We start from the raw sequence: 60209 nt of genomic DNA, 5'->3' as shown, positions 1-60209 counted from the left end.
GGTGCAGAGAGCTCTTGAGAATGTAAGCTTTGGCGATTGGTTTTTGCTTTTTAAAGTTAGTGTCAATATAAATCCAACGTTGTTTCGAGATCTCATACAAGAATTGTACAAGCAACGTAAGCTGCAGAATAATTTGACATCAGTTTAATTGTAAAACGGACTTCAGTAGTTAACTGAAGACTAACTATTATCTATAAGATTTTGCATCGAATGCCATTTTGACCGATTTATACAATAAAAATTGAATTTGATTTCGCTGATGACAAACGAATGTTACAAAAATATTTAGTTACGTCTAAAGCTCACATAATACATATAATATATGTATGTATTTGTGCTGTGTTGGGAGAAATCTTCAAATATTTTGGCAATTATTGAATTACTTATTTTTGTATTGAGCAAGCGAACAAAGTGAATATTACAATATGAATAATTATATTAGTAGAGTAAAATGTTTATGAATAAACATATAAGTTTTGTTTTCTGCCTCTGTTATAACTGTAACGTGTGAAATTTTAAAGACGATAAGTGAATTTCACAAAGAATGAAATAAACATAAGATTTGAATGAAGTCAATTAAGTTTTTGTTTCGATTGCGGCATACATTGTTTGTGAATTGTGCAATGCTTTTTCTAATAAAGTTGAAAAAATCAGGAAAATAACAGTTCTACATACATAGGTTTTATACCAAAAACATGAGTTTCCATCACAGTTATCAGAGTGGGTATATAGGGAGCGTGTCATTATTCTGTTTTACAAAATTCTGGATGACAAAATTCTGCAAATTACAAAAAAATTCTGCTTTTTAAAATTCTGCTTTCTAAAATTCTGCTTTTTCAAAATTCTGCATGTTTAATGCGAAAAATTCTGCTTTATTCAAGTTTTGTGATTTTCGTCATATAAGAAGTAACAAAATAAACATTTTATTCATAAATATACATATAGGTATGTTTAAGCGATAACAATATTTTAGTTTAGCCAATTACAATATTTTTTGCAATTCTTTTTAAATATGTAGTGTGACTTAATTCATTTCTTTTTTTAATAATTCTTCGCAGCTGTTCGTTTTTTTTAGAAGAGTTCTACGCAAAAATACTGTGGATTGCGTAGCCGGAGTTGGACTGATGAGGGTTATTTTTTTGAAGCGCGGCCGAAGGCCGCCCACGCGAAAAGAAGTTCTACGCAAAAATACGGTGGATTGCGTAGCCGGAGTCGGTCTGATGAGGGTTATTTTTTTAAAGCGTGGCCGAAGGCCGCCCACGCGAAAAGAAGTTCTAACCAAAAATACTGTGGATTCTATCGAAACTGAAGAAAAAATTATTATTATTATTTTTTATTTAATATCTCGAATAATAATAAAAAATAATAATAATAATAAATTAAATAATTACATTACCTCTTTAACATTGTTAACATTGTATTTTAATACAGAATTCTGTAATACAGAATTTTGTAATACAGAATTTTGAAAGCAGAATTTTAGAAAGCAGAATTTTAAAAAAGCAGAATTTTAAAAAAGCAGAATTTAAAAAAGCAGAATTTTGTTTTTAGAATTTTGTACAGACAGAATTTCGACACCAACCCGTTATATATTGTACATGGCATACATGGTTTTTAACTTCAATTTTTTTTTTTTTTTTTTTTTTTTTTTTTTTTTTTTTTTTTTTACCCTTTATTATTGTTTCTATTTCAACTTAAAATATTTACAATTTTTCTTTCTTTTTGGGTTTCAACAGTATTTAGAAGCCAATACCACTATATACATTTATCTAAGAAAAAAACAAAAATTAACTCTATATTTAATTAATTTAATTATTTAATGAATAAATATATTCATAAAATTGTGACACCATTTACATCTGCAGGTCAGTTGGTCGTTTACGCTTAAGTCTCCTCGTCTCGGTTTCCTCTTTTAATGGAAGTTGCCGAATTTCCCTGTTAGAATGTTCTAGTAGTCGGTTTGTGTGTCTTAAGCTGTTGTTGCGTATTTCTTCATGGACTGTTTTTACTTTAAGTTCTCGATGGATATTATCATTTAGTATATACCACTCTGCTTTTGATATTATACGGAGTATCTTATTTTGCGTTTGTTGTATAATTTTTATATTTGTTCTGCTGGCAGTTCCCCAAAGCTCTGAGCCATATTTCCATATTGGTGTTATAATTACTTTGTATATTAGTATCTTATTTTCTAGTGAGAGCGTTGAATTCTTTCCCAAAAGCCAATGAAGTTGTTTAAACCTAGTCTTGATTTCGCGTCGTTTTTGTCCAATGTGTAACTTCCAGTTAAGTTTATTGTCTATAATCATACCCAAGTATTTTGCCCTTGTGTCGTGGTGGATTTGTTTATTCTTTATGAATATTGGATTGTATTGTTTTTTTCTCTTGTTAGTGTATGTGACGTGGGCGGTTTTATCTTCGTTTATTTTGATTCCCCATTTCTCGAACCATTGAGTGGTGTTGTCAAGTAATTCCTGAAGTTTATAAGCAGCCGTTCTTGGATCTTTGTCTGATGCTAACAAGACAGTGTCGTCTGCAAATGTTGCTATTAGAGAATTCTTAGTTGCCGGTGTAGGGATATCAGCAGTGTAAAGAAGGTACAGAAGTGGCCCAAGGACACTACCTTGCGGTACACCTGCTTCCATTGTTAGTATATCAGAATACTTATCTTCGAATTTTACATAAAATTGTCTTCCAGTTATATAACTTTTCATTAGTTCGTAGTAGTCTGTTGGTAAATAAGTCAAGAGTTTTTGTAGAAGTCCTGCGTGCCATACTGTGTCAAAAGCTTTGGCCACGTCGAGATATACTGCTTCACACGTTCGTTTTTTATCGATGTCTTCTAAAATTTTGTTTGTAACTCTGTGAACTTGTTGGATGGTGGAATGTTTTTGCCTGAATCCGAATTGGTGGCAAGGTATTATTTTGTCCTTTTGTATAATGGGATCGATTCTGTCAAAAAGCAACTTTTCAAAAATTTTTGATAATACTGGTAGTAGACTTATAGGTCTGTACGAAGTTACTTGCGTAGGATCTTTGCATGGTTTTGGTATTGCGATAATTTGAGCAATTTTCCATACTTTTGGGAAATATTTCAAGTTCAAGATTTGATTGAACAAATTCCTTATATAGATAAGCCCCTTCTCTGGGAGTTCTCTTAAAATTTTTCCAGTTATTAGGTCGTATCCTGGCGACTTCTTAGGATCAGTTCTCTTACATATGCATTGTTTTATTTCTTCTAATGTAACATTTTTTGGTTTGCATGGATCTGTTTTTGCGTGGGTCGGGAAAAGATTTACATTAGGCGTATTGTTCGTAAAAGTACTTTTGAAGTGTTTTGCGAGAACTTCAGCCTTGCCAAGATTTGTTTTAGTCCAGCTGCCATCAAGTTTTCTGATAGGTGGTTTGTATAAAATTTTATTTTCGATTTTGTTTGTAGCTTTCAAGTTTCAAGCTTCAAGTTAAAATTTTTTAATTTAAAAATTAATTTTTTTTAAATTGAAATTAAAGTTTTTTTACTTCAAATAAATTTTTTTTAAATTCAAATTAAATATTTCTGATTTCAAGTTAAAGTTTATGAAATATGGTATGTTAATTAATTATTATTTTCCAAATATGTTTTTTTGCTGATTTTGATGTTGTTTTTGTTGTTGTTGTAGCAGTATCTTCGCCCTGTCGGTGTAGTGTAATTACCGATCGCCTTCGTCTAGCTCATCTAACGGTAGGCCCAGGAAACTGGCTGTTTCTACGGGTTGGGTCCAGAGGGAGAGGGGTGTTAGACGAGTGGGTTTGTTGGGCATGTGAAAAGGTGGTTAGTGTGAAAAGGTGCTGATTCTGATCTTTCGTTGTTGTGGAATCTATAGTATTATTTTAAAACATGGCGCTTATTCTGACTAAACTACAATATGTACAGATATGAAATATATATCAAAAGAAAGGTTTTGATGAGCATATTTCCGGAAAATTATAAAAATTAAAATTGGTTAATTTGTTCATGAAATATTTGCGTGTAAAGTTATCAAAATTTTCATATTGATAACAGCGATGTCTATGCAAAGCGAGATGACACACAAATATACGCATACATGTATATGAGTACGTTTGCTTTGTTTAGCTCCCTTTCTAATGAGCACAGCATTGTATACATTTGGATTCTCAATAATTGTTTTGTTTTGTTATCCTTACTAATAAATACATATCGCACTTGTTACGTTAAAGCGTAACAACTCAAAATCTGAACATTTTCAGTAGAGACGAAAAACTGTTTCCGTAAATATTAATAATATACATAGGTATTACAAGGAAAAAAATATGTAATTGCACGAAAATATCATTAAAAACAATATAACGGTTGTTTCATTCTTATTTGTTTAGTAGTTGCGCTAAAATAACAAATTTTTGAGTTGTTACTCTTTTCCTTTTCTTTTTGAGTTGTTACGCTTTAACGTAACAAGTGCGATATGTATTCATGAACATAGTCCCAACGGTTGCTGCGAATTTTTTTCAAAATTTTGTTGTGATGGCAATAATTGGTATGAATTGATAATTGACTTGAAATTTGTCAATTCACTTAAAACAACGGTAACAGTGCAAATTAGAAAGAGTTTTGGGCAGACGCAAAATAGAATTTATTTTAAGAAAAAAGTACATCCATATTTAATTTTAAAATATGCCTTGAGGACGACCAAGAAGAGTTCGTAGAAGAGTTCCTACTTTAAGTGGAGGAATAGAGCAGGTAAGTAAGTGATAAATGTTTGAAACGTCACGCATTGGATATGATTGGTAGAAGCATCCACTTTTGTTTTCGTTCATATATGGTACAATTGAACTACAATATATAAACATATGTATGTATTTACAAATTTTGTGTGCGTTTGATCCTTTTTGCAAAACTCAAAATTTTAAATAGTTTTAAAAAATGAGGAGAGAGAGACAAAAAATGTTATATGCATAAGTTCTTACATATTACATATGAATAAAAATATACACTTTTCTAATCATCATAACTTTTAATATATAAAAGTGTCACATATGCTGTTTACTTTCCGTGGGAAAAAAGACCACCCGATTTTCGGGGGTTACATACTAGTTATTATTTATTTTAAAATAAATATTAAAAATTCAAAATCATTATTGGCGTCATTATCGGCGAATAATGCAGGTCGCAGAAGATTCTGATGATAGCAATTTAGAAAATGAGGAGAACTTACCAATTCCTCGTTGCAGAAACCGCAGTGGAAATTATGTTAAAACGAGTATTGACAAAAAGGAGATTTTGATAAAGTACTATGAAGAAGGTAAAGCTATTATAGAGACAGCAGAATTAGCTGGAATTAATAAAAATAGAACCACTTCTATAATTAGAAGGTATAAGAAGGATGGATGTGAGATTATTAGACGAAATCGTGGTGATAAGATTTTAAACTATGTGGAGAAAATAATTGAAGAAAATCCATCAATTACTTTAAAAAATATAAAAAAAAATTGTTTCAAAATAAAAACGTCAACATGACAACAACAACGATATTTAATGCAATAAAAGCTTTAAAAATACCATTAAAAACCGCCACAATCAACCTGGACCGTTTAAACTCCAAATCAACAATTGAACAACGCAAAAATTATGCACTCAATTTTTTACGAAATGCTCCACAAACACTTGAGAAAATAATTTTTATATTTTCTGAGCCAAAGGCCTTAGTAGCCAGAGTTCTTGTTAAATTTTATTGTATTGATTATTTATAACTATTACTCTTACATATAAATAAATAAAAATAATTTTTATGTTGTTGTTGTAGCAGCATAAACATTCTCCACACATACATGGGGAATGCTGCTGAAGTGACAGTCCTTGGCCGAATATAAATCCGGGTCGTTCCGGTAACGTAGAACCGACTGTCGTGGGAACGTATATAAGTTTTATTGATGAATCCGGTTTCAACTATCATCTTCGCAGAACTAAAGCCCATGCAATAGTTCCAACAATAAGAGGAAGAAATGTTTCATTAATTTTAGCCATGAATTTAAATGGTATTATACATTTTCAAGTAATTTCTAACTCAACAGTAAATTCAAATGTTTTTATTACATTTGTCGATGGATTATTTAATAAACTTGCTGAAAGTAACATTGTAAAAGCATGGTTGGTTCTGGACAATGCCAGAATCCATAAAACTCGGGAAGTACGCGAAAAGATTAGTAACACTAATCATACGTTAATTTTTCTATCACCATATTCCCCCATGTTAAATCCTATAGAAAAGGTATTTTCAAAAATTAAATTGTCAAAATAATCAAAATTTGGTACAGATTATTGAAGAATCAATGAGCACTGTAACTTCTACTGATTGCAACAATTATTACGTTGACATGTCTAGGAAACTACCGCTGGCTGTAGCGGAGCAACCGTTGCATTAAATGCTTTGTCTAAATTGCTTTATTTAACCTTTTCCTATTCATTTTTTATTGTAAATATTCAATATTACATTAATAAACTTTAATTTGAAATTAAGAATCTTTAATTTGAATTAAAAAAAAAAATTAATTTGAAATAAAAAAATTTTAAATTGCTTTTAAAAAAAATTAATTTGAAATTAAAATTTTAATTTGAAGTTAAAAACCTATATAGTAGTTATATCCCAACCTTTATTACTCCTGTTACTTAATCTTCGGTAGATATACTTACTTTTTTAACTTAAACGACACGGGTAAATTTCACGCCAATTAATAAACTTCCACAAACAGAGTTACAGTTTTTATTTACACTTTTTTTTTGTAAGTATATATAGGCTTTTTCAGTAAGAGCGCTTCAACTTTTGAACTTTTTTGAATAAAACACAAACGGTTTGACTTTTTTAACAAATTTTTTTTTTTGATTATCGAGTTCGAACATATACATTTAAGTATGAAATTCGATTTCTTTTGCATGACCACCGCGTGCACGTTTTACGAAGTCCAATCGTTGACCCCAATTTTCGACCACTCTTTTGCATAAATCGGCCGAAATTCCAGCAATTTCGCGTTCAATATTGGCTCTGAGCTCACAAATCGTCGCCGGCTTGTTACTGTAGACCAATGACTTCACATAACCCCAAAACGGGACGGCTTGTTAAATGGGCCGTAAAATGCTCGTAATGCCCGTAATCTTAAAGTAGCAGCAACAGAACGATTATTTTCATAAAAAATTTGCACGATTTGCAATCGTTGCTCAAGTGTGTAGCGTTCCATGATGAAATGTAAACTAATGAAGTTTACAAATGACAAGCGAAAAATAAAAAATATTGCGTCGTTCGCCCTCCCTATCGGAAAAAAGTTGAAGCGCACCTATTAAAAAACCCTATATGTATATGTAATTGCCGCGTACATCCTTTTTGTGTGTAGTTGGCCGAGCTGCTTCTCCTCTTTGTGGCGTGGGTCTTGATGTTGTTCCACATTTGGAGGGACCCACAGTTTTAAGCCGACTCTACACGGCAGATATTTTTATGAGGAGCTTTTTCATGGCAGAAATACACTCAGCGGTTTGCCATTACCTGCCGTGGGGCGACCGCTATTAGAAAACGCTTGTTGTAATTCATTTTGGTGTTTCACCGAGATTCGAACCACATTATCTTTGAATTCCGAATGATAGTCACGCACCAACCCATTCGGCTACGGTGGCCGTAAGTATTTAGATAAAATAAATTTAAATTGAATTGCCTAATTTAATTTAATTAAAGATATCAGACAATATAACATGCCTAGATTTTATTCACCTAAAGAACATTTTTATCAGATGTAAGCTTTGCGTTCTATAAAAGTACGTTCACATATGCATTAATTACCAATAAATCCACAAAATTAATCCACCGGTTCCCATATGGCAGATTACCTGCAAAATCTACAATTAGCTGTTAATCCTGCTTTGAGAGGTTTTTCTTTATAGAAATTACTAGCTTTAACCCGCGGCCCCGTTCACGTAGGAGTAGTTTTGAGGGATTTAGGATATGAATGTATATAAAAGAATTACAAACAATAATTTCATAGAAAATATTTTTTTATTAATAACCATAACATTACAATACCCGGCATCCGTTGCTATGTCTCGTTGAATAAAATCAAAACAACCAATCAGAAAAATATCAAGCAATATTATTTTTATTAATTTTCTATCTCAAACCGTTTTTGAACTTTGCATTTGGGTCATAGTTGAACAGCTTATGCAGATTGTGAAGTCTAGAGTGTGCTATAAATAGTGGGAAATAGGAAAAACTAAGATTTTTTAGATTAAATTTAAGCAAATATTCGATTATTAGTGACGAATGAGAGTAGTGGCGCGGCCTGGGGCCTGTGGGAAGGGAGTCCCATCATAAAAACATGCCTATAACCTTCATTGAGTGAAAATATGAATGTATAAACATTTTTACGTCATTTTGTGTTGTCGTTTCGTAGTGATGCGCGGACAATGTACAGACATTCACCTTTATAGTATAGATTTTGGTGGAATATTTCGGTGTTTTTGGTTTCCTTAATTATTACTAACTGAGGTGGCAACAAATTATGGTACTTTATAGTAAGTAATAAGAGGACAAAACGTTTATGAACACACGCTTTTTCTGTAAAATGAATCCCTAATTAATAATATTTAACAAACATTTTATTAGAATTGTGTTTACAGACCTGTTTGCTTTGCCGGCATCCATTCCATTTAGTTTTTATTTTGATGTTTCTCCTTAAACTCGTAATAATAATTATCGATAACATAGAAAACACAGGGTTGTATGTCAAAAAGTATCGGTATTCTCTAGGATTATTTTATAATCTCAGATTTTGGGAGAGAACTTTTGTATGGGAAATCGCGCTTTTTAATTACGGATTTTGAGTTAAGCGCGAAAAAGTAGATCATCTACTTATATGTCAACGTATTATAAACCACAGTTCAGAGTATTGCTGACAAGCGCGCGGAAGCATTTTGCCGAAAGTAAATGCGAAAAAAGAAAATCAGTAATGGAATTCACTCTTATAATATTTGACTGAAAAATCACAACCAGCGTTTGTTTGTGAGCTCGAACACCTTAAAGTAAATAAAATTTTGGTTTATCGCACCATTACTCGTTACACTGATAGTGGTAGCATCGCAAAACGTCATGGAGGTGATCATCAAAAGACTGCAACGTCACGTGAAATGGTTCAAAAAGTGAAGAAGCGACTTGAGCGAAATCCTTGACGAAGTGCCAATCAAATGGCGAAAGAACTGAAAATATCTGACCATAGCATCCGCCACAAACTGAAAAATGATCTCAAAGTTAAGCCTTACAAGATCCAAAAGGCGAATGATCTCCTACCAAAGCAGCAACAAGTCAGACTTGAGAGAGCGAAGGAGTTGCTTCGCTTGGCCGAAAGCGGTCAATTTCCGAACATTGTGTGTTCTGGCGAGAAAATTTTTCAAATTGAGCAACTCGTAAACTACCAAAACGATAGGGTTTATCGAGCCTGGCGTTAAGGTAAATGCGAAAAATTATCAGGAAAGTATTCTGGAAGTTGCTTTGAAGCCATGAGCAGACAAACATTTCGGTGGCAGACCATGGACGTTTCAACAGGACAAAGCTTGCGTGAAACAAGAATGGCTAAAAATGTTCCGAACTTCATAACCTCCACACAATGGCTCTCAAATTCACCAGACGAGAATCCGATGGATTATTCTCTTTGGGCCATTTTGGAAAACAAGTTCCGAACTAAAATATTCACCAGCCTCGAGACACTGAAAAAAGCTATTGTCCGCGAGTGAGCCAAAATACCTACAAGTCACATTCGGGCTGCTCACGATTCGTTTCTGGACCGTCTCAAAACCCATAGTCAAGGCATAAAGGTGGTCATATCGAACAAAAGTAAATTGATTCTTATTCACACTTTTTTAACTTTGAATTGAATAAAAGTAGTTTTCCAAACTAAATTTGTGACCTTTTTAATTGGTTACACTTCGAGTGCCGGACCCTGTATGCACGTCTGAGATTAGATTGCAAGCCAAGCATGTAGAGCTTGGCTGCAGCAGTTACTTTCATAGAGAGTACCATCTTAGTGTGGCGCCTGAAAAAATAGGGGCTCTCATATGCGATTTGTGATGAAGATTTGAAGAGGAAGGGGAAACTGGAAGTATCGCGCACAATTTTTGTCGTACCCACGACACGGATTTATATCTGGCTACGGACTGTAGCTTCCACCAAGATTTATGATGAATTTATATGCATTACCACAACAACTAGGGGAGACCGGGGATGGTTGGCTATAGTGGCAGGTAGATTAAGTAACAATAACTCGTCATAATCACGTGATTTTCATCAACCAATCATGAATATCGATGCCTCCCCATGACCCGCGAACTTGTGCGAAGTGAGCCGCGGCAGTCGCAAGGCGTTCGTGAGTGAGATCACATATTGTGTTTTGGTTCTCGGTAAGTAATTTTTTAGCTCGTATTTTTTTTGTTATTGTGCTTATGTATCTGTTAGAAACAATTTTGTTCTTATGACAAATAAAAACATAATAGTTCTACTATATATAACGCAGTATTGCTCCTATGTTAGTGCCAGAGTTTGCATATTATGAGCAATTAAAGTGCAAAATAGCGTCAGGGGCTGGTTGACAAATTTTGTTCGGGGCAGGTTGACTAATTGGTAACCAACCCCAGTCGCTCCTACTTTCATGATCATCTCTCATGGAATTGCTCTACAGTCTTCTGTCACATTCTAATTTACTGTTGTATTTTTACAGACAATGAGGACTTACAAAAGAAAATCTGAAAGGGGTAATTCTCCAAAAGATATCATAGAAAGAGCTTGCCACGCGATTATCTTCGATAATGAAAGAAAAAACGCCACGTCAAAGCAATACCAAGTCCCGTACAAAACGTTGCATCGTTATGTAACTAAACTAAAAAATAAGTTAGAAAGTAATTCTAACCTCACGAGAGCTGATTTGTCACTGGACACGGCCGAGTACATAAGAAATAGGCAGATATTTAGCGATGACGAAGAAAACAAACTGACAGCTTATTTGAAGACGGCTGCTGATATTTATTATGGATTGACACCGTATGAGACACGCAAGTTTGCATTTGAATACGCAAAAAAGAATAATAAAACTATGCCTGAATCTTGGAAAACAAAATTAATGGCTGGCGAAGATTGGCTTGGTAATTTTTTAAAACGTCATTCCTCATTATCAATAAGATCACCTCAAGCTACGAGCCTGTCTAGAGCTACGTCGTTCAACCAGAAAAACGATGATGATTTTTTTGGTAATTTGAAAACAGTTTACGAACGATTAAATCTTACCCCAGGTGATATCTGGAATGTTGATGAGACGGGACTTACAACAGTTCACGTGCCTAATAGAGTCATAGCTCGCCAATTAAAGTTGAAAAGAAAGTACAAAGAATTAATCTTACTTATGGTTATTTTTAAGTTCGTTTTTAAGATTTAAAGTGAGAGAATTAAAGATTGTTTTTTAGATTTATCAAAGTTCTTTATGACCTGAAAAAGGATCTTGAATTTAAGTTTGTGCATTTTAATTAAAAAGTTTCTATCATTTAGTAAATTTTTGTGTTTTATTTTATACCAATCCTCTTAATTTATACTAATTACTGTCTAAGTCAACCTACCCCATGAACATAGTCAACCTACCCCGGACATGGGGTAGGTTGACCAAGCGTCAGGGGCTTATAAAATCATCAAAATAAGTATTATAATAGAGAATATATAGGTCATATTATTATATTTAAGGTACCTGAATAGTTCTTTTATCGGTAGCAATTGTTGTTTTTGTTATATTAAATTAAACATCAGAGATATACGAGCTTAAGCCAAAAGTTAGTCAACCATCCCCGGTCTCCCCTACTATAAAATGAGTGGCGAGTAGTTTTTTAGCGAGTAGTTTTTTAGGTTGTATGTTATGTTTGTTTGTTATGTACAATATGTATTTTAATATAATTCAGTTCTTTAATACTAAATCTGAAAGTTGTTTTTTTTTGTTTTTGCTCATGTAAAAAATTTTAATTCACGTTAAATATGAACACTTAAATTAACTTTTTAAGAGCTTCGACCGTTTCGGTTCGATGATTTTTTATCAATTTGCACTCCTATGTACTATTTTGTGTCGTTTCGTCGTTGCAAGAATTACCAACTTGCAGAATTTTTTAAGTGTTGACTATGCAGTGGAGCAATGCCCCAAAGTAACCCCGACTTTATGCTGCGGTGCGTGCACGAACTACCTACCCACTAACGCAAAATATGCCCGTTGCTGGCGAACATAGTATTTTCCATAATGAAATAGCAAAAAATACTTTCTGATTTATTTTCTTCGATATTGTTGACGTTTTTCTTTTGAAAGCATGATGTAAAATAACACACCCGCGAAAAAGGCGACAATATAATAATATCCAGCATTTTTTTGCTAACCTAAACAAAATATGCGTTCCAAAGTAAAAACAAAAATAATTGAATTTCATTAATTACCAGCGAAATTCAGTGGTTATGGCAAAATTTACTTTACAATTTTGGGTCGATTCTTGGTGGTTTGCAGCGATGCTCTACTTTTTGAAATGATTAAAAAGCAGAGTCGAAAGCCGTTACCGGGCACAGTCGCGCCGTGTCGTTCAAACGGAAGTGATCGGTCGGTCGTTCGTTGAATTTGGTTGGCCGGAGTATTCGCGGGAGTCGAATTATAATTGCTTGCACCTACTTGCTTTACATATCTGCAAGGCAGCTCACTGAGTTTCGGATTACATTGATTTGGATTACATACACATTAGGATGTGTGCATACATACATATGTATGGGTATATTGGATTAATGAAAGTGTGTTGTGCATTGAATGAAACTGTTTATAACGAAAGTGCAATTTGATCCTTGTGACGGCATAGAAACATGTGTTTTCACTTGTAGTGAACACTCATTAATATATCTACATTTTTTATGCATAAATATATTGGTGGATATTGAGGTGGAAAAAATTTCAATTGTGGACAAACTCTGTGTACATATAAAAATGAATTTATGCTACAGAAAGAGAGCGAAATGCTTAATTCTTGAATGTGTTTTATAATTTCAGTTAATTTTTACGGAAAAGTCAACGCAAGAGATTTCGAATTTAGCTAATCAATATTTGAAATAAATGAATGTATCGATACAATGATGGCAAAAATAAAGCGACTATCCGAGGGTAGGTTTGCAATAATCTAGTTTTTGTGAAGTGTTGAAAACTTTGGTGCACATACTATATACATGTATACATTATATACCTACAAGTATGCGTACATATGTAGTTATATACAGTGAACAAAAAACAAAAACAAAACGTGTACAACAAATAGTTTTGTCTTTGGCATGCATTATTTCTAAAACCATTTAAACTTTAAAGTTGCAACCAACAGTTACTAAAAGACTATTTCAGTTTCTTTCTTAAATAGTTTCAGGAAAATATAAACCTCCCTTCCTGAATTAAACAACCACAATCTCCGGCTTTCAACGAAAGTTAGGTATCTTGGAGTGATACTTGACTTCTAACTCCATTGGAAGCTACACATTGAAAATCGGGTAACGAAGGCCTGCACGAGTATAGCCTTCTACTCCTGCAAATCTATGTTCGGCAAAAAATAGGGACTCAAGCCACGGGTCGTGCTGTGGTTGTACAACGTAGTGGTTCTGCCAATTTTAACGTATGGATGCCTGGTTTAGTGGGGAGGGCTATAATATCACCAAACTGGGGAGGGTGCAAAGGACTGCATGTATTTTTTTTTTTGTTGGGTGAGGTAGGGTTCAAAATGCATTCGCCCTTACAGCGACCGTCGTCTACTGCGTCGTGTGGTGTAGCCACTAAAACGATCCCTCCGCTCCTTCTGGGGAGACACCCTTCCCAGAACTGCTTTCTATATTACTTCGAGAGAACCCAGAACGGCATCCATAAAGGACCAATTCTATTCACCCACGTCTGGGTCCACCATTTTTGTAGCTGCATGTATTGGCGTCACCGTAGCATGTAGAACTTGTCCCTGTGCTGCCTTGAATGTCGTTTTGTACTTTTAAGTTATTTCCATCGCTGCTTAAAGTGCAAACAGGTTAAAGGAGGTTGGGCTCTGGAGGCAAGCTCTCAAGGGACATGGCTGTACAGTTAACACCATATTTCTCTGAACTTTGGACAAATCTTTCGATCAAAAAACTTCAGTTTGAGGGTCGTGCTAGGACAATTTTTCCAAATAGGCAGGAGGGCAACGAGGGGAAAATCTGCAGCGAAACTGGCACCTCTGTCTTCACTGACGGTTCCAATGGAATCGTAAGTCGTAGCAGGGGTTTTCTTTAAAGCTCCCAATTTATCTACCCCTTTAAAATTGCCGAATACTGCTAGTGTTTTTCAAGCAGAAGTCTTTGCGATCTTGCAGGCGTACAAAATGCTTAGTAGGAGTAAGTGAGATATTAACACTCTCCGATTGTTAAACCGCGATCAAGGCTCTGCCCACACCATGGTGCAGATTCAAACTAGTTAATAGTCTTAAGGAGATCATATAGTATATCTTAGGAGTGCAGGCAATATTTCCTGGGTTCCAGGACATATGGTAGGTACATAGAGGGAAATGAAATTGCTCATGCCATGCCACAAAGCGGGCTGAATTGGTCCTAGATACCTCCTACTCGGTCATCGGCATCCCCCTAAGAGCACAGAAAAGATGGAGCTCCATTTCTTTATGTGCTATTTCGAAAACCCTGTGACCGCAGTATAATAGAAGGAGGATTCAGAAAGTCTTGGGGACTCTCCGCCATTCAATTTCCAAACTCCTAACTGTCTTTATCGGTCATTGGACGATCGGCACACATCTGAAAAGCTATGTTTAACATTCAACCCCCATTGCACAAGTTGTGGGGACCTTTCAGGGAAGGAGACTGTTGAGCCCTTTCTTTGTAAATGTCCGGGTTTGGCAGCTAGCCGATTAAGGTCACTGGGTGCTTCTTTCTTCTACAGTCTGAGGCAGTGCTCCAACCTTCAAACTTTTCCATTGCATCAACAGCTCTGGCTGGCTGTAGATATCTGCCTGTTGGAAGTCCTAGCTATCCTGGAATTTATTTTGTAAAACTAATTTTATTACCCAAAACTTAAAAAAAAGACAAAAACACTTTCTTCTTCGAGCACCAAAAAATAAATAACTTGTCGTTCCGTTGGCAACACTTTAAATGCATTTATTTAGTACATCAACAAATGCCTCCGCATCATCTGCAGAATATTCTGGCCAAACACCATCAGTAACGACGCACTGTGGAGATTAACGAACGAGGAACCCATCCTTAGGGAATTCAAACGCAGAAAGTGGCGATGGATAGGTCACACATTGAGAAAACCACCAGATAGCATCACGAGATTGGCACTGGACGGGAACCCGCAAGGGAGCAGAGGTCTTGAGAGTCTCGTCGGTGCCCTATGCCCCCGATAGGAGTGAACAAGAAAAAACAAATTTAGTAAGAACCGCTATTTTTATTCACTTTTATTTCCGTGCTGTGATTGTGCGAGTTTTGTTACCAAGTACAAGAAAAACGGTGAAGTAGGAAGTCCATGTAGGAGGAGAAGGTCCAAAAGAGTCTATCTTCAAATTTTACGAAATTTTTCAAATTCCCTTGATTTTAGGGCATATATGGCGCACAGCAAGCCATATTTATCAACAAAAAATGTTGGTAAAAGTTAACAATATGCCAGAGAGTGCATCTACGTGATAATGACTTGGGATATTGTAAAATTTATAGATGAGTCCAAGTTAAATTTTGTTTCATTTGAAGTCTGCTGGACGCCGGTTCAAGTGGCGCAAGGAGCGCTAAGCGCTGATCAACAAATATCTGAGTAAAACGGTAAAGCACAAAGGAGGCAGTGTCAAGGTGTAGGGCGCACTTGGCACAAAAGGCGTACGCAATCTTGTCTTCATTGACAGAATAATGAACAAATTGGACTACTTCAGGATATATGGGAAAATACACCGCCCGATGTTACACAAAATGACACTTCTATGACAAAAATAAATAAATAAATTTAAAAGGGCTGCAAGTTGAGTTAGACGCCAGACGTGGCCACACAAAGTAGTAATTATTCTATTATTTTTAATTAAATAAATAATATTTTTTTAATCGTAAGTCGTAGTTTTTGGTAATAAATTGATTTTTACAAAATAAAATTTTCTTTCAGTTACTTTAAAGTTCAATTGGTCGGAAATATCGAACGTCCAAGACCAAACGCTTTGGGATACATTTTTTTTTTGGTTCACTGTATTTATATATAAAGTGAGTAAGAGTATTCGTAATAGAAAATTTATTTGCTCGACGTTTTTATTCGAATTTTCTCAAAAGTTTCAAAATGTGAGAAATCAAGAGAAAAATATCAATGGTTGATACTTCTCTATGATAACGACTTAAATTAAATAATAATAATAATATCTTAATGTATTAAATAATTACTATAGCTACTACTTACAGCTATTTTTTATGAGGAGCTTTTTCATGGGCAGAAAGGGGCGACCGCTTTTAGAAAAAAAATTTCTATCATTTCTGTGCTATTTCATTCACGTAGAGGTGAACCTACGCACTCCTTTCAATTAGTTGTCATTGCAACTGCATAAAACATCCCCCTCATATTTTGGAATTGCAGAATGCTGCTGAATTAAGAGTCCGTAGTCCTTGGTTCTATTTAAGTCGAAGTCATTTCGGTAACATAGAACCGAGTCTCAGCTAGCATGTAGAAGTAACATTTTATAGCATTCCTCGTGGATTATAACGCCGTAGTCTAAATAGACGAATCTTCTCCACTCTCCTATGAATTTATTGATATCGCGCATTGTGGCTCTGACAGCTCTGTTAGCATACTTTCCAAGCGTGCTATGCCCAAGGAATGTGAGGGCGGGCCAATTACATAGGGAATGCTACACTGTTTCCTCTCTTTCTTCAAGGCAACAACTGTGATTGGTTCTGTTGTAGAATAGCACAATTCTTGCAGTAAGCTTTCTGTGAACTAATGACCAGTGAGAGTTAATATAATTTTAAAGACCTCTTTTCTTGGATATTAGATAACTGCATGAATGTAGGGAAATGTTTCAACATATTCCTTTGTTCTCTTATTTATTTACCCTATCAACTCTCAGAAAGCAATATTTAAGAGTCAGTAAGCCGAGAATAAATAGTACCAAGAATGATAGTTTATTAGGTTTGGCCAATAACTATGGCGAAAAACACAATTGTGAGGGGAACTTCGGCTACCATGTCACGGGAGTATTCGCAGCCAAAATTTGCACGATTATTTCACATGTATTCACACACTCGTCCAATAAGTCGTTATTCAGACGACAACGAAGTGTCGTTGGTCTTAGTTTCTTCGTAAACAAACCGATTCATAACTCCTGCTACGTCAGCCCAACCGCTGATTCTGTGAAATTCGCTGAGCGGGTAGTCTGATATTGGTCACCACCATGACGGAAAGAATAATGAGATGGCGCCCATCGTGGTACCGTTACTTTGCTCTCAGCGAATTTGGCAACGAGTCACGTGATTTTAGCTCCAGTATGGCCAGACTAAAATTTTCGTAACTTGATTAAGCATTTTTTTTTTGCTATTTAGTCTTGAAGTTTTAGTTGTTTCTTCATGACATTTTTCTAGCCTGTTCTAATTAAAAGTAATGTTTATAATTTTGCAAAATGTACATATTTTAAAATTAGTTCAATAATTCAATCAGTTTTATTTAGCTTTACTTTTCTTTAATATTTGGTCGCATTGCCCGCGATTGCGGTTATTGTTGGTGTTCTTCTCCTTTCAGCAGTGAAATCTCTCTCTCGCTATTGCAGTGTTGCCTAGCTTTGGATATAAAAACGCACTAAAATTTAAAGAAAAAAAAATTATTAAATTTTTATTGAATTACTTAAAGAACTTTGTATGCATGAAAAATCGTCTTAAAATGTGCGTTTTTTTAATAAATGTGTTATGGTTATGTACAATTTAATTTATTCGTTTTTGTTAAGAGAACGCCTTTTTTGGTTATGTAACAAAATAAGGGACTCTTTTTGTAAAAATGTCGTTATGGGTTCTTCAGTATTTTCAGGAATTTTGTTGCTTATTTTTACTATGAACGCACCTTTTGATGCCCTATGTCCCATTAAGGATTAAGGACCGGAAAAACAACTACACCTCTATGGTTTTAACTCGCATTCAGTAAATTTTTTTTTTTTTTTTTTTTTTTTCGTTTATTTGCAATCTATTTTTAAAATAATAAGCAAATTATCTAACTATTAACAATTTGACTTATATTATTGAGCTCCATTGAGGTCAATAATGATATATATGTATACTACGATTAATGTACACTTATATTCAGACTTATGTGTTAGATTTTAATACATTTTAATATTAGATTTATCTATTAGGTTCTGAATGGAATGTCTAATACATGATGTCTTTTAAGTCTATTAATTTCATTAGTTTCATCAAGTAATGCAATTGCTAGCGGGTTATCGTGATAACTTAATCTCTGTAAATATTTTGTGGTAATTTTTTTAATTTCATCTTTTATAAAGGGAATTTTTAGATCAGTATGTATGGCTTTATTTGTGACGAACCAGGGTGCACTTGTGATAAGCCTTAAAGTTTTTGACTGATATCTTTGCAGAATTTCTATGTTAGAATTGCAAGCAGTTCCCCACAGTTGTACTGCGTAGGTCCATACTGGCTTTAGTATAGTCTTATATATTAATATTTTGTTATTTAGATTAAGTGTTGATTTTGGTCCTAGTAGCCAGTAAAGTTTGTTTGTTTTTATCTTTAACTGGGTTTTTTTTGCTTGAATATGGCATTTCCAGGTTAGCCGTTTGTCCAAATGTATGCCAAGGTATTTGACCGTATCATGTTTGGGAATTATATTACCATTTAGATAGAGTGAAGGGCATTCTTTCCGTCTCAATGAAAACAAAACATGCACAGATTTGTTTGTGTTAACTTTTAATTTCCATCGGTCCAGCCACGTCTGTATCTCGTTTAGTTCTATCTGAACTAGATTGGTTGCATCAATTGGGGACGGACTTGAAGCTAGTATAGCGGTGTCATCAGCGTATGTAGCCATTAGGACATTTTCGGTTTCGGGTATGTCAGATGTAAAAATCGTATAAAGTATAGGACCGAGTACGCTACCCTGTGGTACTCCAGCTTTTATGTATCTAATATCAGTTATTTCTTCATTTACCATTTAAATTTAAACGCTTTTTAAATGTGTAAAAAGGTTTTCAATGTTAAGAGAAGAAGATTCAAGAGAAGAAGATTCAATATTCTAACATAACCTAAAAGGAGCAAAAAATTAAATTTTTACTTGCAAAATATCAAATTTTATACGACCCATCAAATTTTCATTAACACTAAAATCTTCTCAGAGTGACCTTTTTTAACATTCTTCTGTTTAATAATACAGTATTTTTTTAATTTACAGTTTTGGTAGCGTTAAATTAAAAAAAGAAACAAACACTAAACTTAAAAATTTTCGCATTTTGGGTATAAAAAATCACTACATTTATTGCCAAAAGCAAATGGTTGGCAACACTGCACAACTCAGCTTATGCGACGTCACGCACTCTCTAATGGGCGCAATCTTGTTTCTATCATTCTTGGGTCACCACATTAAACATCTTTTCAATGTTTGCTTTTTATGAATGATTTTTATTTCTTTCAACAATTTACCTTTGGAAAAACATCGCACTTTATTGTCGAAATACTGAGTCTCCATTTCGTTTAATAACTCTTTACAGTCAGCAAGTACAAGTACATATGTAGCTGAGAGATAAAATCGGTGCCTAGTCCTCGTTTTTTTTTCATAAAATAAAAAATAACTAAAGAGCCGCAGCTTCATAACCAAAGAGCGACATCTGACTCGCGAGTCGCAGGTTGCCTACCTTTGGTGTAGGGTAAAAATGATCTTAAGGTCAAAGTGCGATCCTCCTTTCATTCTATATTTAGTTCTAAGTATTTGGGTAAACAGAAAGAGTATTCGAATTTTTGCTAGTTCAATTATTCACGAAGTATAAAAGTTATATATTTAATTTTTTTTACATGAAAGTATGTACAAGACTACGAGTCGCAATTTCTCAATAAGCCGTGTAGTGTCCATCGTTGTCGAGTATAGCCTGGTATTTTCTCTGCAAGCTTTGAACCAACTTTTCTGTGTAGCTCGTCGGCAAAGAAGACCAGATTTTTCGAACTTGGCGCACGAGTTGCTTTAAATTATGGACTGGCCTTCCGGCAAGATGCGTTTTCATAGTTCCCCACACATTTTCAATGGGATTGGCGTCTGGGGACTGGGAAGGCCAGTCCATTATTGTGACGCCATTTCCTTGTTTCCAGGCCGTAAAGAGTCGACTTTGGTGTTCTGGGTCATTCTTCTCTTGCAAGACCCAATCATTGTTTCTTTCTCTTTCACCCACTTCAAAAGTTCTCGATTGTAAATTTCGACCATTTTTTCGGCGTTCAAATTTTGGGTGAAGAGTTCCGATCATCCGTGCTCGGAGGAGCAATACCAAACATTCACTTTCACCGGATGTTTAACAGTGCGCTGTACAATTTTAGTATAACTCCTTGGCCAAGCTCGCTTAAGTGAAACCCAAGTCCAGAAAGTTACTTCATCCGTGAAAACACCCTCACTCCAATCGCGTTCCATCTTTTCGTTAGCCCAAGCCTTGCGTTTCTCAATGTGTTTTTTTTAGGAGCAGTGGTTTGGATGATGTGGGACGGTAGGATATGTTCGCCTCCTTCAGTCGTCGTTCGATGGTGTTGATACACACATCTATTCCCTTTTTACCCTTTTTAAAAAAATAAAAAAATGCAATATTAATGAAAGTGCAATTAGTCGGCTGGAGTAAGATAGGTATAACAACCTGCCCTGTCATACTTTATATTTTGAACCTGTTTTTATTTAGTCTTAAGTCAGGCTCTGTCAGATAGTTGAACAAAGTTTCAGGTTTAAATAGAGATATTGTTTTCGACGAGGCCAAATATTAATTTTTTCATAGTAATTTCGGTCATTCTTGTTCCGAGAACATTAAACGGAATGAAAGCATCTGGAGTGTTGGATGCATACCTTCATATCATCATAATCTTTGTATATTCGCATTAATCGTTATCAATCGATTAGTCTGTTCGGCTGATTCGTTGACATACTCATTTAAATGCTATTGTACAATCCAGATTTTTTAAATATTTGTATTCTAGTAGATAATGAGGTCTTTGGCACGCGAACTCAAAGGAAATCCCTCAGAACTGCGCTTACTCGAACGCTGGCCGTTTCAGGTGTAATGCTACTGCTACTAACGACCATCTTAATCTATCATTCCATAGCACCCAATAGAATTGGTGAGTATTTTGGAAACTCTAATTAATTTATGACATTTATATATACGAGGCAGGTGTGGCTATTAGATAATGGGACTGACGGTGATCAAGGAAAATTAGACGTGCGTCGCACGCCAACAACCGCCAGTCGGGTGGTTTTCGAGTGCCTTAAAATAAAATATGTAAACATTTAAATTCTTTCAGGATTCACTATTTTTATTCAAAACAATTATATGTGAGAAGTGGCATTAGGTCTGTTCACAAAGCAAATATTTTTTAACAATTGTTACAAATTATCAAGTTTAAGTGTTCATGCATCCAAAAAACTTCCATAGTGGGGAAAGTGAGAGAACAAAGTCGCATTTCATTTTGAGGAGAAGTAGTAAGTTTTTACTGGATACATTTTTACTTGTAAGAATATGCAAGTGAGAAAAAGAGCTGAATGCAAAATAAAAATAAACGACCTAAAAACGACTTAAAATTTGCGAATTGAGTGAAAATTCAAATTTAAATAAAAATGCTGATTAAAAGAATGTAAGTAAATATATTTTAGATAAAATTTATCTGATGTCATATATTAACCCTTAACGGCCAAGAGCTTTTTTGCAATACTCGCCCATAAGGCGACGGAAAATTAGGTGAATATCAATGCGACAGATCAGTTGTGAATATTCCACAATATTTACGCCTTAAAACGTTATATTACAGCAAATATTTCTTGTCAGTGTATGATCAAGAAACCAGGGATGTACAAAATTGCAATATTTGTTAAGGAAAACTACAGCGATGATAAATAAATGAAATGAAAACTGAATTCTTTTCATGCCCCCATATTGGGGCCTTTCGTTTTCTATCGCACAAGTACTATGCCCTCGTAGCGTGGCCTTTCGCCGTTAAGGGTTAAATAGGAATAGGCCAATGATATAGAGGTATGCACTTTTTAACCACAGCCTCCAGTTAACGTTGCCGCATTTCCGAAACACAAAGCAGAAGCATTTAATGTTTTATTCTTATACTTCTTGGTTATTAACTAATTTGGCAATGAATGCCTTTTTATACATACATACATACATATAGACGGAAGCAAGGAAGAAAGCTGAGATTGCCACAACAATACTAGAATATCCTTCATCTGACAGCGATGATGAAACGGAACAAATTATTGTGGACAAAATGAAGCAATGTGATGTTATTTTGCATTTTTAATGCTTTTTTTTTAATTAATGTGAAGAAGCTCAACTGAAAAAAGTTTTAATTTTTGTGATTTTCTCGCCAACAATTTAATCAGCTGCTCGTAAAACTTGCAAATTATTACTGGTTTTGCGTTCATGTACTTGTTTTGCTATACTCTTTGTGAGCGAATTTTCGCAGATTAAGGGGGTATTCTATTTTAAAAATACATAAAAAATTAAAAATCTCAAAAAACGAAAAACTAAAAACTAAAAAAGTTATAAGTTGTTGAAGTGGGGGGTTAACAAAAAATGGCGCACCACACCTACCACGATTGCAAGCATTCTAATAATCTGAAACAAAAAAATAAAAAAGATTATTAAACTTGATGAATGCTGCTATCGTACTTACTACAAAAAAGTCGAACAAAATTGTTTTTGGCCAAATAATAAATTTATTTACTACTTTTTGTTACTTTTCGGAATTTTTTAAAAATAGTACAAATTTTATTTTGTTTATAATAAGAGTAAGTACGATAGATATATTTATTGAGAATGTTCACACCAAATTTCAAGTAAATCGGTTAAGTAGAACCTGAGAAATCAAGGTACACATTTTGAAATATATCTTCTTCTTCTTAATTGACGCTATAACCGCTTACGCGATTTTGGCCGAGTTTAACAAATTCGTTTCTTACTCGTGCTAACCGGCGCCAGTTGGACACACCAAGTGAAGCCAAGTCCTTCCCCACCTGATCTTTCCAACGCAGAGGAGGCCTTCTTCTTCCTTTATTAATAGGACTATGAATAAGTTCGTGCGGTTTTACAACAGATGGCGTAACTTGATTATTATTCCATCGATCCACATTTCCAAACATTCATTGGAGAGCTACTGTCGTAAGGCACAAACGTCAGTATAAGTTTTTTATTTGAAGCGTAAACAACAATATTTTTACCACACTTGAAAATGTCGAATTTCGTGCCAAATAATGTGTTTTTGCGGGGAATTCTTCTTCATTATTTTAATATGAAGAAAAAAGCAGCCGAAAGTCATCGTATCTTGGTGGAAGTTTATGGTGAGCATGCTCTATCTGAGCGAACGTGCCAGAAGTGGTTTGCACGCTTTAAAAGTGGTGATTTTGGCTTGGAAGACGAAGAACGCGAGGGTGCGCCGCCAAAGTTCATGGATACCGAATTGGAGGAATTGCTCGATCAAGATCCGGCTCAAACGCAAGAAGAGGTTGCAAAAACTTTGGGAGTTGATCAATCAACCATTTCCAAACGTTTAAAAGCCATGGGAATGATCCGAAAGGTAGGCCATTGGGTGCCGTATGAATTGAAGCCAAGAGACGTTGAACGCCGTTTTATGGCATGCGAACAACTGCTTCAACGGCACAAAAGAAAGGGTTTTTTGCATCGAATTGTGACTGGCGATGAAAAGTGGGTCCATTACGACAATCCAAAACGTCGGGCAACGTATGGATACCCTGGCCATGCTTCAACATCGACGTCGGCGCAGAATATTCATGGCCTGAAGGTTATGCTGTGTATCTGGTGGGACCAGCTGGGTGTTGTGTATTATGAGCTACTGAAACCGAATGAAACGATTACGGGGGATGTCTACCGACGACAATTGATGCGTTTGAGCCGAGCACTGCGAGAAAAACGGCCGCAATACGCCGATAGACACGACAAAGTTATTTTGCAACATGACAATGCTCGGCCACATGTTGCACAAGTGGTCAAAACATACTTAGAAACGCTCAAATGGGATGTCCTACCCCACCCGCCGTATAGTCCAGACCTTGCGCCATCCGATTACTATCTCTTCCGATCGATGCAACATGGCCTGGCTGACCAGCACTTCCGTAATTACGATGAAGTCAAAAAATGGATCGATTCGTGGATTGCGGCAAAACCGACCGAATTTTTCACAAAGGGAATCCGTGAATTGCCAGAAAGATGGGAAAAAGTAGTAGTAAGCGATGGACAATATTTTGAATATTAAATTTGTAACCATTTTACGTCAATAAAGTTTCAAATTTCGAAAAAAACCGCACGAACTTATTCATAGTCCTATTACCACCAGCTGGTACCGCATCGAATACTTGCAGAGCCGGAGCGTTTGTATCCAATAGGACAACATGACTCAGCCAGCGTTTTGAAATATATAGTTTCGAGAAAAACGGGTTTAAAGTTTTGGAAATAATTAAGATTTTAACAAATCCTTTAAAGGAAATATTCTTGAAAGGTTAAGCTTTGAGAATATCAAAAAAAAGAATACCCTAGTGTAGAAATTCGAAAAAATCGTTTTTTTTAAGTTATAGGCAAATTACTGGATAATTTTTACATGAACGGACGCATTATTTAAATACCCACCATTAGTACGTCTACAGGCTGCCATACGAGAACTAAAATTTTCAATGATTCGCTCACACAGCTGAGAAATCATTGTTGACTTACTCACAAAGATTTTACTTTTCAAAAAACCCTAGTCGGGTCTGTCAGTTCTTTTTCCAACCTCTACAGAACTAGTTTCTTGAAAAATTTGTCACCAACTTTTGTATTGTCGACTCATTCAGACGATTATTTCCACCAAAAAAATTACGCGGTAAAAATTTTGCGGTGCGTTGTTGTTCTTAAAGATCGACGATTTTCATAATAAATTTCAATAATTTTAACGCTTATTTCTATAGTGCAAAATTGTACACCTGCATACTTGACAAATCTCAAAGATGACATAAAAAAGGTACTTTCTAGGAATTACACCTAATTTTCTCTTGACACGAATTTTATTTAATTTGAGTTCAAAATTAAAAAAAAGTTTCATACAAATTGTTTTGTTTTAATACGATTTTCAATATTTTATGAATTTTTTTTTAAAGTTAGATTTTTCGACTAATAAAGCTCAGGAAAAGTCTATGAGACTCGGTGAATTTTGTTCTGACCGTTTAATAAATTAATATATTTAATGAATGTAAATGCGTGAGCATGAAATAATAAAAATAATTGTTTAATATTTTTTTCACCTAATTCCCTTTTGACATGAATTTTTTGGAAACGTATCTATTGTGTAAAAAAAGAATTAGATGTATTCACTACTGACAGCTAGACGTCACTTTTGGTTTCATTCATTTCATTTGTTTTCATTAACATATTAGTACTCGCACAGTCATGACCTTGTATTAGAATTGGTTTTTTTTCTTGTTTCCCTGGAAAAATGTTTAATATAACATAAGGCTCATAAGCGGTTACTAGCCAAGTAAAGCATTTCAGTCTTAGATCATCTGCCACATTCGTCTTCGATGTTACGCAGTGTAACTTTTATCCTGTCTTGAGATGAAATTGAGTCGTAAAACTAGGGTTAGAAGAAGACTATTCGAACAATAGGTGTATATTGAAGGCGTTAATTAGTACAATATTTGCCATAGTAACTCGCGTTATTTAATAGCCACACTTCGTACATATACTTAAACCATAAGTGCTGTAAATCGAATAAATATTCAATTGTATGTAGATAAACTTCATGAGGCTGAGGTGTTAAGTTTTCTAAAGGCAAAACAATATAGCTCTCAATCGGACCATATACCCCCAAATGAAGGGGTTGTAATCGCTATAGACCAAGTATCAGCTCACGACGACATACCTGTCAGTCAATATGATCAAAGTTTGGATATACAACATTTGCGTTCGAAAATAGTTCGCCATCGATACGCGAGAGCTTTGCCAGATATGTTGGATCCGGTATTTCTGCAACATGAACCAGATTTTAATAGTCTCTATACGAAGGTGCGAAATAAACGAACTCGTTTGGAGTTAGGAAAGTTGGAGAAAGAGTATCTTCGTTGCAAGAAGGAGTCCATAAACAGCAGTGGGTGCATGGTTGCATTCATGAGGCTGTACAACTTAGCCAAAGATATCAGTGACAAAATGGATAAAATGAAAGAAATATTCAATGATAATGAAGAAGTGTTGCAACGAAGCGCCAGCTCGGCTTCTGACGAATCGAAAAAGTTATCAGACAAACAAATGCAAACACATGGTGAGGGCAGCATTCAAAATAAAGAAATTAGTGAACATTTCGTTAGATCAACGACGGAGACTAGCTTCAGTGCGGCAGCAGAAGAGGAAAGTGGAAACAATTCAAGTTTTAGTACGAACGTTGACGATAAACATATTCATTATAGCTGGATAATCGATGGACCTGATGATGGTATTCAAGAGAAAGTCTCTGTACAGGAGAATACAGCTGCAACGACACCAGGCATACGACCAGTTACAAAAATTGAGTCAATGACAACGAGTTTGCCGTATACACCAGAGCTGAAGAAAATTCAGAATGATACAAAGTCAATACCCACAAAAAATTATTCGCACAAAATCAGTTGGATTTTAGATGGCTATGAAAATGATGGTGAAACAACAATGCCCAAGGATAGGCCTCTGATGCCTGAAACAACTGAAAGACCTGAGCATACATTCTCTAGCACGACGAAATCGAGCGCATCTATGGAAATTATGTCAATAGGTACAGAAAAAGTAAGTTGGATTTTAGATGAGTTTGAAAATGCAGAAACTCAGAAACCTGAAAAAATAAGTTGGATAATAGATGGTAACGATGACAATGATACAGTTGCTACTAGTACCAGTAGGATCACATCGACGTCAACTCGCGATGTATTCGAAGAATTGGAGAACATCACCGAAGGGGTCGAAAAAGAAGAAGACAGGCTACGTAAATTAAAGAATGACGCTATAAGTGATGAAGAAAAAGATGACTCCAAAGATGGGTACGGACGTGTTGTTTCTATTACCAGCGGCCCAATCACACAATCTACAGCTGTTCTGGTAATGAACGAAACGGTTATTTTTACCAATACTTCAGATGTTATTATCACCTATGGTGGAGTCTGCGCTGCAACGCCAAGAACAATGTTAGATCGTGAGAAGGCGCATACAGGCGCCAAGTATTCGTCCCATCCATTAGATTATCCAACGAGTGAAGAAAATATGGTTGAAGAGAGGGAACGGCAGTATAGCTATAAGGCTGCTAAACGGCCAACTGTGAGTCCATACGATGCCAAAATGTGGGAAGAATTATTTCGTAAGGGTGCTATAGTGCCAGATCAGCAAGGAGAATTAATTGACAACTTCGATGCAGGGGATATGAAAACCTTTACGAGCTTTGGAGCGAAAGTTAACTCGGCAAATTTAAACCACTCTCCGGGTATGTTTTTTTTAATAAAGTCTAAAGCTAATTCCGGCTAAACAAAATGATCCTAAATAATCTTATGAGCTGTAAATTTTCGTATATCGGAGTTTTTTCTTCATAAATAAATTCTTTTTGGAACCCTAGATGTGTAATTTTTCGGTCTACGCGAGCATGTTGAAAATATTCTTAAGTGCCGTTAGATGAATGTTAAAAAAATGCTTCCATAATTGAGCATTGCGCTCAACACGCCAAAATCGCTCAGAAAAAGCTCAAAAATTGTACTTTTTCGGATACTTATTTCGGAACGTTCTCTGTTTTGTTAGCCGCGATCTAACTGCTGAATTTATGCATATGTAAGTAGTAAATTGTATACCATTTCATTTGCACATATTTTCAGATGCACAGTTTTTGACCTTGTGTGATCAAGTAGCAAAGAGGTTACGCAATAAAAACACGAACACCGAATCAGAAAGATTCACACCAGCTCCAGGTCAGCGGTTTACAAGCCGCGGTCCAGGTGGTTTTCCCGTAACGGGCGAGACGATGAAAGCAACAGCTCAGTTTCTTTATAATCCTAATTTCGGTATGCCTACCATACCAATATGCTTTTACATAACACCTGCTAATTTCCGTATGGCCAACCAGAGCCCTATGTGGACACCCAATTACAGTAACATGGCCAGTAGCTTTGCTAGCGGTCCAATGGGGTTCAACGTCCCAAACGGAATTTTCTTTGTACCACAAAATTTTGGACCAACGGGAAATTTCTTTAGGCAAAGTGGTGGTACAGGTGCTGGCGGGTAAGTGGTCACATATAAGTACAATGGCATCTTTTCGGTTATGTTGCAATGATTAAGAAATTATTTTTCAGCAGCCAGAGTAATATACCGAAGGCTTTTACAAATACCGCTTCGCCACGGAAACAACAACAGCAATTCTTTTGCACTTATGTGCAAAATAATGCCGAGAATAATAACAGCGGTATAAACCCTGATGGACCAGACAGTGGTTTAAATACTATGACATTTTCGAATAGTAATTTCAAGATGCGTTCAAGTGCGCAAAATCTTTCTCAGGACATCATTTATGCCTCCTACACGAACTTTCCTGACCACTTGGGTCGCGTGGATAATTTCAAGTGCGAATCGGCAGACGATACTAGTTGTTACAGCGGCAAAGAATGCATCCGAGTAAGTTCTTGGTGTGATGGTTATGTTGATTGCTCAGATGGCAGCGATGAGGCAGCTTGTCGTTGCATAGATCGGCTGACCAGCAATCGTATATGTGATGGATATGCCGACTGTCCGATGGGCGAAGATGAACTTGGCTGTTTTGGTTGCAATGACGCAGTTTTTTCCTGTTACGATAGTCCTGAAGAGTATATCGCTTTTAACCGATCGACAGTGTCGATGTGTTACAGCGCAACCGAAAAGTGTGACGGCGTCATGAACTGCCTGAATGGACGGGATGAACTTGAGTGCAATGTGATTGTTAAAGATGTAATGGATCACATGGTAAGTTAAAAGGGCATGCAAAAATGTGCGATTCTTATACTTATGGAACACTTTAAAATTGTCCTCTAGTCGCATACTGTTTCCAGTTCAAGTGGTTTCCTGTTTCACAATTATCGTGGAGAATGGTTTCCCGTGTGTAACAATGCTCAAAAGTGGGCCCAAGCAGCTTGTGCTAATGAAGCTGACCACAACGCCAAGGCAAATGTGACATTCCGTGAGATCGTACTACATCGCCCATTTATCGAACCAACCCTGATAGGACAGGTACATTTTCCCTCGTCATGTCAGCAGCAAGATGCACACGACAAGCTGATAGACAAAGCTGCTTATGTTACTTGCTCGCAAACTAAATGTGGTTCGGTTAAGAAGAAAATTAAGACACCTTTCCGTCGGAAACGATCGAAGAGAAATTTATTGTCTGATAGGCGAAAAGTTAAGAACCCACAACAGTTGGAAGCTTCTAATGGGCGTATTGTAGGCGGAAGATTCAGCACACCAATGCAATGGCCTTTTGTGGTTGCAGTGTATAGAGATGGCAAATTTCACTGTGCTGGAACAATATATTCGGAAAGATGGGTAAGTGAGTGTATGTGCTGGTGTGTATATTCTTTGCTAGGCTTTTTTAGCTGAATGTAAAACAAATGGAGGGATCTACTACTTTATAATACTTTCGAACGCGAGATGGGTTTATCAGCAGTAGCTTTTTGATTTTGTCTGCCGCGAGACGACCGATGTTAGAAATAACTTTTTCTATCATTTGATAATTTACCAAATCGCGTTGCGAAATCAAGAAAAAATACTTTTTTTAGTTTTAATTCCACTACTTAGTCTCTCCAACGCGGAGGTCGTTTGCTCTATGTTGCCACCACCAACAGATAATGGTCGGTGCAATTAGATCTTGCTCTAGTAAGGCTTTCAGGGCACTGACACATATTATCCCGGTAGATCTCCATTTAGGTTAAATGGTTGGAAGGAAAAAACGTATGACGTAAACGTATGTGATTTTCAATAAAATTTTGCACCTCGCTTTCCATCTCAGGAGGAATCGAGTAATGGTTTTTACTAAACAACTTCGACACTACAGCCTACACGAACGGTTCAAAAATTGACTGTGGTGTCAGAGCTGGTATATATTTTCATAGACTTAGAATCTGTGTAATCTGTGCGTCTTTCTAATACTTGCAGTGTCGTCCAGGTGGAAGTATTGGCAATACGGGAAGCTTGTAGGCTACTAACCACAGACCTCTCTTTTAAGGGCAATATCGAAATTCTTTCGGGTAGTCAAGCTGCAATCCAGGCATTGGATTCGGCTACAAAAACCTCTAAACTGGTGGAACAAAGCAGAAATTGCCATAGCCCCTTGAGCGTAAACCAATCTTGATCTGGATCTCGGGGCAACGGAACAGTGAGAGATCGAAAAAGCGGGAGCACTAGCAAGAGAGGAATCTGCCATGAATAACATCACTAGGTGCAATCGAGAATGCAATCTCCACAAAATCTCTACGAATCCCGGTTTGTAGATGGAGAGACCAGACAACATGCAAAGTTAGCAGAACATGCAAAGTTTGCCTCCTCTATAACCACAAACAATTGACAGCATTGACAAATGTGAAATGAAGAGACGCCTGCAGACTTATGGCAGTGGTAATTGGCTTTAGGTCTATAGGCACCCAAAATGGGTATCCCTTACGATATATACTCCCATAGTTGTAATCAACCGCAGCAACAGGAAAATATCTTCCACTTGGTCTGTGAATGCCCTGGCCTCAGGAAGGCGGGGATGTCAATCCTTGCCGCTTTTTGAAAGCATCGAACATTTGGCTGGCAGTGGCGTAAACAACCTTATGAGGTTTTTCAATCGCACTGACTGGATATACTTATACGTGAAGAAATAGCCGTATAACTTGTTGGTAGCGAGGATGTGACAACAAAATGATGCGGAAGCGTTAACTGGTTTCCTGGCAAATCACCATTTAAACCAACCAACCAACCAACATTAGTATAAAAACGGTATGCTCAGAGGTTTCATCACCGTCAAGACAAAGTTACCAATATGACTCAGTGGATAAGCCTAAGCGATGCATAAGAAAACGTAGTCGATTGTGACGGGTAAGGATGCAATAAGGAAGGCAAAGCCTTTTCTACTGAACGATTAATCAGAATGGCTCGTCTCTATCGCCCTTCAGTAATTATTCCGCTCTGAATGCCAACCTCGCCTCTTAGGAAATCAATCCGCACTCAAATTTTTTTAAATCAGTTGACTTCGAGCATACTTTTTGATACTAATGTTTAAACTGGGAATACCTTTAAATTACAAGAAGGATGGTAAACGCATACGGCTCGCTTGATGTTTTTTCTGTTACTTTTTTTGCAAGTTGAAAACTCTGACATCAAAGCTTTAAAGCACAAATTGGTTTTTGACTTCCTCTTTAAATAACTTAAAACATGCCCGAGTAGTACTAGGTGAAGTAAAAAGTTCTCGGCGTTTTTACCTAGATGTCTTTAGTGAGCAACACTTCAAACAAACAACACTGTTGGGTGTTACGGCGTTCTTAAATAGAGATCAAAAAACAGAAAACTCGATAAACTCTTCAGTTCCACTACGACCAAGTTAAAATGTCTGAGAAGGTTGCTAAAAACATATTCTGCTGTTTATGGACAGAATACAGCATTGAATGCAACATCAAAGTGGTGGTTCCATCACTTTACAATGCTTAAAGTTCTGGAATTTTTTGTAGCACCTAATAATTTTCTCTAAGCTATTCGTCATTCTATGTTAAAATTAAATCAGCCTAATCTTTGTTGTGTGTCATTTTTTTAACGTTATACTTTATTAGATTATCAGCGCTGCCCACTGCGTCTTAAATTACCATAACTATTATTACGAAATTCACGCTGGCATGATTCGTCGATTGAGCTTTTCGAGTACTACACAAATTCGTGCAGTGTCCCATGTGGTTGTACACCAAGCGTATGAGAGGCGTAGTATGCGCAACGATCTAGCGATGTTACGTATGAGGGAGCCGCTTATGTTTAATCGGTGGGTGAAACCGATATGTATGCCAGATATTGGACGAACGACGGCCGGAGAAGATTGGATTTGGGGGCCGGAAGAGAACACTTTATGCACGGTTGTGGGTTGGGGTGCGATGCGTGAGAAAGGACCTGGGAGTAAGTAAACATTACCGATGGTAATAAATTATTTGCGAATTGGATTAATTAATACCAATACAGGTGATCAATTACGCGAGGTGATGGTGCCAATACGAAAGCAGTGTACCGAGTTAGAGGATAAATATTCCGAGAATGTTTGTGCTGGTGATGTGGATGGTGGACGTGATGCTTGCCAGGGTGATTCTGGAGGCCCTCTATTCTGTCGTAGTGTCAACAATACTGAGGAATGGTACTTAGCTGGAGTTGTTAGTCATGGTAATGGTTGTGCGCGTCCCGGAGAGGTTGGTGCTTACTCTCGAGTAGCGCTTTACTTGGACTGGATTGCATTAGCGGTGAAATTCCCCTCGAAAATACAACCACGTTCAATGTGCCCTGGCTACACTTGTGTCTGGGGTGGAAAACGTTGTATATCAAAGAAACTACGTTGCAATCGTGTCGTTGATTGCTTAGGAGGTGAAGATGAAGTTGGTTGCACTTACAATTTTGCACCAGATATGGTTTCTGGTACGAACGTCCTATCGACAACAACAGAGAGTGATTATTATCCTGAGAATGTGATGACATCACCACCATGCAGGGCAGAGGATACAGCTCGAAATGTTCATATTGAAAATGAGGATGAGGAAGAAAGAAACAAAACTAGTAAAAATAGGTTTACTACGACAGAAGCTGGTAAAACCAGTACGGTGGTAAGTACAGAAATGAGTACCAAGCGAATGAGAACAACGGAAATAAACTCGATGAGAACTACAACTGAAACCTCGTCTTCAAACGAAATGACAACAGTATCACTGACACCTTTTGATGTAGAAAACTTGGTTACAACAACTGCAATTGATTCTATGCTTTCTTCCACGACGAAACAAAATGCAAGCCCGGATCAGGAAACGTCAACTGATACAAATACAAAAAATTTTACTAACTCAAGCATACCAGGAAAATTTGTATGTCAAAGGTGAGAAAAACTAATCGTTTTAATGTAAACTTAATCGTTAGCAACCTCAAAAGTTCCTTTAAAGATCCAAAATAACTTTTCAGAACTTCCTTATGGAAAACAGAGTTCTGAGCATATTCTTTTGTGATTCTCTTTTTTCATTGGAATTCAATCTCGGAAAGGTCAATAATATCCGAAATACGACTTCTTCAATTCCGACTGCTCAGGCCTGATATGCTAAACTGTAAAAGTGTGAAGGTTTTTTGTACTTTTTAATTTTTACCTATAAGACTTACCTTATTTATCCTAAAAGTGTTTGAAAGATTGGTTGATTATCATATCCGAGAGCACAACGAATCCAAATTATCTCAACAGCGCAACATGCTTCCCTGAACGGGAATTCCACGGAAGCAGCCTTACACGAAGTCGTAGGAACTGTGGAAAAATCTTTGGAAGGCAAACAATTCACTTTGCGGCCTTCATAAATATGGAAGATACTTTTAATAACATCAGGGCGGAGTCAATTGTCACTGCGTTAGATAGACTATAGATGGAAAGACCTATCGTCTCTGGATCTCGTCCCTGCTTGGCTGCAGGGCCGCAAGAGGGGTTAAATTCACTAGATTCGTTCACAGGGGGACGCCGCAGGGTGATGTCCTTTCGTCCCTACTTTGGCTAGTTGCTATTGACGAAGTTCTGATAATGCTAAACAAGGGTGCAGTTAAGGTAGTATCATCCGCCGATGAATTGGTCCTGATGGTATCGGGACCATTTCCTTCAGTTATGCCTGAGATTTTGGAAAGGTCACTGGCTGTACTCAGTCGCTGGGCTGCCACTTGCGGCCTCCGAGTCAACTCTGACAAAACGGAGCTGGTGCTATTTACCAGAAACCTCCTTTATAAACCTCCACCCTTTCGTCTTCCCAAATTAAACGACTACGTTCTCCCGCTCTTATTGGAAGTAGGTATCTTGGAGTGATACTTGACTTCAAACTCCATTGGAAGCTACACATTGAAAATCAGGTAAAAAAGGCCCGTATAGAGTTCTAATCCTGCAAATCTATGTTCGGTAAATAATGGGGACTTAAGCCTCAGGTCGTGCTGTGGATGTACAACGCAGTGGCTTTGCCAATTTTAACGTATGGATGCCTAGTTCGGTGGGAAGCTCTTCGGAAGGGCTATAATAGCACTAAACTGGGAAGGGTGCAAAGGAATGCATGCATTGACATCACCGGATCATGTAAAACTGGCCCCAGTGCTGCCCTGAATGTCCTTTTGCATCGACTTTTCCGACATTTCCATCGCAGCTCAAAGTGCAATCAGGTTAAAGGAGATTGGCCTCTAGAGGCAATCTTTCAAGGGACATGGTAGCATTTTCGGGCAGTTAACATCGTATTTCTCCGAACTTCGAACAGATCTCTATCCGCAAACTAGAGTTGAAGGGTCGTGCTAGGGCAATCTTTCCAAATAGGCAGGATTGGATCGAGGGGAAAATCTGCACCGAAGCTTGCACCTGTGTCTTCATTGACGGTTCCAAGATGGAATCTGGAGTCGGGGCAGGGGTTTTCTCTAAATCAGTCAATTTATCTGTCTCCTTTAAACTGCCGAATACTGCTAGTGTTTTTCACGCAGAAGTCTTTGCGATCCTGCAGGCATGCAAAACGCTTAGGGAACGCGGGGGCGAGGGAGACATTAACATTTTCTCCGATACTCAAGCCGCGATTAAGACTCTGACGACACCATGGTGCGGAACGAAATTAGTAAACTCCTGTAAGGAGGAGATCAAATCTTTTGGATGTGCAGGTAACATTTCTCTGATCTGGGTTCTAGGACATAGGAACATAGAGGGATATGAAATTGCTGATGAGCTCGCCAGGAAGGAGACTGAATTGGCCTCAGAGACCTCCTACCCGGTCATCGGCATCCTCCTGACAGTTGTTAAAGTTATTTCTCAGAAAAGCTCAGAAAAGATAAAGCTCTATTTCTTTATGTGCTATTTCGAAAATCCTTTGGTCGCAGTATAATAGAAGGAGGACTCAGAAAGTCCTATGGATTCCTCGCCATTTAATTTCCAAACTCGTAGCTGTGTTTACCGGTCACTGGACGATCGGCACACACGCGGAAAAGCTAAGGTTACCATTTAACCCCCATTGCAGAAGCTGTGGGGATCTTTTAGAGAAGGAGACTGTAGAGCACTTTCTCTATAAATTTCCGGGTTTGGCAACTAGTCGACTAAGGTCACTGGGTGCTCCTTTCTTCGACAGCCTGGGGCAGTGCGCAAACCTAAATCTAATCAATTTCCTCCATTATATCAACAGCTCTAGCTGGCTGTAGATATCTGCCTGTTGGAGGTCTCATAACGGTATCAAAACGGCGCTTTAGTGCTACTTGAGCAGGGCTAGACTGGTACTACAACTATTTCACCTTCCTACCTACCCATAAACATATTATATATAACTGGCGCTTACGCCCTTTTTGGGTGGTCGGCCGAGCTCCTTCTTCTATTTGTGGCGTATGTCTTGATGTCCTCGCATAATACTTTGTTTAATGTTTGGCACAGCGGTCAATAAAATCTAGAAGGTAGATCGAGTTTGTCGTGGCTTTTTAGGGTTTGATTCCTCTACTGTTCGTGGTGGAATAAAGGAGGACATCAGCTGCATTGAAAGGATTATGTGACTGAGAAATTCAACTTAATGTAATTCTAATTGGTGCGAGTTACACGAAGGAGAAGACACGAATGATGCGCCTAGTAGAGCTCTGTTGTATAGGCGGTTAGTGCGCTATTAAATGTGAAGCACCTATAGTTTTATGCCGCAAGTAGTTCTTTAAGAGCAGCTTTTTTCGTGGCAGAAATACACTCTGAGCTTTGCCATTGCCTACCGAGGGGCGAACACTGTTAAAAAAAATGTTTCTATCATTTTGCTGTTTCATTCACGGGACTCGATCATACGCACTTCCGAATGGTAGTCACGCGCCAACCAACTCGCCTACGACCGCCGAATATTTATTTAATGTTTTTGTTTTCGTTAGCGAAACTTTTATCCTCATGTACTTTATGACTGATAATATCTACTTTGTCACTGATGGTACCCAATGAAACGAAGTATTAGAGTACATCGAAATTTTACTCTCAATAGTTTGGCTCTCTTGCAGTTTGACTCTTTTGCACTCTTCTGCACCTCAAAATAAGCTTCGCCTTGAATCGCACAATACATCATGGAAGTTGGCGCCAATTAGAAACATCAAAAAAAACCAATACCTTTTTCACTTGATCACTTCAACTCGGAAGAGGTCTTACTCTTTCTCAGGGCTGGAGCGTTTGTATCCATTTGAACGGCATGGCCTAGTATGCGGTTCCGCTAGATATTTATTTGCAGCACTACAGGTATACCCAAAACATTTTACAGTTCCATCTTATGATATTCGCTAAGCACGTAAAGGGAAAAAATCTTCGAAAGAATCTTTCGGACAGTTCAAGGCTTGCTTCATGGGGTGTTGAGATCGGCCAAGATTCTCCGGGCTTGACGAAATATTTATAAAGTGTGATTTATGTTCGGCGAGGTATTTCTTCTCAATCATTCATTTATTTATGCTTGGAATTCGTGTATATTGAGTGCGAGAAAAAAAATCTTACCTGCACATTTTCGCGGTTCATATTCCAGAATATCACAAATAGTCGAGCTGAAAAATCGTTGCGATCGTGTTATGGATTGCGAGGACGGTACGGACGAGGACGATTGCAGCTGTCGCGACTTTTTGAAAGGATCACTCAGTATATTAATTTGTGATGGCAAAACTGATTGTGAAGATTTAACCGATGAAGAGAACTGTGGTATGTATATATATCATATATAATATATTTCATCATACATAAATATCATTTAACGTTTAGGTAACTGTACCGCTGATGAATTCCTCTGTCCACTCTCGCAAATGTGCGTACCAATGCAGAAACGTTGTGATGGTATTGTTGAGTGTGATTTTCATGAGGATGAAAGAGACTGCTGTAAGTATGGAATTATTTTGAATTAGTTATGGTGAATGCCGCTTAATCGGATACCTTTATCTCCTCAAAGTCGCCTTAACTAATGGCCGGGAAATTGTTTTGGATGTCGATAGGCGACCTGTTTTGAATAGTGCAGGCATATTTTCACGAAATAGTAATGGCAAATGGAGTGTTGTGTGTTCTCACGAGATGCCCTTATCCAAGCAAATTGCTGAAACGGCAAGCAACGTATGCACCCAGCTTGGCTTCAAAAGCTTAAAATTCTATAATACCACTCACCCCATAACACACAACATCATAGTACCTATTCACCCAGACATTTACAAAAAGAAGCTACATTCACAGCTTTCCGCATTATCCAGCGTCGAGCGTCATTTTCGCGTAGATGAGCTCGCATTCAAAGCCCGCATACAATACGTAGAACATATCAACGATGAATGTTTGGGTATTTTTGTAGAGTGTGAGGCTAAATCGAATAATGTAGAACCCATTAAGACTGTAAGTGCTGGCGAGTTAAGGCCGCCAGAAGCGGTGCCGTCATCCGTATTGCAACCAGCTCTGGAGACACATGGAAAGCCGAATGTATTCGCAACACCGCCATCGACGACGGTTTTGTGGAAAAAGAAAGATGAGCTGCTGCATAAGTTGGATGGAATAATTGAGAACCGGAAAAATATGTCATTGCTGATAGATAACAAATTGCATGAAGCCATAGAAGATTTGCATTGGCCGTGGGTAGTTGATGTTTACGTTGATGGTAGGTTGTGGTGTGTCGGTGCATTGGTTGATAAGCATTGGGTGCTGGTACACGATACGTGCCACTACGGCGTTAGGTGAGCGTGAATTCGTTTTTAAAATTAATTGATGTAATATTCGATCTCCTCTTAGATTCAATACTCATTACATCGCTGTACTTCTGGGTGGAGGTAAGACGAAACACCTTCGCCATAAGAGCGTGCACGAACAAATACGACGTGTTGACAATTTTGAGCAAGTTCCTAAGAGCAACGTGCTACTGTACCACTTGGAGAAGCCTGTGCACTTTACATATCACGTGCTGCCTACGTTTTTTCCAGACTTGTAAGCAGCCAATCATGACTCGAAAGCTAATTACATATAGGCAGTTATTCAAGTTTTTTCGTTACAGCTCTAACCACACAACTGCTCAGTATCCTCAATGCATTGCTATTCTACACGATGATCACAGTGGTCGCATCAAAGCGGTGTCTGCCATTGAGGAACAAAATGATGAACTCTGTAAAGCCTCCGATATGTCCTGTTATCGTCTAGTGGAGCGCAAGCCGCCTACGAAGCTTCTCAATGTGTTGGATGTTAGCGAAGAGGATTTTTCTAGTTTGTCGGAAGAAATCATGTTAAAAGAAGCTTTCGAAGAAACTAGCGACACTTTGGGCTCGTCGATGTCCCGTTTTACTACTTGCACACAGTTTGGCAAGAAAAACATCAGCCGCACGACATTCGAGCCTGTTGATCAGGGTATTTTAGCTTGCAAGCAAACGGATACCGGCTGGTATCCAATAGCTTTATTCGACTATAATAATACGAATTGTTATAGTTTTAAGGATTCATTTGCATTGCGCACTCTCGAAAAGGTTTATGGAGCGATACAGAGTTTGATAGGTAAATCGTTTATACATATAAAAGAGAGAAATGAAATTATCGTTATTTGTCTTTTATCTGGCTTTCAGATCAACCGAAATGTGAGTATTCTTACGCGCCACCAGTTTGCAGTACTCTTCGTTGTATGCTTGGGGAGTGCTTGGAGGAAGAACAAATTTGTAATGGATTGAGCGATTGTCATGACGGTGCTGATGAAGAGAAACAGATGTGCATCGGGCGACAGAAAGGTGTGCAAAATTTATATTGGCCAAGTAAATAGTCCGGAGCGTTTTTTCGCTTTAGTTTGACAATGCTATTTAAGGTACCTAGCTAAGGTTATAAGATGGCCGCCGTAGCCGAATGAGTTGGTGCGTGACTAACATTCGGAATTCGGAGTACGTTGGTTCGCAACTCCGTAGAACACCAAAATTAAGAAAAAGTTATATCTATCTATCGCCCCTCGGCAGGCAATTGTAAACCTTCGATTGAATTTCTGCCAAGGAAAAGCATAAAACTGTAGGTAACTCCAAGTGTGGAACAACAACAAGGAGGAGCAGCTCGGCCAAACACCTAATAAAAGTGTACGCTCCAATTATTTACTTATTTAGTTAAGGTTATTCGACCTTAGTTTTAGTATTGAAGCCAATTTTATTATTCCAAGTCTCTCTTTGTGCGAGATGCAACCTCGTATCCAAACTTTCACAATTTCTGTTGCCTTTATGGAGCACAACAATTGTCCTATTCGCCAATTCTGGTCACTGTCAACTGTTGACAGTATATGCAGATCCGAATTGAGTGTTTGGCTCGATGGGAGCAGGTCATAGTCGATCATTTCCTTTCAATGTGAATTATGCGGTGGGCTTGAACATAACAACGAACTCCTTTTGCGGCAGCTATCTGGACGATAATGAGTTGGCCTCACCTCATCACTAGCTTTGCTGCTAGGTTAGGTTTCAAACATCTTGGCTCCCACTTTAACTACGCCTGAGCAGCCAACAGACTTGGATATTGGCCGCTTGCCGAAATTTGCTTATCAGCATATAGAGTTTTTCCGTCCGCTATTCTTAATCGTCGTCGTTCATATATTTGCCCTCTTCCTCGGCTGGCTGGCATAGTAGGTTCGTTCAATCTTTTAAGATCTTGCTTACTTTTTCCTGCTCTATCCTACAAATGGCTCGCCTTAATGATCTACATCATTTCTAGTTTATCTGCATTAGATCAATTCTAAACGATTCTAGGCGATCAACTGACAATGGAAAGAGGAGGATTAAAAGACATCCAAAATCCATATTGTTATATTTAGCGGCTGCTCTTGTTACTCGACAAGAACGTTCAGGATTTTTAATGCCCAGATGCAACAATTTTGTTTATTGATATAGCCGGCGAGGTGAAAATTAGTGTTGTTCGAAACGTCTTTTCAATAAAGCGATAACGTAGCAATAACTGTGGAAAGTTAGTAATTTTCAAAAGCCTTAATTCAAATATCCGTAAATTACACAGGCAACGGACAAGCCTTAGTTTTCGTTACCTAGGGTGATAAGAACTGTGATGTGAAAAGGAAGTACTACAGTGGGGTGGATTAGATTAGATTTGTGACGGTTTGAACAAATCCAAGAGCTCATTTAGGAAGACCATTGTACTACACCCGGATAGATTGCAATATGGATGGTAAGAGGGAAGAATTTGTATTGAGGTAACTCTTCCGCAATTTGTTTGGATTCATTGATGAATCTTAAGAGATCCGGAAGAGGAAGAGTATAAGCCTTATCTATGCTCAGTAAATCACAACCCAACAGCCTAAGTCTGATTCTAGAAAACGCCAGCCAGCTACAGAGAAAATGTTCTGCAGTTTCCAAATTCACAAGACAGAATAGGCATATTGGGTAGCCATGGTAGCCATATGCTGACCAAAGGCATTGTACCCTTGTGATTGCACTCTTAGATCTTTCCTACTAAGTTTCAAGAGAAATATCGCTTATTTCCTGTTTGGTTCTCTCACAAAGCTCTTGACTACTCTGCTAAGGTCCAACTCAGACCAAAGCCTTCTATGGGTAGAACTCATGAGGACGTTAATCCATAGTGGAATTGACAACTAGAAAGGGTTCAAAGCCCAGTGATATGCTTACAGCGCCTCCATTAGCCAGTTTGTCAGCCAACTGGTTCCTCGCAATACCACAATGCCCAGGCACCCAAATAAGACAAACTTTGTGGTCTTTTGAGCAGCGTGGGTTATCAAGGGCTCTTAGTGGAGCTTGACTGTCACTAAAAATTCCAATCCTATTATCCCGCCCCTTTTTCTCAATTGGCCAGTATGATACATTCAAGATGGCATAGATTTCCGTTTAACTTGAGCCTGTAAGGCCTTTCTTTCGAATTTGAGATCTAGAAGTTGCAAGTTCAGAATGGTTCATAGCACCTGTGATACCCAAGCACACACTTGTTTGTATCCTGATTAGGGGCTTTACTCTGGAATTAACCATAGCAGCGTTGTCAGCCTTAATTTTATTGCATCGATATATTCTACTTTATGATCGGAGTGTAAATGCCGCAGATATAGAGAATATTTAAAAAGGCGACTCCTGCGTTTAAACAAAAAGAAAGAAATAGAAATCGCCTTCGAATCGAAAAGCTTTCGTAGCGAAACTTTAATAATTTTGAATTTCGATTCCATAGGTATACACCTGGTAATTCCAATTTTTATAAGTTGAATATGTTTGAGTATCCAAGTAATACCTACCAGTTGGATTTCCGAAGATGAGAGTCCACTTATTAAGTTAATATATTTTAGTCATTAGTGAAATCTACTATTACCTATTAAAATACAGCCAAATTGGCATTTGAGCCAGTGGAAGCTCATCTTTGGTTAAGCTGGAAATAGAAGATGATATGAGTGGCACTAAAATGGCAAGGGCGAAAATAGAGCAGTGAGCTCGTACTACAATAACTATAATAATATAACTTAACTTAATAGCAATATTAGAATTGAAACTACGAATTAAGTCCATAGTTGCGCTTTTTTTAATTTTTTAGGTGTTTTAATAGTTTATCACGAACCCAAATATTTCTCGAGTTCAATTTATCTCTAAATGTGGTATTTTAATAAATTTTTATTTGTATGCAGTTTGCCAGGCGTCAGAGTTGAAATGCCGTTCTACCTATAAATGCGTACCAAAGACGAAATTTTGCGATCATATAGCCGACTGCGATGACATGACCGACGAGCCTACACTCTGCTCTTGCTACACATATCTGCAGTAAGTAAGAAATAGAGATTTCAGTTTATTAATTTCGCAAATTGCTTTAGAAAGCAGAATAAAAATCAATTTTCAATTTGCAGAGCCACCGATCCAAAGAAATTATGCGACGGTGTACGAAACTGTTGGGACAAAAGCGATGAAAGTCCAGCGCTATGTAATTGCACTGATGAACATTTTCAATGTGGCACGTAAGTAAAGAAGACAGTATATCTACGCACATATGGAATCGATTGTGCGGGTATACTTCCGATTGCTAGTTATAACAAATGTAGAAATAAGTTGCTTAGGTATTTGTTTCATATTCAAACAAAGTAACTCATACGCCCTGTCGTTCTGCGCTTTGAAAATATCATTTACTTAGCTTATAGCCTAGACAGAAGGTGGCGTTAGTCGGGTTTACCGGAGTTTCTTGAGCTTCATTTTAAAAGTTTCATTATTTTTTATTCGGCATAGATATTAACTGTCATTTTTCGGCAATGTTGCCATCGAAAATTTCCTTAATACGCTTAAATTATGCGAATTAAGACTAGTTGTGAATCCGTATTAGTTGCACTTAACTTCTGATATAATTTCTAGGCTATTACATTATAGACAAAAAGGAGGGTCTGTCGAAAGACGCGCCTATATGTTATTTTAAAATAAAATAAGTGAAAATTTAGATTCTATCTGGTTTCACTATTTTTATATTTGTTATTAAAAATGACATCGTTTAAATGTCCACCATGAGCACATCTGCAGGTAAATCCGCCAAACAGTAGATTCACGAATTCTGAATTGTTGAGAAAGTCGAGATATCGATGTGACATAGAAAAGGTGACATAAAAAAGTTATATTAAGGGTGATTTTTTAAGAGCTATAGGACATTTTTTCAAAACGTAAAATTCAGAGAAATACATGGAATTTTTATTTAAATGGATAGTACAGTCCATATTTGAGACCAAATTGGGGGACATCAGAATTCGTTTTAGAGGTATGGTTCCTTCGGCAAAGTTTCTTATTTTGATCCCTAGAATATGATTTTCATAGAGCAATGGGCGATTTTTTTGCCTCCCCACAAATCGACTCGGCCTAATATATATATAATTCGCGCATACACCCATTTTGGGTATTTGGCCGAGCTAAATATGAAATGATATTTATTTATGGATTCGGTGAAAGGCAAGCAAAACATATTTTAGAGATTTTTGAGTGCTCTTGACATACTGGATTCTTGCATACAATGCAATAGAAGCGAGTTTTTCGTCGAAGTTTTTCGCTTCCTTGTAGACAAAGACGGCAATCTCTCTTCCAGCCAGACCCGTGGTGCCCAACCGAAGGTATAACTTTTTAAATATTTTTTTCGTCACGTTCAAGGATCCTTTTTAAAAGGTTATATCTGGAAGCTATCTAGAAGCTCAAGTCGTTAGTTATAATAGAAATACGTTAAACTCACGCCCAGCGGAGGGTTAATGATTTATTGAAGAATTAAATAGAATTAGTACGTTTGAGTAAAATGAATGGTAGACAGGAAAACAATAAGGGTGAAAAATATCAATACTTTCCAGTAGTCCAATAAAAGTTGTTCTACATATGCAGGGTGTCCCTTGGTAGAATTAGGTTTTCAATTTAAAATCTATCCCTAACTGCTGAGAATATGAGCGGCGAGGAGACAAGTGAAACGTATTTCAACGCCACTGAATCGTGTGCAAAAGCTCGTCGTAGATTTTGTACGCGTTACAATATTCTACGTTTACGTGATGCACCAAGTGAAGATTTGATTTGTTCATGGATGCGAAGGTCCCGGGCAACAAGTTCGGTGGCAGACAGTTTATGGCTAGGGCCCAGCCGGTCATCAAGAAATGAATGGAAATATTGAACTCGTCGCTACAGGTTTGTACGATAATCCGCGTCAGTTGATGCGCAAAAAACCGATTGACCGGGAACTTCCAAAAACTATTGTGTATGCATGAGGAGGGGTCTTAGAGTTCACCTTAAAAAAATTAAATCGTGTAAGCTATGCTGGAGCGAGGTCGTGCGGTAAACAGTATCTTTTGGAGCGACGAAGCGCATTTTCATATAAATGGAAATGTAAAAAAGTAAACTTGTCGTTATTGGATACCTAAAGGACAGAGCCCACTATTAAAACATTAACGGCCATTTAACAGCTCCAAAGTGACGTTTTGGTGTGCATTTTCAAGCAATGGAATAATTTTTTGAAAATCGTCAAGGGCAGGCAATTTCTGTGGACGGTGTCTCTTATCGGCGCAAGTTAATCGATATTTTTCTGTCTGCAATGAGAGATAACACTATCTTCCGGTAGTTTCATTAAAATGGCCCCGCACACAACGACGCACATCGCCAGAGAGACCATGCTACGTGATGCTGAGTGATTTCTTTCTTAAAAAAACTGATAAGTTATTTCGGTGACATATCCTGGCCACGCATGTCGCCCGATTTTACCCTTATGAACTTTTTTCTGTGGAGCTACCTCTAATGTAAAGTCTATGAAACGAACTCAGCGACCCTCTCAGCACTAAAAGAAATTATCGTTTGCGATGTTAAAGGTATCCCGACAATCACTTCTTTAGCGAGTGGCAGTAGTACGGAGGCCAGATTCCACGACGACCAACATATAGAGAAAATAATTTAAAAACAATAAAATCCGCACTTGTCTTCTTTGTAATCAAAAATAAATAATTGGCGTGTACACTTTTGTTAGGTGTTTGGCCAAGCTCCTCGTCCTATTTTTGGTCTCCTCCTCCTCCTCTTGATGTTGTTCCACAAATGGAGGGACCTATAGTTTTAAGCCGTCTCCGAATGGCAAACGGTTTTTTGAGGAGATTTTTCTTGATAGAAATTTACTCGGAGCATTGCCACTGCCTGCCGAGGGCGACCACTATTAGAAACAACTTTTTCTATCATTTTGCTGATTTGTTTCTTTGTAATAGTTATTAAAATAAAAGTGTACTAATGGTATTTATTTTTAAATTCAGCCTTAAAATCCTAATTCTACTACCGGACACCCTGTACATAGTCAGAACTCAGGCCATTGCTTTGGGTTCGTATTTATATGGAAATAAATACGGAAAAAATCCACTCCCAAAAAGAATTATTAGCCTATTTAGATTAGTTTGTACACGTAGAACGAGTTCCAGGTTCATTTAATATTATATTTTTTTAGTTAATAATGCGTCAATGTGTCATAAATTCGAAAATTTCATAAAAGCGGTTTTCCAGATGTAGTAAAAGACACACACTAATTTTTGAGAGGTCAGAAGACGTAAGAATGCTGGAGAAACCCAATTGCTGGTACGGACTTACTTTTTTTAAATCTTTCTTCTGGTAGCTGCCTTTACCTCGTGACTTAGGTCATAATTTTGATGCCAATCAACGCAATAAGAACTTCGTAATAGACTAAATATTTGTACTCGGTTACTCGGTTACTCGTTCTTTAATTTTTTTTTTAGTTTTCAAGTGTTCTGAAAAGTCTTGCTTATGCTAATGACCCCTGGATTAAAATCTTCAACTATGTTTATTTTACAGCTCATCGAAAGAGTGTGTGCCGCGCGATTTTGTTTGTGACAAAGAACCGGACTGTTCCAATGGCGAAGATGAGAAGTATTGTATTGGTCTTGAATTTCCACAGCAGATAGTGAATGAAAAAACAGGTTTTACAAAATCACCACAAATGTAAGTAGATTTATAGACTTTTCCATGAGATGAAGCTGATTCTTTTTGTCTCTCTTTCTTTCTAACTCTTTCACGCTCTCCTTCTAACACACATTCTCAGCAAATACAAGCAATTGCCTCAGTATGGTCAGGTGATCGAACAGACCTATGGGGTGTGGCATACCAAATGTTTTCCGCGCAGCAATCCACCAGATGTGAAGGACGTGCGTGAAATATGCAAGAAACTTGGATTTAATCCGTATAAATTGCCGAGCTATCGGATAATTGATGATGCGGCTCAAAAGGTGGCCGCTACAAATGAATGGCCCGATCAGCGTGGTCGTAGTTTTGGCAATGACGATGAATCACCGCTAATGGAACGCTATCGCAGTGCCACAAAAGCCGTGGTTGTGAATAAATTTTCCCCGCTAACCCTCAATGATGAATTGACGTTATTCCTGAAACCAAGTAGACCGATCGCAGAGGTGGAGCGCTGGAATGCAACGGATTCGGAAATGTGTTTTCGGCTCGAAATCAAGTGCATGTAGCTGCATTTGTTTCGTAAAATTAGTACTTAGAATATTGAATGTGCCTACTCAAGTAGTTTTGAACCTAAGTAGTTGTAGAATTAAGAAATTTTTGTACTTTTGTAAAAAATAAAGACCAAACTGATTTATATAGTAGATATGCTTATATTAGGGCGAGGTGAACGTTAAAAAAAATCTGTTAAATTATATTGGCGGGCACTTCAAATCATAGTAATATTTGACATGTTTGTCAAGGCTCGGGGCTGGCTATGTGGGACCCCTACAGTAACAATTTTCTTTCCCTTTACAAATTACACAGAGGATTCAATCTTGATTAGTCAGTAAATAAACTGATTTTTACTTGGAAAAGTTTACAGAGTATTGTTACGTTATTCCGTTTTTATGATGTATAAATAAAGGGTTTTCCAATAAGAGGTGTTATTTGATATTCAAAGAAAAATGCTATTTTTAATACAAATGATTGGATGTTTATTTCATTACAAAGAGGAAGGTATGCCGTTAATAGTGGAAAATAACATCAGACAAATGACCTCCACGACGACGCTTACAAGACAATATCCTTTTCATGAAATTTTCCATAACCGAATTGCAAAGTAGCTGCCCTATGTCCTCGATAGCCTCACGAATTCCATCTTTGAGGTCTTGAATCGACCCTGAGCTGTTGGCGTAGATCTTCTCTTTCACGTGGCCCTAAAGAAAAAAGTCGCAAGGTGTTAAATCACAAGATCTCGGTGGCCAATTGTGAACACCTCTTCGAGAGATAACACGGTCCGGAAACTTTTCCCTTAAAATATCAATGGTTTCGTTACTTGTGTGGCACGTAGCGCCTTCTCGTTGAAAATAAACGTTGTCCAGATCAATACCGTCCAATTCCGGCCATAAAAAATCGTTAATCATCTCTCCAGTTTAACATCTAACACCTGTTATTGGAAAACCCTTTATATTAGTTTGGAGAAAAACTTTATTTAAATATTTTATTTAAATATTTTAAATAATTTTTTTGTTTTTCGTTTGTTCCATTCAGTTAGGAGTTACAGGGTGTTAACACTGAAAGTCAACAAAGAGGAAATTCGGTACATTTTACAGTTTTTCTTTGATAAAGGCGAAAATGCAAGCTAGGCCGCTGAAATTGTGAATGGTGTTTATGGTGCCGATACTGTAAAAGTGCAATTTTGGTTTCGTCATTCCTTCCAGCCATTTTGATGTTAATGAAAATGTCGATAGTGTCGATAAAATCACAGAAACCGGATGAGAGTTAACATTGTCCAGGAGCTAAATATCAACCATAAAACAATTTTTAATCATTAGCGCAAGTATTCTCCGCAAATGTAATGGATTTCTTTGTGGGTCTACAAGGTCTACGTTTCATTGGTAGTGTATAGTCCATCTTGACGCTCCAAAAGTGGAGTCGCCTACAGTTTTATGTCGCCTCGTAACGGTAATAGTATTTTATGACCGAGTTATATTAGAAAAAAACATTTTCTATCATTTTTTTGGTGTTCTGTGCCTGCAGTTGGTGTAGTTCGGTATATAAACAAATAACATAAAAATAAATCTGTTTTTTGGCCTTATTTATGCTCCCATATAAGCCCATTTATCAAAGCTCAGGGCTTTTGTTTTGTCTGTGACAATACATGTAATATGAGATGAGAAGGGTTAAGGATATATTAACCTTCAATAATGTGCCAAAATTCACTCAAACCAGCCTCAACTGCAACATTGAGAAGTAAGGACGTATAAAAAGGAGATTTTCGGGGCTTTATTTTTGAATATGTGCAAAGGTGAGCTCATCATATACATATATAGTCCAATAATCTACAGGCTATGGGTATAGCACAAAACACCTTTCATAACTTGCTTACCTCTAAAACAAGTGGTAAAGGTAGGTAGGTAATATGTAGCTGGAGAGGGACAATTCTAAATTTGTATGCTGGCGCTAGACGCCGTGTGCTGCACAAGGGTGAGCTATCGGAGCCATGCGAAGTTCCCCAGGGATGTATTCAATCGTCCGTGTTGTTCCCCTTAGTAATAGGAGACGTCCTCGAAGCAGCCTCAAGCCCTCTTTATAACTACGGCCTTACATGGACGATAACTAGCACGCTACAATACATTGATTATGCTGACGACATATGCCTGCTCGCACATCGTCTAACCGAACTTAAGGAAATGGGTTCCGCGATTCATAGGCAAGTAAGGTCTGCCAGCCTTAAGATCAATTTTGATAATACGAAGGTGCTGATTCTGTGAAAGAAGATGTGCGGTGTGTGGAGATTGCGAGTACCTCTTTAGAAACAGTGAAGGAATTTACTTACTTAGGCAGGAATGTTGCTCCGGCCGGTGGCGCGAATGTAGACATACGCTGCTGAATCGAAAAAGCCAGAAGAGCCAGACTGGTTGTATTCTGTATGGCGAAGCAATAGCCTAAGTTCCAATTCAAAGGTTAGGCTCATTAAGACGAATGTGCTGTCGGTACTGCTGTACAGTAGCTCTACCTGGTAAATCACTAGCGCTAAAACCAGTCGCTTACAAGTTTATGTCAACCGCCGTCTAAGGATTATGTTCCGAATTTTCTGGCCAAAAATAATGCCAAGCAAGGAATTGGTCGAAAAAGCAAGCAAGGAGCCGCTAGACATTTGGTTTAGAAGAGAGAAATGGAAGTGGATTTGTCACACTTTACGCAAAGAAGACGTTAACATAGTTAAGAAGGCAATAGAATGGAATCCACTTGCAGCGGGAGGAAGAGCGCTTCACAGGCCAAAGGAAACCTTGAAAGGAACGGTGGATCGCGAGACGGCTCAACTCGGGTTAAGCAAGAAGCAGGTGAAGACATTGTCGAGTAATCGTACGAGGTGGCGCGTAGGTGTTGTTGGTGTTCCGCTACGGAGTCAAGGAAACAATAATGATGATAATGATTATGTTCGTAGTTTCACGCTAAACTCAATTCCTTGTTATAAATGAATTGCATTTTACTTATACTGATTAGACTGTCGCAAAGTGGTTGCTCAAGACGAACAAGCGCTAATAAGTATGAAAGAGTATGTCTCTGAGAAAAGTATCCATGCCAAATGTTCAGACATTAGCTTGAACTAGGTTCTTTATGCACTTTTCATCTTCATTGACCTCGTGTTGTTGTTTTAACAGCATAAGCATTACGCACATGTATGAGGAATGCTGCTGTACTGACAGTCCGTGTATAAATCCGGGTGGTTGTGGTAAAATAGAACAGACTGTCGTGGAAACGACCTCGTAAATTTGTCTGCTTAAAATTTGTATGGAACATCTTTACCCTCTACTAATTGTCCTTTATAACGATGTTTCATTATAGTTGTGAATATACCAATTTAAGTAGGAGTAGGAGGGTTGATATCTACTAGAGAAAATTCTTTGTTAAAACCTACTGCAGTAGTCTGAAGAGAGAAGTTTTACTTGAAGTTCTTTTATACCTGAAATTTTCGATAAATCAATTGAACTTTCGTCCAAAAACATTAAAATTCTATGTCTCTCTGGTATTTATACTATGTAGTACCGTCTGCGGTAAAGTTGGTCTGGAAGACATCTAGTTTCATAGTTATTAACGCTTGAGTAACACTTTTGTAAAAATTGTTTGGCTGTAAACAAATTTTCAAAGCACTTTTGTTGTGGTTACCTCTCTTTTACTCCCAGAAGTGGTGACCTTCCAAACGAGCAGTTTAAAGGCTGCAAAAGCTTCTTCAAGCGTTGAAAATCATTGACCTCGCTTTTATTTTTGATGTTCGGTTAGAAAAAGTAATTATTAGGTACCAAGTCAGGGCGGTAAGGGGGGAGGACCCATTAATTCGATCTTTTAAGTGCTCAAAAACTCGCGGATGTGAGCTACTGTGAGCAGAGCTTGCTTTGTTTTGGTGAAGGATGATGAATTCTCGGAAAACTTCTAGCAAAAAAGTGGTTGTGTACCACACAGAATTCATTGCTTTAAGTTACTCTAGTGGTACAGTTGCGACGTGACTAGGCTTTCTGAAAAAAACAGATAACCATTTGCTTTGACGTGATACTTCCGCGAACAAATTTTGTTGGATTAAGCTCGTTTTGGAATACTCAGGCTGGCGCTTGCTTTTGTCAATTGAATTCGCTTCCGGCTCGCTTCCATATATCCAAGATTCTTTACCTGATACGACGTCATAGATCTACTTTAAGCCACCGGACATCCTTCTGCAACATTTCTTTACACCAACCGACACAAGTCCTTTTTTTTGGACAATTGTCAAATTATGGGGTATCCAACGAGAACAAACCTTCTTGACGACCAAATGTTCATGCAAGTGTGCCTCGATCTTGTGATATGTCACATTACGATCATTTTTTTATTGTCGGGACATACTAGCCAGTACAGCACTCAGACACAATTAAGTCCATTGTACTGCACTCGGATTCCCTTTCTAATTTTCTTTAAATTTACTCGACCTCCGAAGAAATCTGAGTAGATCTTGTGGTACCAAGGAGCCAAGGTGGTTGCTTCTTAACACATCAGTGCTGATCACATCAATGACGATCTTACGTTATCAATTGGTGCACATCTTCGATTGTTTCTGGCACAACAACTGTTTTTGGACATCCTTCACGAAATTCATCCTGCAAGAGTCGACGGCCACGTTAAAACTCGTTGTGCCAACATTTCACAGAGACTAAGCGTGCCGTTTCAACGCCAAAAGTCGAAGTAACTTGATCAATGCACTTCTTATTCTTGATTGGCGCGATTGGCCATGATCCTTTAGTGGTCAAGACCCTACAATATCATCTATGCACGCCTGTCTGTCTAATCCACGTCGAGAATCGTAATAAATTACCGAAGGAAAATTTTCACGAGTTAATCCCACCTTTGGGCGATACGAATTTTTCCACTCACTGAAAAAAGAACAAATAAAGTTCGTAAGTGAAATCTTTATATGTAAGCTTATGCTAAAAATACCAAAATTTTCGATACGAATATCGAATTAAAGCACGTCACCGGGCTGTTGCAAAGGCGACCCTGTTGAAAGGCAACCCTTGTGTACTACTTATATACTCCTTTTTTAGGCAAAGTTTCGAATTATTTAAACAATTAAATAATACATGAGATTATGTGAAGTATGTGCCTTTGTAAGCTACAACTTTACTCCAACTTTCAGGCAGCATCAAAACGGCGCTTTAGTGCTACTTGAGGAGTGCCAGGCCGTACTTCAACCATTTCACCATTTCAGGCAGCATACGGATTCCTCTTACGAAAAATTCGAGTTCTTTTGACTTGATCTATTCATGAAGCCAGTTTGCGATGCTCTCGTAAGAAGTGCACTGCTGTTGTTGTTGTTGTTGTAGCAGCATAAACATTCCCCGTACATATACGGGGAATACTGCTGAAGTGACAGTCCTTGGCCGGATATAAATCCGGGGCGTTCCGGTTACGTAGAATCCACTGTCGTGGGAACGGAGCGTGCATCGCTCTCCAATATGGGCTGACTGCATTGATCGGAACAGATGGCAATCCGAATATGCAATGTCTGGGGAATACGGTGGGTGGGGCAAGATTTCCCAATTCAGTCCTTCTAAATATTTCTGGACTGATTTAGCAACGTGTGGCCTGGCGTTGTCATGCAGCAAAATCAGTTTATCATATCTACCGTCCCATTCCGGCCGCTTTTCCTTGAGAACTCGATTCAAACGCATTAGCTGCAGTGGGTAACGATCGCTAGTGATGGTTTCAGATGGTTTAATAAGTTCATAATAGATGACACCCTCTGATCCCACCAGATGCATAACATAATTTCTAAAGCATGAATTTTTTTTTGCTATCGATGGACCTGTTTCACCTGGCAGGCTCCAATATTTTCGACGCTTAGAGTTATCTTAATAGATCCAGTTTTCATCGCCAGTGACGATGCGATGCAGAAAACCGTTTCTTTTTTGTCGTTCAAGGAGCATTTCACACGTCACCAAACGTCTCTCGATATCTCTCTCCTTCAATTGATGTGGCACCCAGTTACCTGCTTTCTGGACCATTGCCATCGCGTGCAAACGTTTACGGACGGTTGATCTGTCAACATCCAACTCTTTAGACATATCATCAAGGGTTCGATATGCGTCTTCCCTCAATAATGGTTGTAGTTGAGTATCTTCGAATTTTTGCCCCTTCGCGATCTTTATCACTCACGTCGAAATTGCCTTTTTGGAAGCGTAGAAACCACTCTTTACAAGTTGTATCAATATATCAATATACGACACGTTTCAGCTGCTCTTTTCTTTAAAATATATTGTAATAATAATGAAGCAAGACTTACCGCAAATGCTGTTTTTTCGGGACGAACATTGGATAAAGAAAGGATCTTTACGCTTCAAACGAATATCAACTATTGGAACCGAGACCTCACATATACACCTTCAAATTACCAGTATGTTACTAGAGCGAACACAAAAATAGTATGAACAGCGACACCTCTTTTACGAGGGCGGAAACTTATTCCCATACCCAAAAATATATGAAACAACGTTTTGTAATTCGTTGGAAATGGCATCGTTTATTATGTTTACTCAGTTTCATTTTCTAATATGCTTTCAGTATTTTTCATATTTATTTACAAAGTATTTCGTGGCATGTGAGTTTTTCAAATTTAAAATTTTTTTTTTTTGGCCTAAACTAACAGCTTTAAACTTCGAAATGCTTTAAATGTATTTTTCAGCTTCGTTACAATGTTCATTCCTCGCACTAAGTAGTACTTATTTATGTATGTATTTGAGAGAGTTCATTTTTGGATAGTTTCAAGTTTAGATTGGGAATAAAGGGAGAATGCTCATATTTAAATGCTAATATGTATAAATGATTGTATGATTACTAAATAGTTGGGTTTTTGCCATTTTCATTTTGTTTTCGAAGCGTACACTTCATGGCTCACACCGTTGGCTAAATTTGTTTGTGTATGTTTAACTAGATTGTTATACAATAGTAACATTTATGTACATAAATACTTAAATTTAATTGTCAAAGTTAAAATTTTAAATTATTAAAGCACTTATATGTATAAACGTACATACATATGTACATATGTATGTTAAGGATAAGATAGCCTTTATAAGATTTAGTACTTTTCAGTTAGCTTTGGTATCGTTTCAAGTGAAGAATTTTTACTCCATTTTTTTCTTTTTTCTTTTATATTTTTTTAATTTTTTTTTATTATATGTATTTGTAATTGTATAGTTAGTTCAATTTTCTTGTGTGCATTTTACTTGGGTTACATATAAGATTATTAAATTCGTTAATATATTTATAAGAGAGCAGGAAAAATTAAAAAAAAAATATTTCATTAGGTGTGGTGTCCTTGCACTTAGACAACTACATTTATTATTATTATAATGGTTTTGTTTTCTTTATTTTTCCTAACTACTATATAGAGTAAAAAAGCACTGAAGCGTAACTAATTTTTGAAAGTTTATTTACCTAATAAAAAATGGATATTCCAATTACGTAGGAGCTTTTATTTTCATGTTTGGCCCAAATATTTATTTCAAAGAACGCCTGAATCTATGAGGGAGAAACTAACTATCGTAAAAACGAATCGGTTTTATTTCAATCAAACACAGCCTGATAGTTGGAACTATTTATATATTTTTTTTTTCGTTTTACTAAAATAACTCAAACAATATTTACAACTTGAATAAACATAATTAGTTTGTCTATTATTTAATTAATTAGAATTGATATACAATCCTCAAACTGATAATAAATAATTTTAATTATACCAAAGCATACAGAATGAAATAGGTAGCTTTGAAGAAATACCGCGACACCGCGAGTTACTGCCAAATTCAACAACTTTTTGTATCCCAATTCCGATTATCCAAATTATCTTCAATTGGCGTAAAATGGCTTATATGTTTAAGTACTCCATCAACTGGTCTAATATGGACACATTTCTAAATGAAATATGCAATATAAGAATAAAGGGTGATCAGATCGAAGGTACTTTTTTCAATGAGGGTTTTTGACAGATCACGCGTAACTACTGTCTAACTAAATAAATAATTTTTTTCAGCATTCATTAACATTTCATCACGGAAAGAGTTACGCCTCAACAACGTTTACGAATCGTACAATTTTATAACGAACGTCGAAGCTCTGTGCAAAGTGTTCATCGCGCGCTGAGGCTCATTTTTCACTTAATGGCTACGTCATTAAAAAAAATTGCCATATTTGGGCTGAAGAGCAACGCCAAGCCATTCAAGAATAGCAATTAAATCAATTCAAAACAACCGTTTGGTGCGTCCTATAGGACGAAGGAATCATCGCCTCATATTTCTTCAAAGGCGAGGCTAGCGCCAATGTAACAGTGAATGGCGAACGCTATTGCGCTATGATAAACTTGTATTTTTCTGTATTGTCTTTCTTTCTGTCTCTTGTCTTCTTCCACATTAGCTTAACTGTACGATCTTTACTACTTAATTTTTTTGCTCTCTTTCATACTTCTTTGGTACAAATAATTAGTCTGTTTCAATAACAAATGGCTTGATGATTCTAAGACCCCGCTACTGAACAAAGTAAAGATTTGGACTTAGACCTTGAATTCAGGTTAAATCCAACTTAGTAGTTTATTTCTTCTTCTTCGTAATTGGCGCGATAACCGCTTACGCGATTTTGGCCGAGTTTAACAAAGCGCGCCAGACGTTTTTTTCTCGTGCTAACCGGCGCCAATTGGACACACCAAGTGAAGCCAAGTCCTTCTCCACCTGATCTTTCCAACGCAGAGGAGGCCTTCCTCTTCCTCTATTACCACCAGCTGGTACCGCATCGAAAATTTTCAAAGCCGGAGCGTTTGTATCCATTCGGACGACATGACCCAGTCAACGTAGCCGCTGGATCTTTATTCGCTGCGCTACGCTTATGTCGTCGTAAAGCTTATACAGCTCATCGTTCCATCGTCTGCGATATTTGCCGTTGCCAACGTGCAAAGGTCCAAAAATCTTGCGCATGATCTTTCTCTCGAACACTCCATAACATAACATAACATAACATAACATAACATAACATAACATAACATATCATAACATAACATAACATAACATAACATAACATAACATATCATAACATAACATGCTGTTCAAGCAAGGTAACGACGCATGAACAAGATAACGACGCATTTTTTGGTGCGTGCAGCCGGCTACATAGAATTATAAGACGTTATCACGTCAAAAAATAATAATAACATTAAAACAACAGGTATTATTAACAAACTTGGTTTTATTTCAAATTCTTCAAGTGAATCAAATTAATAATAATCAATAAGAAGGCATATGCAAATACAAATACGTGAATTTATATATGTACATATGCGCATATACATACATATATACGCTCATTTAAGTAGGAGAGAGCAAGATGTCGAACGTTGCCGTTCGTTTGCTTTGTTTGCTTTGTCGTTCGTTCCGCGCTTTCGCTTGCAGTTCATTCAATGCAATGAGCAAGGTAACGACAAATGAGCAAGGTAACACTAATGAGCAAGGTAACGACACATTTTTTCGTGCGTGCAGCCTGTTAAATCGAATTATAAGACGTTATCACGTCAAAAAGTAAAGTAAAATATGACGAAAATGGTGCTTATTTAAAAGGGCACCGACCAAAAACTACTGCGTAAAATCCATTGAACTTATTCACACACAAGTCTTGATATATCAGCTGTCAAAACATATACGGACAATGCGACTTAAGTTAGCTGTGGAAAAATACAATTAAATGCTCTGTCGGGAAAAAATGATATTACTTTCCGAACAACCCAATAGTTTGGGGGAAAATAAATCCATTATTTCTCGGTAGACGGCTGTTTTGACCGATATATCGTAAAGTATCGATCAAATAATTTAAAGTTCGTGCTCGTCGACCTTTGTCAGGGTGACATTTCACACTAAAACAAATTCATTTGCTGTATTTTGTTTATTCCATTCAGTTGTGGGTTACAGGGTGTTAACAATGGAAGTTAACGAAGAGAAAATTCGGTACATTTTACAATTTTTCTTCCATAAAGGCGAAAATGCAAGCCAGGCCGCTGAAATTGTGAATGGTGTTAAGGTGTTTATGGTGCAGATGCTGCAACAGCTAATTACGTGCGATTTTGGTAGCATCGTTCCGTTGAGGCATTTTTGAGGCATAAATATTCCGGTTCCAAACACGAAGTGAGGGTGAGCGTTGTCCAACTGATTTTAATTTATCTGTCTTCAATAGTTTCTTCGAAAAATTTAATTCAAGCTACGAAAAAATTAAAAAATTGTTAAATTTTATTATATTACATTCCCTGTTATTTGTCATTCTTCGCTGATATTAAATGTGTAACATTTTTACACGGCGTATGCCAATATTTTCGTAAGATCGCCATATAATGAGGAGACATTTTTCGATCACAGAAAACACTAAAAAATTAGAAGCATTAAATCCAAGTTAGCATTGGTGAAGTAAGTGTCGCAACTCGCAGGAGTTGTCTGAAAAATTGGGTTGAAAGATTGTTCTACTGTTAAGCCAGCAGTGGAACCCTTTCGAACGAAATTGTCTTCCATGTTTAATGGCAAAGTTTACTATTTCTAAAAAGGAAAAATTAGTGAAACACATGTGAGAATGTGCCCTTGGAATATTTATTGGCAAGTTAAATACCAAACGTTAGATGGATCAACCTGTATACGGAAATTAGTTGCGCAAAAAAAATCAAAAATCACAGATAACCGTAAAAATAAAATAATTTGTATGTTGTATAGTACTTTAACAAATTTGCCATTAGTATATGTTTGTTTGTGGCGGACATTTCTACTTAAATTACGTGCTTTAAAGTATTCGGTAGTAGTAAAAGCTTTGAGTTATATTTTTGTGTACGTATTTGTTATTTGTATTACAGACGTTTTAGTAGCTTAAATAGTAAAGTGTTAGAATTTCAGTTATGCAAATAGTTACTAGAAGTAGGGATAATCAATAAATATGCCTTTGCAAGCCTCTAATTAGTATTACATATTTTTATGTGCTTGTATGAGTGAGGCTGTAGGCATGCAAAATAGTATACGAGTACAGGATAGAGTGAGCAAATATAAAATTTTTAGTTACAGTAATACATTTTTATCGATAATTAAATTTAATTAAATTTTACGTTCATTTGTTACCACAACCTTAGCATTTTTGCCAATTCTAATTTAATTATAATAATTCTAGCATAGAGCGGCAAAACGTATGAGCGAGAGTGAATATGTGTGGGTGCACATTGAGAAATATTAGGTTAGTTTGCGCCTGTTTGCAGTGACAAATTTTTGAATTTCGTGTTTGAAGTGCCATTGCCATTCAGGGTTAAATTAGAGGTGCCATACCATAACGCCATATACTTAACCGTGGTATTAACCATAACATATTCATATATATATATGTGGTTGCTTAATAATTTCAGACGATGTATTCGCTTGTATGGCTCGATCCAAAAAGAACGAGACCGAAAATTATATGGTTTATTACTTCAACAATGCAAAGCAAAAGAATGAGAAGTTAAAAGTAAATGAAAAGTCACACATGGTTGCATTTCAAAGTATTAATAGTGAATAAAAGTATATGAACAAATTTAAAGATACATATTAAGAATGTAATAAGCTTAATCTAGTTGTGGTGTCCCGACATTTATATATAATATATATATGCACATACATATATTGGGTTGGGGAATAAGTTCATACCGTGTTTATATTTTTCTTTTATTTTACAAAGGAATTCATTCGGTAAATATTCATTCGGCAGAACTCTTTCTGCTCTAGAAAACTATGTTAATTTAATTTTGAGTTGTTTAATTTTTCATTAGTTTTGAAGCTTAGAAATGGAATATCCAAGAAACTAAAATCAACATTTTGACACCTGTTCTTTGATTTTCATCGAGGTCAAAAAGCTGTCGAAGCAGCCCGGGACATTTGCGACGTGTATGGAGAAGGAGTCATAGGCGAGTCTACAGCACGGAAATGATTTACAAAGTTCAAAAATGACTACTTTGACGTCGATAACTTGTTTCGCAGCGGAAGGCGTTCTGAATGAATGAAGAACGTCCCAAATCACTTTTGAAGGAGAGTGGTCGACAAACCAGTCGTGAATTGACGGAAAAAATTAGCTGCGATCATAGAACGATTCTCAATCACCTTCATTTAATGAAATTTACCGAAAAATTGGAAATTGGGAGCCTGGGTGTCTCACGAGCACAACGAATAAAAACGAAGAAAGTCGCCTTCAAATTGCTTCTCAGCATCTCGCCCGCCATCGAGCAATACGCGGTCATAAACAGCGGTTTTTGTACCGCATCGTCTCGGGAAATGAGAAATGGTGTCTATGCATTAATGTCAAGCAAAGAAAGGATTGGGTGACTCCAGGATATTCACCAAAGACGAGAGTCAAGCCGGATCTTCAACCAAAGAAGACTATGATAGGTGTTTGGTGGGACTGGAAGGGCACGTTCCCCTGGGAAATGGTCGAAAAGAAAGCCACGGTCAACAAGGAGCTCTACACTGCTCAGCTTCACCGCGTGAATGAGGCTATTCGACAGAAAAGCCCTGATCGACATGGTCAAACCATATCCTTCATGACAACGCCAGGCCACATGTTGCACAAGTCGTCAAAGTCGGATCCCAAGAGCTCGGATGGAAGGTCCTTCAGCATCCGCCATATTCTCCGGACCTTGCACCGACCGATTACCATCTTTTCCGCTCCCTATCAAACCATATGAAGGACGTTACCTTCGATAACAAAGAGGTCCTTAAAAGCTGGCTCAACAACTTCTTTGACACCAGACTAGGCGATTTTTGGGGGAACGGCATCAACAAAGAGGTTGTGAACAGCAATGGCGAATAGATAATTGATTAACTTATTGATATAATTATTGTTTTTTGTTTAAATAAAAGTCTTCGGTGGAAACGCTACGAACTTATTCTCCAACCTAATATATAATTGGTCCTTCTCTAATTTATGGTGTGCGTCTTTGATATTTTTCCATATTTACTGTCGTCTACTGTTGATGCCATAGCTATAAGCAGCTGATATTTACACATATTTTACATTTATTTCTACATTTCGAAAAGCAAAACTAAAAAAAGATAGCAACACGAGCAGTGACGACGAAATTAGTAATTTATTCATTAATATAGTGCATTACTATTATCGTTACCATTACCAGAATACAGCAAATCAACAATCAGCTGGTTATGGTTACGGCGAAAAATTCAATTGGTCTGTACGACTACGGCTATGACTGTGCCATTTATGGAGTTATGGTTATGGCACCGCTACTTTGAGCTTAGCTCTTGGTACACGTAAACAAGCGCCAACTGGTGCATTATCTGTATGTATTAATTGGAGATTTCTAGCTCTTAAAAGTATATACATATGTATTTAGGTATATTTATGTATTATATTTATATGCTCTAGGGGGGTTCGGTTACATTCTGACCATGAAACACATTCGTAAAGCTTTTTTATGTACAAATTCATCTTTCTGTGTTTTTTTTTTTCGTTTTTTTTACATACGTAATTATTTTTGACCATTTACAGTGAGTGCCATTGGAAATCGAACAATTATTTTTGCAATTTTTGTTAATTTATTTTGCTTTTCTAAATATTTTATATAATATTCTAACAAAAACAGTACAAATGAAGATCCATCGCAAACGGTTATTGACGGTGATTGACGAAAAGTGTACAAAATTGAATTTAAGTTTAAAATTTTTAGTGGATTTTTTAGAATTTTTCTGAATATGCAACATTGTAGAACTCTAAA

General features: G+C 37.2%; 2 protein-coding genes across 5 annotated transcripts in view; both read left to right on the top strand.

The window, feature by feature from the left end:
* LOC128861413 (innexin inx5) overlaps window positions 1-580 on the top strand; it is a 1906-nt gene extending 1326 nt beyond the window's left edge. The window contains exon 3 of the mRNA XM_054099542.1: window positions 1-580. This exon is cut by the window's left edge and continues 368 nt beyond it. Within this exon, the coding sequence (XP_053955517.1) occupies window positions 1-148 (148 nt within the window). The 3' untranslated portion in view covers window positions 149-580.
* A 12041-nt stretch (window positions 581-12621) lies between these two features.
* On the top strand, window positions 12622-46562 carry LOC128861281 (serine protease nudel). Of its 4 annotated transcripts, none has more exons than XM_054099300.1 (19): window positions 12622-12802; window positions 13081-13191; window positions 21240-21377; window positions 26043-27752; window positions 28135-28537; window positions 28609-29251; window positions 29321-29827; window positions 32089-32422; window positions 32486-33380; window positions 37021-37190; window positions 37251-37364; window positions 37435-38197; window positions 38253-38444; window positions 38512-39002; window positions 39071-39229; window positions 42103-42235; window positions 42319-42426; window positions 45761-45907; window positions 46008-46562. In XM_054099300.1, the coding sequence occupies exons 2-19, from the start codon at window positions 13161-13163 to the stop codon at window positions 46432-46434; spliced, it is 7365 nt and encodes a 2454-aa protein (XP_053955275.1). In that variant the 5' UTR covers window positions 12622-12802; window positions 13081-13160; the 3' UTR covers window positions 46435-46562. The 4 variants fall into 4 exon arrangements, with proteins under 4 accessions (XP_053955275.1, XP_053955273.1, XP_053955271.1 ...); XM_054099298.1 differs by having other exon boundaries at window positions 21237-21377; window positions 28612-29251; XM_054099296.1 differs by having other exon boundaries at window positions 21237-21377.
* Window positions 46563-60209: the final 13647 nt, after the last annotated feature.

Source organism: Anastrepha ludens, chromosome 4 (assembly GCF_028408465.1).
Source record: "Anastrepha ludens isolate Willacy chromosome 4, idAnaLude1.1, whole genome shotgun sequence".
NCBI classification, from domain to species: domain Eukaryota; kingdom Metazoa; phylum Arthropoda; class Insecta; order Diptera; family Tephritidae; genus Anastrepha; species Anastrepha ludens.
The sequence above is the reverse complement of the archived record's forward strand: the minus strand, read 5'-3'. Positions and strand labels throughout refer to the sequence as shown.

What these genes read in the sequence shown, in the direction of transcription:
- LOC128861281 (XM_054099296.1), top strand. Translation starts at nt 13,161, where the DNA reads ATGATGGCAAAAATAAAGCGACTATCCGAGG. An exon ending in AAGATGTAATGGATCACATG is followed by an intron (nt 29,252 to 29,320) that starts GTAAGTTAAAAG and finishes ATTGTCCTCTAG; the next exon opens with TCGCATACTGTTTCCAGTTC. An exon ending in GTGCATCGGGCGACAGAAAG is followed by an intron (nt 39,230 to 42,102) that starts GTGTGCAAAATT and finishes ATTTGTATGCAG; the next exon opens with TTTGCCAGGCGTCAGAGTTG.